This window comes from Brachyhypopomus gauderio, unplaced genomic scaffold (assembly GCF_052324685.1).
Source record: "Brachyhypopomus gauderio isolate BG-103 unplaced genomic scaffold, BGAUD_0.2 sc150, whole genome shotgun sequence".
NCBI lineage: Eukaryota > Metazoa > Chordata > Actinopteri > Gymnotiformes > Hypopomidae > Brachyhypopomus > Brachyhypopomus gauderio.
The window spans coordinates 157,612-229,700 of record NW_027506971.1 but is presented as its reverse complement, the minus strand read 5'-3'; the positions used below and the strand labels follow the sequence as shown (position 1 = coordinate 229,700).

General features: G+C 40.5%; 1 protein-coding gene, 1 long non-coding RNA gene and 2 pseudogenes across 4 annotated transcripts in view; 3 read left to right on the top strand and 1 right to left on the bottom strand.

The window, feature by feature from the left end:
• LOC143500440 (condensin-2 complex subunit D3-L-like) overlaps positions 1–7,407 on the top strand; it is an 11,283-nt pseudogene extending 3,876 nt beyond the window's left edge. The window contains exons 7-15 of the transcript XR_013126802.1: positions 1–1,069; positions 1,184–1,318; positions 1,483–1,698; positions 1,992–2,272; positions 2,632–2,768; positions 2,915–3,023; positions 4,525–4,636; positions 4,887–4,945; positions 6,922–7,407. The exon at positions 1–1,069 is cut by the window's left edge and continues 701 nt beyond it. The product of XR_013126802.1 is annotated as a condensin-2 complex subunit D3-L-like (transcript). The remainder of the gene's footprint in view (positions 1,070–1,183; positions 1,319–1,482; positions 1,699–1,991; positions 2,273–2,631; positions 2,769–2,914; positions 3,024–4,524; positions 4,637–4,886; positions 4,946–6,921) is intronic.
• Positions 7,408–31,415: 24,008 nt separating this feature from the next.
• Positions 31,416–48,647, top strand: LOC143500437 (uncharacterized). Its single transcript, XM_076994550.1, has 2 exons — positions 31,416–31,571; positions 47,865–48,647. The coding sequence occupies exon 2, from the start codon at positions 47,867–47,869 to the stop codon at positions 48,455–48,457; it is 591 nt and encodes a 196-aa protein (XP_076850665.1). The 5' UTR covers positions 31,416–31,571; positions 47,865–47,866; the 3' UTR covers positions 48,458–48,647.
• LOC143500438 (uncharacterized) lies at positions 34,698–39,513 on the top strand. 2 transcript variants are annotated; one of them, XR_013126801.1, is made up of 9 exons: positions 34,698–34,980; positions 35,086–35,203; positions 35,709–35,800; positions 36,586–36,697; positions 36,917–37,031; positions 37,184–37,316; positions 37,511–37,676; positions 37,781–37,885; positions 39,366–39,513. It is a non-coding gene; the product is annotated as an uncharacterized LOC143500438 (long non-coding RNA). The 2 variants fall into 2 exon arrangements; XR_013126800.1 differs by having other exon boundaries at positions 37,781–39,513.
• Positions 48,648–50,965: 2,318 nt separating the features above from the next.
• LOC143500439 (uncharacterized) lies at positions 50,966–67,375 on the bottom strand (annotated as a pseudogene).
• Between the last annotated feature and the right edge of the window lie 4,714 nt (positions 67,376–72,089).

Here is a 72,089-nt window from a genome sequence, read left to right as displayed (position 1 = left end):
AGATGCCGTGTCACGAATACGCCACCTTTGTGAAGTGGCTGCACAGCTACTCCCACAGCCCCAGAGTGAGTGCCCCGCCCCCTGCACCTGCAGGGGGAGTGGCTTCAGTCAACTCTTCCCAGATGCTTCTCTGCTCCGCCCCCTCTCTCGCCTCTTTGCCCTTCGTTGGCTGCAGGTGGCGTTCCGCATGTTTGCGCTGGACGCTGCGCTGGTGCTGCTGGGTCAGGACGAGCGGCAGGTGGGCGTGGCCCTGGAGCCCGAGCTCGCCACCTACCTGTCGCACCGCTTCCTGGTTCACCACCTGGTGTACGGGCAGCACTCGGACCTCTCGCCCACCGTCAGGGGCCACGCCCTGCACTGCCTCGCCCAGTGCCTGGAGCTGCCCGCCTCCAACGCAAGTGCATCCACGAGCTGTTCTCTTCCTCCTCCACCAGTATATTACTCCACCCGTCTGTTACCACCATTGATACTACTGATTACTGCACTTTTACTCATGTGATTTTGATAGCCACTATAGTATACCACTATCAGTAGTTTTATATAAACCTTTATGTGATTTTGATAGTACTACCACTATCAGTAGTTTTATATAAGCCTTTATGTGATTTTGATAGTACTACTACTATCAGTAGTTTTATATAAACCTTTATGTGGTTTTGATAGTACTACCACTATCAGTAGTTTTATATAAACCTTTGTGATTTTGACAGTACTACTACTATCAGTAGTTTTATATAAACCTTTATGTGGTCTTGATAGTACTACTACTATCAGTAGTTTTATATAAACCTTTATGTGATTTTGATAGTACTACCACTATCAGTAGTTTTATATAAACCTTTGCATCTGTTTATGCAGGCGACGACGGTCAGTGACATGCCACCAGGCCCCGCCCACATGGCCAGACCCTGCCCACAGCTTCAGATGTGCTGGCCTGTAGACTTTCTGCCTGTGTGTTGTGTCGGTTTAATGGATTTACTTTTCTCTTGCTTAGATCAGGAAATAGTGGCTCTGTTCAAACAATGAGTCAGCGACTCTTAAGACCAACGTCAAGAAATGTGCGCTAGAGGTGTGTTGTCAGTCACTCACAAGTGTAGTGTGTGTGTGTGTTGTTGTTACTGAACACACGTGCATGTTATTGAAGAGTGTGTGTGTGTGTGTGTGTGTGTGTGTGTGTTTGTAGACCATCATGAGTTTGCTGAAGCATGGCATGATCCCGTGCAGTCCGGAGAACCTGGCCGTCCTGTCTGAGCACTGCAGAGACCCGGCTGTGTCCGTGAAGAAGAAATCCCTGCAGTCCCTCATGGACCTGTTGACGGTGAGGCCACGCCCCTCGTGCCACGCCCCTCTCGCCGCCATACGGACGCATCCTTCACACTGCCTGTCCAGTACTGAGCGTCTTGGAGCAAGCTGTCCTCTTTGCAGTGGTGCAGAAACAAAGCCTGTTCCTGAAATTTTCATAGTCCAACTTCATGTGTACAGGCACTGTCAGACAGCGCTGAGGTGCAGGAGGCGTGACTATGTGGCGTGGTTCCCGCGGTGATAGACTCTGAGAGCTCTGTGCAGGAGAAGGCGCTCGAATGCCTAGATCATGTCATCCTCAAGCACATCAAGAGCCACGGCAACTATCGCCAAGACGACCCCTTCCAGAGGCTGGAACTTGCTCGGACTGATGTGTGATAAGTGTCAGGACCTCAGGTGTGTCTCAAACACACACACACACACACGCACTTTACTGAGATTGGACCACAACCCAAATAATGTACTGAGATTGGACCACAACCCAGATAAGGTCCAGTCATTACTGGTCACACACTGTTTGCGTATTTGTGTGTAACTGTGTGTGTGTTAAACTGCTGAAGTATGAAGTCAGTTTTGGATGTTTAAATCTTTATTAATTTCCTCATGTGGCTGATTGTGAATCTACACCCTAATTAAAACACACTCCCTCCTCCCCCCAACTTCTCTCTCTAACCCCCCAACCCCCGCAGGCGTTATTTCGGTAAGGCCTTCAGTGTGTGGGCGAGGCAGCAGAAGTTCACCTCTGCGTTCGTGAACAGTCTGATCTGGCACACGAAGAGTGACTGCGCCCCTGATTGACTCTCCAGATTGCCATGGGCTGCAAGGTGTATGTGAACACACGGACAAAAGAACTATCGTTAAATATTTTGCAGTTCACCAGTTGTCGACATAGCAACGACCTGCCATATCCTCACTGTTATTGGTCACATCGCAGCCAGTCTCAATGACGACACCAAGAGTAGGCTTGTCGGTAAGTTGAGTTTTGTGTGCGTGCGTGTGTGGCATGCACACATGTCTTAAGAGAGCACTGTTTAATCTATAAAAAATAACCAAATTATTAGTAACCTGCGTTAGCTTTTATGAGAGCAGTGTTCATAAGTAAGTGTGTGTGTGTGTAGCTGATGTGATGGGCTGGCTGAAGCGCTTCTCTCTGCCTCTGGAGGTGATCAGCTCTAGTGTGGATGCCCTCTTCAGTTTCGGCCAGTCAGATAACGTCAAGGACACCTTGGCAGCGCCACAGTCTGTCGCCAGTCGAAAACAGGAGCGACACAATTTTAAAAATGTGTGTGTGTGTGTGTGTGTGTGTGTGTGTGTGTGTGTGTGTTTAAGAGCTTCCTGAATGATTTCTGTGGGGAGCTGGTCTCGGTGTGTGAGGACTACCTTCTGCCGTGCTCTTAAACGAGAAGGCGACAGAGAACCTGAACGAGGAGCAGCTGATAAAATGCTCTGTGTGTGAGCGAGAGAGAGTGAGTCTTTCCCAGCCTCACCACTATTGTACCACTGATGAAACCACAAAGTCTGAGCTTACCAGAGCTCAATCAAAATGGAGATTTTAGCTCTCACACAATGTTAGTGATGCCCCCCCCCCCCCCCCCCCCCTTCTGTGTCTCAGGTGAAGTATCTGTACACTCTGGGCGTGACTTCCCTGCACTGCCCTGCTAAAGTACAGAAGAGGGTCTTTCTCCTGGTTCAGTCGATTCTCACATCATCTGAGCAGGCCGGTGAGTTCGTTCATCCATCCGCCCATCCATCACACTCCACCTCACCTCCCCAGCCCAACCGAGAGTTTGAAGTGTCCATTGCTCCTCATTCTGTATAAATCTCCAACACCATCTCAATCACAGCATGAATCGCCAACCATAACCAAAACTAACTAATTAGTTTTTCAGTTATGTTGACCATGTTATTTTGCTGGACCGACTGAAGCGTAGTGTTGGCGTTCAGGGTACCATACTAAAATGGTTTACCTCTTACCTGGAAAACAGATAATCTTTTGTTAAAATAGGTCAGTCTTCCTCCTCTTTAACCTCTATTACTTGTGGGGTGCCCCAGGGTTCTGTCCTGGGACCTGTTCTTTTCTCTTTGAATCTATTCTTCAAAAACATCTCATCACTGTTACGCTGATGATACTCAGCTTTACTTTCTACTTAAACCAAGTGATAAGAGATCCCTAGGCAATATATTGGACTGCCTACATGAAATAAAACTTTGGATGTCTGAGAACTTCCTTAAATTAAACGAGGACAAAACAGAGGTTGTTAAGTCCTGAACAGGCAAAAACCATAGCGAATGAAATGGGGCCGCTACTATCCAACGTGCATAGCGGTGTGAAAAACCTTGGTGTTATCTTTGATTCTGCTTTCACCTTTGAGAAGCAAATAAGCAGCACTGTGAAAAGCAGTTTCTATCACCTGAGAAATATAGCCAAACTTAAGAGCATCCTGCCTTTTAAAACTTCAATCATTCATGCTTTTATCACCTCCCGTATTGATTACTGCAACTCACTGTACCTGGGTATTAGTCAATCCACTTTGGCACGTCTGCAGCTGGTTCAGAATGCAGCTGCAAGGCTTCTTACTGGTACAAAAAAACGGGAAAGCATTACACCTGTACTTACATCACTACACTGGCTACTGGTAAAATACAAAATCAATTACAAAGTTTTACTATTTGTTTTTAAAGCATTACATGGCCTGGCACCGTGCTACATCTCTGATTTGCTTCACTGCCATTCCACTACTCAATCCCTCCAATCTTCAAACCAGTCACTCCTGGCCCTTCCACGCTCGAGGATGAAGACTAAGGGTGATCGGGCCTTTTCTGTAGCAGCACCGGGACTCTGGAACTGTCTTCCAACCCACATAAAGGAATCCCCTACTGTAGATTATTTTAAGTCAAACCTTAAAACATATTTATTCTCTCAGGCATTTGAAGTTTTGAATGCCTGTAGAATTATATATGTTTGATTTTATATTGTTGCTCAACCTCGTCTTACTTTATTTTCCTGTACAGCACTTTGGCAGACACTGGCTGTCTTTTTAAATGTGCTATATAAATAAAGTTGATTTGATTTGATCTTAAGAATAGTTCTTTATTTAATAAATGGATATGTTGCGTGCGTGTGCACGTGTGCGTGTGCGTGTGCGTGTGCGTGTGCGTGTGCGTGTGTGTGTGTGTGTGTGTGTGTGTGTGTGTGTGTGTGTGTGTGTGTGTTCCCTCCAGCACCTGAGGCAGATGTAGAGCTGCCTGATCAGCCTCTGTCTCAGTCAGCCTCTGTCTCAGTTCAAGTCCTCAATGCCCACTGTGGTCCGAGCTCACGCAGTCATCACACTAGGTAAGACTCTCTCTAACACACACACACACACACACACACACACTTCAGAATTACCAGTGTGCTGAATCTACATTCACTCACTCACCATCTCATCATGCTCACCAACCTGCATAAGATCCTCCCCCAATCACTGCGATCTTGCACATGCACTCGGCACACAGGTGTGTATACAAGCAAACAGCATAATTGCTGCAGTGTGTAGTGGGAGAGCAGTAGAGGTCAAAGGTTAAGGACCCGTCTGCTCTTGCAGGAGGAGTTTGTCAAGTGGAAGGGAGCTGCGCTGGTGGACCAAGATCCCTCTATTGCAGAGTAGGTGAAGTATGCGCGCGCGTGTGTGTGTGCGTGCGTGCGTTATGTATATGCTACTTTGGTGATGATTTACTCCTGTGTTTTGGTTAACTGCCCCAACTGGTCGTGAGGAGCTTATTTCACTGGTGAAATCTGCTAAACCCTCCACATGCATACTAGATGCTGTACCAACCCATCTACTTAAAGAATTACTGCACAGCAATGTAGAACCGTTGCTTACTATAATAAATTATTCTCTGAGCATGGGCTACGTTCCCAGTTCATTTAAACTTGGTCATCAAGCCGCTAATTAAAAAACCTGGTCTTAACTCCCAAGAACTGTCCAACTATAGGCCAATTTCTAATCTGTCATTCATATCCAAAATTTTAGAGAAAGTAGTTTCTTCACAACTCTCTTCCTTCTTACAGACAGAACATGTCTTAGAGTTATTTCAGTCTGGATTTAGAGCTCATCACAGCACTGAAACAGCACTAACTAAAGTACTGAATGATCTCTTAATATCCTCTGATAAAGGACACATTTCGTTTCTCATACTACTAGACCTCAGTGCTGCTTTTGACACCATTGATCATAATATTCTACTTAATAGACTGGAGACACTCATTGGCATAAGAGGTCAAGCACTCTCCTGGTTCAGGTCCTACCTGACAGATCATTACCAATTTGTGCTAGTAAATAACGAATGCTCTGAGCATTCTAAAGTAAAGTATGGTGTCCCACAAGGATCTGTACTGGGCCCCATATTATTCTCATTATATATGCTATCACTGGGCACTATCATTCGTAGGCATGGTATTAGCTTCCATTGCTACGCAGATGATACTCAGTTGTATATATCTTCTAATCCAGATGATACCACCACAACTCTCAAGATTGAGAACTGCGTCCAGGATATTAAAAACTGGATGGCGTCTAATTTTCTTAAACTAAATTCTGACAAGACTGAGGTATTAATTCTTGGGCCTAAAGCTGTTAGAAGCAATTGGGCTGATATTCCCCTTACCCTAGATGGTTTTTCAGTAACACCAAAATCTACTGCAAAAAGTTTAGGTGTCACTATTGATTCTGATCTTTCATTTGACGGACATGTATGTAATGTCACTAAGGCTGCCTTTTTCCATTTACGTAATATCGCCAAGCTGAGACACTTACTTTCATTAGCTGATGCAGAGAAGCTAGTTCATGCTTTTGTCTCGTCGAGATTGGACTACTGTGATAGTCTTCTAATTGGATGCTCTAAACAGTCCATAAAGAAGCTACAACTTGTACAAAATGCCGCAGCTATAGTCCTAACCAAGGCTAGGAAATTCGATCATATTAGTCCCACTCTCGCTGCACTACACTGGCTGCCGATTAAATATCGCATTGAATATAAAGTTCTCCTGTTAACCTATAAGGCGTTAAATGGTCTTGCCCCACAATATCTGAGTGAACTCATTGATTACTACAACCCATCTCGCCCTTTGCGCTCCCAAAATGCTGGATTTCTCCTAGTTCCAAAAATTAGTAAAACTACAGCCGGAGGCAGAGCTTTCTCTTTTAAAGCCCCTCAATTATGGAATAGCCTTCCAGCTCCAATCCGAGATTCTGACACAGTTCCAATCTTTAAATCTAGACTTAAGACTCACCTGTTTAGTCAAGCCTTCAGCTAAAATTCCCCTTGTAAGGTGTAGGGGCTTGGGGGCCCCCAGACGTTGAGATTTCTGGTGATCTGAGATGTTGATGCTGTCATCCAGCTGTGTCTTGGCATCACTCTATTTGTGACTATGACTTGACTGGAAAGCAATGTCTCAGTGAGCCCTCATGCCTGTGGTCACCTCTGAACCCCTCCCTTTAGTTATGCTGCTATAGATTAGTCTGCCGGAGCCACATGCTGATCACTGGCACGTGAGCTACGTACATTTAAATCAATGGTGGTTTAAATTCATGTCCACTCAGTCTGTATTGTCTATCTTTTTGCATGGCTCTACCCAAGACAATTGGATACAGGAACCTGCAGGCACCTGGGGGATGGTCTGGCTGCCGGTGGATGTGCTGATGCCGGGGTTCACCTGGGGAGTAACACTGCAGTCGGTGCCAACAATACCAGCATCACTGCTCCGACACGGAATGAAAGCCTGGCATTCATCAACAGACATTTACAGTGACAATATCAAAACCTAGAACTTTCAATTCTACCTTTTACCTAGTCTGATTGTGTGAATTGTGTGTGACTTGTGTATTTGTGTGTTAACGGGCCACCCAATGTAGGATGGGTTCCCTTTTGAGTCTTGGTTCTCCCGAGGTTTCTTCCTATTCCCCACCACCATAGGGAGTTTTTTCTCGCCACTGTTGCCTTTGGCTTGCTCATTAGGGTTCTGGACCCATAGTATTGTTAACCTTGTAAATCCTGTAAAGCTGCTTTGCGACAACTTGAGTTGTTAAAAGCGCTATACAAATAAACTTTGATTGATTGATTGAACTGCCACGCTGCAAGACCACAGATGTCCAGATGTTCTGCTGTTGGATTACCTCATGCAGCTTGGAATTCACTGGTCTCTCAATGACAGACAGACATCCACGGCCTGAGTCCACAAAAGCAGCATCACAACATCATATTCTCTCCATCATGGTTCAATATTAAGGATTTGATCTTTGGTGGTGTGCAGTATTCTTCAAATAACACCACAAACCCACAGAAAACGGAGTGACTGCCCATTTTCTTTCAGAAAAAGGGGACTGAAAAAAAGTTTTAAAAAGTTGTCAGTTGAGATATTTATGCCAATTTATCCTTTTGTGTGTCTACACCACATTCCAAACACTTTATAATCAATATAACCCCCAAATACTTATCTGTAGTACTAGCTGATCTAAGAAAGGTTTCTTATCAGAATAACAGACATCAACTCACCAGAACTGAACATAATCACCAGGTACAACAAGACAGTCATTACTCAGGATCAACTGGTATGCTAACTTGAAAGGAGCAAGTATTGGGCTGAACATAGAGGAAAAGATGACCCAACACACTCACATATGGTGCACTGACCTATTGAATGGTTCATGTGATACATATCAAGATGGCACGCATGAGACCAGACGCCGTCGTGACTGCTCCGCTCAGACTATGCTTTATAATAGCTGTTTATTTAGTTTTTCTTAGTAATTTTACCACTCCGTCACTGGCACTGATCACATATGACTTCAGTACACTTTTAGAAATAAAAACCAGGTCAATTTACCTTGTCTCTGAGGACTTGTGCGATACCTCGACTTGGCCAACAGGTATCCACCGGAACGAGGACTCGGAACAACAATGGTGACGAAGATGAACCTCCTCGTAAGAAGCGCAGGAAGAAACACAGAGGGAGACGCGCTGGTGTTCGAAACAGACTATGAGAGAGTGCACATCATCCTCCTCTGCCCAGTATTCTGCTCGCCAATGTACAATCGTTGGATAACAAGCTGGACGACATCAGGGCTCGAGTCCGCTTCCAAAGGGACATACGCGACTGTAACATTCTTTGTTTCACGGAGACATGGCTCACTCCTACCATTCCAGATCATGCTGTACTACCTGCTGAAACTTTCTCCTTGTTTCGAATGGACAGGACGGCAGATTCTGGGAAATCTAAAGGTGGAGGTGTGTGCTTCTTGACCAACAACAAATGGTGTGATCCTAATAATATCTCGGTTCGGTCACGCTCCTGCTCACCAAATATGGAGCACTTGGCTATTCTCAGTCGCTCTTTCTACCTGCCTCGCGAGTTTACCTCAGTCATCACTATCGCCGTTTATATTACACCACAGGCGAACACGGACATTGCTCCTCACTAGCCTCACTACATGATGTCGTAAGTGCCCACTACGCTAAACACCCGAACACTGCACTCATTGTAGCTGGTGATTTTAACAAAGCAAACCTTAAGAGAGTTATGCCCAACTTACATCAGCATGTAGCTTGTGCAACAAGAGGAACAAGTACTCTGGACCACTGCTACACCCCATTCAAGAATGCCCATAAAGCCATCTCTCACCCGACTTTTGGAAAATCTGACCGCCGCCATTTTCCTCATGCCGGAATATAAACAAAGGCTAAAACAAGAAGCTCCGTCGACCAGAGTGATAAGAAGCTGGTCCGCCCAATCAGAAGCCACGCTTCAGGACGCGTTGAGTGACATCGACTGGGACATGTTTCGGGCGAGCTCTGATGACGTCGACGAGTTCACGGAGGTAGTTACAAGCTTTGTAGCCAAAGTAACGTATGATATTGTCCCTATGGTGACTGTTAAGATCTTTCCTAATCAGAAACCGTGGGTAGATAGAACAATTCGTAAGGCCATTAAAGCTCGTACTACTGCATACAACACTGGACTGAGCACTGGGGATATGACTGTATAAAGCAGAGTCGTATAACGTGAGAAAAGTGGTTAAGGCTGCAAAAGGGAGATACAGAGACAAAGTAGAGTGTCATCTGGGAGACCGCAACAACAGACGAGTGTGGCAGGGTCTCCGGACCATCACAGACTTTAATAAACAAACACACACCTCAACCATCACAGATCCCTCACTGGCAGAAGACTTAAACACCTTCTATGCCCGTTTCGAGGTTAGCACTGATTATGCTAAAGCCGTTAGCATTGCTAGCTTAGCAAGTAACGCGTGCAACCTGATCAGTGAGGATCATCCTCTCACTATTCCAGAGTCAGACGTAAGAAAAGCTCTGAAACGGATAAATAGCAGGAAGGCAGCTGGTCCTGATGGCATCCCCGAGAGGGTACTAAAATCTTGCGCTGATCAGCTGGCCCCTGTGTTTACCACCATATTCAATCTATCCCTGTGTAACTGTTCTGCGTTGTGTTGAAAATGATGAGGACGCTCAATCGGATGAAGTCATTTATTCCCTGCACATGGGTTGATAAAATGATATTTAGGGTGGGATAAAATGTGGAGTCTGCCTGCAGCAATGTAATTCTCTTCCCGCTGCATCTCACACAAAACATTTCTTCATCCATTTTTTAAATGTATATACATGAACAAAAAGTACACTCAGTGGTCACCACTGGTACTGCACGTGGAATGCAGCCATAACGTTCCAGGCTAGTCACGCTTTGGATCGCACATGCTAGCGGGACCACGAGGTGCACATAGAACATACAAAATGCAAACAACTTAAAATACAAATGTAATAAATTACCTGCACATGGGTTGATAAAATGATATTTAGGGTGGGATAAAATGTGGAGTCTGCCTAAACAAAACAAATGCCGTATTATAATTTGGACTTTCCAATACGAATACATTAAGGCCAACAAAAAAATACAAAACGAGAAAACATCACACAAATCCAATTTATAGATCACCTTACATATTAGATTAATTTTATGTTAAATCTAAGACATACAAAATAGTGCAAATATGGATTTTAATAACTTATCTCAGACCCACGATTATCCCACCTACCTGCAGCAATGTAATTCTCTTCCCGCTGCAGAAATCCCACAATGCAAAACGGTATAGACCAATTACAAAATAAAAGTCTCAACCCATTTATGCAGGATTTAACAATTTAACACCGTTACATACACCCCCCTTAAATCCTGCTAAATTGGGAACGTACATAAAGCTGTCTTTAAAAAAATCTCAGAAAAACTGTAAAGAGAGAAGAGAGACGTGTATGTCATTAGATAGTACTAAAAGCTGTCAATTAAAGAATTCTCCAACTAGGAAGTACCCAAAGAATGGGATGGCGCCAAACCCCAAACTAAAAGTAGACTGTAGAGATGCCTGCTACACCTCAAATTCTGCTACAACTCTATCTGACATGTCTAACTGTATCCAGTGTCATCTGACAAAAAAATACCTTAATCTTATATGTGTTAAACTCAAAAGAAGCTCACAACTAGAGAAATTAAAGAGCTCACTGAGGACTCTGTGTTGTCAAGAACTTGTTCATTCATCTCATATATAAGTCTTTGAGGAGGTTTAACAGCTCTGCCTCTGTTTGTCTGAGCAACAGCTTTCTCAAATCTCTGGGGCTGAGTGCAGACAGCAGGTTCAACTTGCATAGTGTCACTATGGGCAGGCACTACTGGGTGGGTTTCAGCATCTTGTGGGCCATCACTCACAGAAGGAACATCTCCGTGCTGATCGTACACTTCACCTGTGATGTCACTCACTGAGTCCTCTGGCTCCAACGTGCATTCAGACACATCAGACACTTCAGTGTGTTGAGCTTGACACTCCCCCATCTCAAAGTCTTCGCGGCTTGTAAGTACCCAGTGTGCAGTCCGATCACCAACGCTGTCATCAACTTGAGGGGTGACTTCAGGAACTGCCTCATCACCGTCCCTGGACCGGTAATCCTGCATATCATCAAGTGGTAAGAAGTCAACAGGGAGTAGTAGGTTTCTATGGACTACCTTCACTCTGCCAGTGTTGTTCTCTCTGATTTTGTAAACATTGATGTCAGAATTTACAGCCACAACTTCATATGGAGAAGATTCCCATTTATCAGTTATCTTCTTTTTTCCTCTTTCACCTCTGTTTGCGACAAGCACTCTGTCTCCGATGGTAAGTGGTGCACCTCTGATCTTCCTGTTGTATAGCCTGGCATGCCGAGCCTGTTCTTTCTGACTGTGTCTGTGCTACCTGCACAGCTTCACGCAGATCCTTCTTCAGGCGTGAAACAAACTCACTGTGGTTTACCACCACTTCATCAGAGAGGACGTTTGAAAACAAAATGTCAACTGGGAGGCGAGGGACTCTGCCAAACATGAGATAGAAGGGCGCAAAGCCAGTCGTCTCGTGCTCAGTGCAATTGTAACAGAAGGTGAGAAGTTGTAACATCTGTGGCCACTTGTCTTTAGACTTCGGAGGCAATGTCCTCACCATAGATCCAAGGGTTCTGTTGAATCTTTCAGCAATGCCGTTGCCCATGGGGTGGTATGGTGTCGTGTGTGACTTCTCGATACCTGACAGAGACAACAATTCCTTGATCAGCTTGCTTTCGAAATTTGCTCCTTGGTCAGAGTGAATCCTTTTTGGAAAGCCATAGACGAGAAAGAAGTCATTCCATAGTCTCCGAGCTACTTGCTTAGCGGACTGATTTTTACATGGGAATGCATGAGCCATTTTAGAAAAATGATCTGTTACGACCAGTACATCCATAGACTTGCCATTGCTGACCTCCGCAGACCAAAAGTCAATGCATACTAACTCCATCGGTTCTGATGTGCGAATGTTCTCCAATGGGGCACAGGCATTGGGTTCTGGTGTCTTCCCCACAACACAGCGATGACAGGTCTTCACGTGATCGTCGATGTCGCGCTTCATGCCAACCCAGAAAAACCTCTGTTTCGCCAGCGCCAGTGTTCGGCTTCTACCCTGGTGACCGGCCGCATCATGAATTCCCTTCAGAACTTGTCCTTTTAGGGAATCTGGCACCACAAATAGAAAAAGTCGTCTGTTCATGTTATTATCTCTCCTCACCTTGCACAGCACAGCATCACGGATAATGAGCTTGTCCCAGTGTCTTAGGAGCCGACGTACACTGGCGGGTTCATCCACTCTCTCACTTTTGGATGGTTTCCGATGTCTTTCAATATAGTAGAGCACTCGACTGATGGACACATCTTGTCCTTGCTGACTCACCAGGCTACTGTGAGGGATGGGAGAAGTGGTCTGCTGCAATTCAGGAACAGCTAGACCCGCACACATGACTTCGCTCAGGCCACCAGTGGAGTGTGCACTGAAAACAGCCGAAACCTCCAGAGCCTCAACTGAACCACTCCCACTGCTGGGCATCGTTTGTGGATCTCTGCACGATCTAAGGACCATCTGATGGTTGTTGCTGTACTTGAAAGCATGCTGGACAGTTTCATCACCAACATCACTGACGTTTTTCAGAAGTGACACATATGGCTCTGTGACAATGCGATGACTTACACAAGACTGGACAAAGGGCTCTCTGCTCAAGGCATCAGCGACAACATTTTTTGGGCCTGGCACATACTTCAAATCAAAGCTGTACGATGCGAGTTTAGCTACCTAGCGCTGCTCACACGCGTCCAGTCTGGGTTTTGTCAAGATGTATGTCAAAGGATTGTTGTCGGTCCAGGCTGTAAAGTGACGTCCTTTAAGCCAATGGCTGAACTTTTCGCAGACAGCCCACTTCAGTGCAAAGAACTCCAGTCTGTGAGCAGGGTAGTTCATCTGCGCCCGCGAGAGTGTTCTACTGGCAAAGGCTACAGGTCTTGCTATCTCTTCTCCAGGTGGAACTTGAGAGAGCACTGCCCCAACCCCATCAAAGGATGCATCGACAGCCAATATGGAAGGCTAATCAAAGAATGGATGAGCTAAAGTCACACTTTGTAGTAGATCTGATTTCAGTAGCTCAAACGAATTTTGACACGCAGGTGTCCAATCAGTGGCAGTGAGCTTAGCATAGCAGACTTTCCGTCTAGTCTTCCTTCCCTTTTTCATAGGTGTCGTCCTGCTGGGTCCTGATGTTAACTGGAAGAGTGGCTTGGCCTTAGCGGAACATCCTTTGATGAAATGTTGATAATACAGCACCATACCAAGGAACGATCTTATCTTCTTTGGGCATGGTGTTTGTCCATCTGCCTCCATCAAATCAACACGCTGGACTGCACTAATGGCCTCAACTTTCTCCGGGTCTGTATTAATGCCTTCCTCGCAGATGATATGACCGAGAAACTTAACAGACCGTCTTAAGAAAAAGCACTTCTTAGGGGCCAGCTTCAGGTTGTTACTGGACAGGCGTGAGAAGACCATTTCAAGGCGCTGAAGAGCCAGAGATTCAGATGGAGCAAACACCATCAGGTCATCCAGGTAGCACAGCACACTAGTGAAGTTCTCATCTCCAAAGATGGACATCATCATCCTCATGAATGTTGCTGGACTATTGGAGAGGCCCTGAGGAAGTCTGTTGTATTCATGCAGGCCAAACGGAGAGGAGAAGGCTGTGAACTTCTTGTGTTCTTCTTGTAGAGGCACATTATAGTAGCCTGACGTCAGGTCCATAGTGGAGAAAAAGATATTTCCCCCCAGAGCAGCTAACACATCTGACTGGTGTGGCAGTGGATAGGCGTCTCTGACGGTCCGTGCATTCAGCCACCTGAAATCTGTACAGATCCGTAAGTCACCGTTCCTTTTCCAGACCAACACAAGGGGTGATGCATAATCACTGTGCGACTTACGAATGATTCCTTTTTCCTCCATGTCGTTTAGCGCCGTCCTTAGTTTATCATACTGACTCGGTGGTATTCGCCTGTATGGTAAACGAAAGGGTCTGTTGTCAGTCAGATTAATTCGGTGGACAAAACCTTTTGCTTCTCCACAGTCCATCTTGTCTCTTGAGAAGATTGACTCATGGCTCTCAATTATCTGTAGCAGTCTGTCTTTCCAGTGGGCAGACACCTCACAAGACTCTAAGTCAATGTCGGAGAGGTTCAAGTTGCACAGCGCTTGCCTCCTCTCATCACTGGATCTGTGTGGTGAAGGTGGGCTATCCTCAGTACACAGCACATTTGATTTGATCTGTGTATGTTGCTGCAGGTCTTCCACAGCAATGCAGGGTGACACATCCGCTATCTTGGTGTTCCTTTTCAATACAACCCTGTTGTTAGTTGGATTGATGACTTTAAGTGGAATCGACCCATCCCCCCAAAGCGGTGTGATCACCCTTCCAACCATTATCTGCTTTGGCCTTGACCTCGACTTCGTTGGTTCAACAATGACTGTACTGCCCACAGACAGGACTGAAGACACAGGCAGCTTTCCCCAAACCAGGTGCTCTGTTTGCGGTTCTAGTGTCACACTTCTCTGGAGTTTTACCGTGCCTACCTTCTCAGGGATCATCTCACCTCTCCATCTTTCAGTATTGGAGAAAAGGGACAAAAACTCACAGCACTCATCACTCTGGTTATGGCTGGGTGTGGACACAAGTCTCCAGTAACCTCTCGTCTCTCTCAGTTGCATCAAGAGCCTTTTGATAGAATTTGTGCCCAGGATCATCTCCTCAGTTTGACCCGGTACCACTAAAGTAGGCACAGACATGGAACAGCCATATACTGTGATGCAAAGGTCATAGATTGCTGTTGGTGTGACACGATGACTTCCACAGCCAACAATGACAATGTCTTGAGCTGACTGCTTAGTGATGCTTGGAATACACCTCAACAAACTCGCTTCAGCAGACTCACTAAGAGTACACGCCATAGAGCCACTATCAATAAGAGCCTTAAAGGTGGGTCCGTTCTCAATTGAAACTGATGTGTAAAATAAACTGTCAGATCTAGGAACTGACTGTAAATTCTGAAAAATAACTGTTTTGTCTGAACAAATGTCACTACAGTGCAGCTGGCTTAAAGACTCATAATCTGAAAATGCTCCAAAGTTAGAAGTGGGAGGATTACTCTCAAGATCTACGTGGTCCTCCCCTACACGCAGATCAGTCAGTTTGACGGTTGATTAACCTGAGCTTCGCTCCTCCCTCTGTGTGGACATCTGTTCCTTGCATGACCAGGTGAAAAGCACTGGAAACACAACTTGTTATCCTTGCAGTGTGACAAAGCAGAGTGAGAGACATCTGTACAAACTAAACATGGAGTGTCACTAAGACCCTGAATTCGAGGTAAGCCAGTAGTCTTCCTACCCACTTTCCCGGGCTGAGCACTGCTCATGAGAACTTTCTCCAACATACTAATCATCCTCTCCAGAGTAGAGTGGTCAATGGAGGTGGACTGAGTTGAAGGCTGGTTGTTATTCAGGGGTGCTAAACTAGTGTTGACCTCCATTCTGCTCACAGAGATGTCCTCCAGATCATTCCTCTTGCCCACTGCTTTGACAACCTTCTCAGAGTGGAACTCATTCAAAACTTCCTGTACCTCAGCAGCTGACCACTTGTCGATAGTCTTAGAGCGAAAGGTAAGAGCCAGGCCTGAGTTTGGGCAGTTCCTAATGAACATACGTGTGACCTCAGTGGATAGGTCATCCTGCTGCTTACCCTGTTCCTTGAGACGCTCTGAAGCAACATCAGCAGCGCGATTAAGACGCAGCCAGTAGTCATAAGGGTCTTCCTGAGACTGAGGGAGAGTTGTATAGAAATCTTGAAGAGGAAGAGGTGAAAACTGCTTGCAAATAAAGTAATTTCTCAAAAGGCTGTATATGGAATCTGGGTTACTTCTAATATCAACCCCACTAGACTTCACACCCACTTTGACAACATCTTTGGCTTTGCCTCTTAGATGTATGAGAATCTCTTCTCCCTGATCTTCAGTAGCCAGGCCACCCTTCCTAATGAAGGTTCGCATGAGCTCAATCCATTCCTCAAGTGTGACAGTATCAGACGAGTCACCTCTGAACGTAGGAGGATCTTTCACTTTTCTCTGATTCACTACTTGAAGTTGAGATGAATTTGACATATAATTCTGAGTTGGATTGTGACTGTCACTTTGTGCACTAGATGCAGATGCTGCTGACACTGGAACAGACCTACTCAAGTGTGTGAGGAGACTATCAGCTAGCTGTTGACCTATGTGTTGCACAATGCTACCCAACTGACCAGTAATGTCATGCGCTGCATTGGGAGTGGATGTGCATGGGGCCAGACCTGCAGAGGGGCCATCATACTGTGTGTGAGGTGTGTGTGTGTTGCTACTGACAGGACTGGTTGTTACCATCCCAAGACCTCTACCTACAGTAGTGGTTATATCAGGAAAAGGAATAGACACCCCAAGTAAGCCTCTACCCCGACCTACACTAACTGGAGTTTGGAAGCCCTGAAACCCACTAGGCTGTGAGTTATCCATTAGTATAAAAATAAAAAGATAGAAGAGAAAGAGCAAAGGTAAAGGAAAGCAGAAAAAAATAAAGAGCACTTATATACAATATACTACACTATACTACATACACTACAATCTTACACAATGCAAACATCCACAAACTGCAACTACAATGACCCATAAATAAATTCAGCTGTAAGATGACGACAGGCCCACCGGTCCGAAGAGGCGTTGATCGTCGACCAACTGAAGGTCACGGGAATCACGGCACCAATGTAACTGTTCTGCGTTGTGTTGAAAATGATGAGGACGCTCAATCGGATGAAGTCATTTATTCCCTGCACATGGGTTGATAAAATGATATTTAGGGTGGGATAAAATGTGGAGTCTGCCTGCAGCAATGTAATTCTCTTCCCGCTGCATCTCACACAAAACATTTCTTCATCCATTTTTTAAATGTATATACATGAACAAAAAGTACACTCAGTGGTCACCACCGGTACTGCACGTGGAATGCAGCCATAACGTTCCAGGCTAGTCACGCTTTGGATCGCACATGCTAGCGGGACCACGAGGTGCACATAGAACATACAAAATGCAAACAACTTAAAATACAAATGTAATAAATTACCTGCACATGGGTTGATAAAATGATATTTAGGGTGGGATAAAATGTGGAGTCTGCCTAAACAAAACAAATGCCGTATTATAATTTGGACTTTCCAATACGAATACATTAAGGCCAACAAAAAAATACAAAACGAGAAAACATCACACAAATCCAATTTATAGATCACCTTACATATTAGATTAATTTTATGTTAAATCTAAGACATACAAAATAGTGCAAATATGGATTTTAATAACTTATCTCAGACCCACGATTATCCCACCTACCTGCAGCAATGTAATTCTCTTCCCGCTGCAGAAATCCCACAATGCAAAACGGTATAGACCAATTACAAAATAAAAGTCTCAACCCATTTATGCAGAATTTAACAATTTAACACCGTTACACCTGCACTGTAAAAAAACATTTTTTTAACAGATATTTACTGTAAATAAATACAGTATTTTTCTGTCTTTTTCATAATAAGAGAATATACCTGTAAAATATAGGAAAATGACTTTTTTTAAGAAAACACCTTTAAATATACGGTCAAAGTCTGTAAATTTAAATTACAAGAATTTCTTGTTTTATAACAGGATTGTATATTTTTTTAAGGGTTTTGAGTTTTAATTTAGTAGTTATCAGTGTAAAATGCAGTTTTCAGTGTAAAAACACAGAACAATGCCTTTTGTAACTTCACAGTAATTTTCCATTTTTAAACAGTAAATGAAATTAAGAAATTATATTGAACCAAAAACAACAGCCTAACATCTACATTTGACCAAAGCTGGAATTATAGTGAATTAAGATTTGAAGTAAAATATTATGTAAAATTTCCCATTTCCAATTCTCTAAATATACATTAATAACTCTGCTACCAAAAAAGCTGTAAATTGAATTACATACACAAAGTACTGAACAACAGCCTTTTGTTTGATTTAAAGCAACAAGTTTAGAACGCAATACTACTCCACTCTGCTCAAGCAAGTGAATAATATAAAATATTTGGTCCCTCAATCCTCAATCCTGGGCAATCAAGGGCTTTTTGTCAGAAGGCGCAAAGATATAAGGCATAAGGAGATTTTTTTCAGAAAGGCCCATAAGATAACCTGTTAAAACTTTGCAATATATTTGCGGAGGGGGGTCAGAGAAATATTGTGTGTGTGTGTGTGTGTGTGTGTGTGTGTGTGTGTGTGTGTGAGAGAGAGAGAGAGAGAGAGAGGAGATCGATCTATCCATCCATTCATCCATCAGGAAACAGGGGTGATTTTCCCGAAACGTTCTACTTCTTATAGGCCGTAAGGTGAACATCGAAAAGTCCTTCAGAAAAGAAATTCTGCTCCGCGCTATCCGAACCAAACACGCTTCAGCTCATAAAAAAGAACGAGTTATGTTGAGGTTTAAAAAAAAGTTTCGCCGCTCAAAATACAGTACTTATTTTGTTCGCAGCGTTTAATGGAAGGACTAGTGCCTGGTAGGCGTAATAACACTTTGGCTCTTGAGAGGTGCCACGGTTGAGACGTCATCAGAATGGACCAATCGGATAGCTGGTATGTCAGCTGAGCTAGTAAACAGCAGAGCCGTAGAAAGAGAGAGTTGCGACACTCTGTGATCTCGCCGCTCAGAGGTCACGTGGTTCATGGAGGACCGTATAGTTCCAATCAAACACGAACACTGAATGGTTTTAAACGGGAAAGACATCTGCGGTTACCGTATTTCTGGTAAATATTACAACATACAGGGTTGCCAACACGCATTTGACCGTTTTCACACGCTCTCACGCCACACTTCCGATATCTCACGACGAAAAAAAATATCCAGTTTATTTACCTCAGATCCACAGATGTGATTCAATACGTTACTAGCTCGCTAGCTCTGGCGCCATCCACCGTCGATATAACACTTAATCTGCTTTATATCAACTTAATATTTATATCAACTTTCAATAAATATTTATTGATATAATTTTTATAGTATCTTTGAACAAAACTAGAGTTACAAATAGCCTGTTGAAGCAGCCTGCACTATTAAAGGTTCAGGCATAGATTTATTTAGTCCACAAAACAACACTAAAAACACATTTAACATTTAATACATAGATTTATTCTGTAGTCTACACTACAACACTAAAATAACATCATTAAATACATAAATTAATTCATTAGCCACATTACAACACAAAAAAACCTCATTAAATACATAAATTAATTCATTAGCCACATTACAACACTAAAATAACATTATTAAATACATAAATTAATTCATCCCTAACATTTTCGTTTCACATCAAACTTCTACAGAACTTCTACAGATATACTTCTACAGATACTTCTACAGATACAGGAATATTGGGGGAAGCAAAACCAGACAGAAGGCTATACTTTATGCCAGATGTCCCACATCTAGTTAAGAACATGAGAAGTGCCCTTGTCCGTGGACAGACGTTTACAATTCCTCCAGATATAGTGGAGAGGGAGAAGCTCTCTTCCTGTGAAGCTTTGATTGGCCCGTTGCAAGATTTGGTGGCTTTTCAAGAGGGGATGACACTAAAAAAGATCACATAAAACCCTTCACCCCAGTCATTTTGACAAGATGAAGGTAGGCCCTGCATTAAATGTCTTTAGCAAAACAACAAGTGCCGGGCTGAAATACATGGTGGAGCAAGAACAACGACCTGACTCTTACCTGACAACAGCATGGTTCCTGGAGCAGGTGAACCACTGGTTTGACATCATGTCTTCTCGCCACCCAGTAATGGCACTGAGCAGGCATAATAACGATCAATATCATAAATCAATCATGTTCCTTCAGCAAATGATCCAGTTGTTTCATGGTCTGAAGATTGGTCGACAGGGTAGCTGGAAACCTGTGCAAACAGGAATCATTATGGCAACATCCACAATATTGTCAATCCAAGAAGACATGCTGGCCCAGGGACACTTTTTTGTGTTGACAAGCAGGTTTACACAAGACTGTCTTGAAAATCTGTTTAGCTGCATAAGACAGAGGAATCCAGTCCCAACTCCTGTAGAGTTTCACCAGGCACTAAGATCAATATCAGTTGGACAGTTTCTTATTACACTAAAATCAGGAAGCTATCAGGAGGATGACAGTAGCCTATTGGCAGACTTCCTGGATGCTAAAGAGGAATTTGCCAGTCCTGGCATCAGAGTGGATGACCTGTTGGAGCACAACCCTGTGACTACACCCTCACCTGGCTACACAAAAATGGAGACCTGTGCTCTCTATCATCTGACAGGGTACATTGTGAATCAAGTAATCAAATATTCCAAAATTTGTAATGAATGTCAAATTGCAATTAAGCACAGAAACGAGAGCCCTGAAGAAGAGCACAGTATTTTACTAAAATTGAAGGAATTCAAGTCAGGTGCACTTTGTCGGCCATCACAGGAGGCTTTTGATCTAGTTCGGAAAATCGATCAATTGTTTCAAACTAGGACCAGTGCCTCACTTATGGCACTCCCTAATGCAAAACATTTAATGGAGATAGAGGCTAGGCTCTTAGACAGTAGGCTTCCCTCATGCCATGATGTTAAACAAAAAATAGCTAACAGATACATCAGGCTGAGGTTGAGAATCGCAGCAAAGCACATCCAGGCTGAGAGGAAGAAACACACACTGTCCAAAACTGGCCATTTTGGAAGTAAAAGCCAGATGAAAATGTCTAAGAAAAGCCAGCAAAGCCATGTAACACCTGTAAATACACCCCCATCAAATACTTTCATTGTTACCATGAATGTGCTTGGTCTGTCTTTAACTCCTACAAATGTCCTGCCACCCAGTGGTACTTAAACTTCAGTAGGTATGGAGGATCTGTTTCTCATCCCCACTCCACCAGCTACTGCAGTAATTACCAATCTGCATTGCTCCACTGGTCTGGTCATCACACCACTGGCCTAAAAAAAAATATTTTAAATGTTATGATGGTAATGACAATCCTAAGCATCATACGTAATTAAATTAAAAAAAGTGTTACTAAATTGTGTTGAGATTATATATAGAGCTGTTGATTGTTGCATCCTGTATAAATAGTGGTCATCCATGTACAAGCAGCTGGTTTTATCACCTGTCACTGAAACACTAGCTAATTAATTAATCAACCAAAGAGTAACTTCATTACAATCCAACCATCTTTTCTACTTCAGATAGTTACCATTAATTGCAATATGATCAAATCTATATAGGTATTACTGAATTTAACAATTATCCTAATGACTGAATACTCTGAGGCTAATGCACCGCTAAGCGATTCCTGCTTTTAATAGCATAGCTAATGCTAGCGAAGTGTAATTTAAGCTAACGGCATTTAAAATGCAGAAATAAACTAACAACAAGTGACCACTTAACTATAACAGTAATACTAATCACATATATGGAGGATTATATAGGAAACGATGAATAATTAATTAACTTACCAGAAAAACAGCCGCGGAAATGCTTCAAATATACGCAGTTCAATGCTGGAACTATAGCATGTTTGGAACTATTGGTCTCCCCATGGCACGTTTACTTCCGCATTCCTGAATTACAATAGGAGTCTATGGGAGTGTCGCAACTCTCTCTTTCTACGGCTCTGGTAAACAGAAGCAGACGTCGTTGTAGCAGCGCGTTGATCCAGCAGTACCGAAGAAGAGGAAATCTTGTCCGAAAGTGTTCAAAAAAAGAAATCTTCGAAACATAAGATTTGTTACATGCATATATCGTCTGTTAAACATGAGGAAATACAGAATTTCACCAGCACAAGGTGGAATACTTTTCGAAATAGTCTTCGGCAGTGGCTAGAGTTGCGGGGCGAGTGCAGAGACGTAGCAGAAAGTTTCAAACACTCTTGAACTAGATTTGAAGAAATTCCCGATGACGCGGGTTTACATCCCACATGTAACGGAGGATTATTGACCAGCGAGAGATCGGAAGAACTAAACGGCGTCTCGTGCGAGAAACAGAGAGGGGAGATGACCAACAGGACCCCCAAACTACTGGGACTACTCCGACCAGGTAACTTCGGTCCAGATCAAGCCTGTCCATCTCGAGCTCTGGCCCCGTTCTTCCTGACATCTGCATAATTTGCAAGAAAGGCTGCAAATTTGTCGTCGCGGGTGGCAGACGCCATAAAGAAGCTTTGACAAAAACACAGACTTAAACTGCAGGTAAGACTGTGTATCACTCTCTCCCCCCACCACACCTGTAGGTAGTCTATGCACACACACACACACAGATGTTGGGAGAAGTTGAATGACTATGTAGTCTACACTGCTACACAATCCTTGTATTTGTCTAATTCTAATATCAATGTATGTCTGAATTGCCATAATGTGATGTGTGTGGGTGTGAAATTACTTTCCAATACATAACATCCCTATGCCTATAATACCCATACCCCCCCCCCCCCCATTGTTTTGAGATCTTTGATATAGAATGAAGCACACTTTGACTTTAATGGGGTACTGGGTATGGTTGTATAAATGCCTGATGTTGCCTGATGTTAATATGCCACTGAATACCTGTTTAGAATTGTGGCTCCTCAGCCTGATGCCCTGTCTGGTCGACACACTGCTTTACAGGAGCAAGCCCATCCCCCGGTCCATTCCCCACCCCCCACTGCCCCTCTCTCACACTTGAACACTTGGGACTGTCCCTGTGTGTTGCTGGCTGTGCTGTACATCTGCGTGCACAAGAAATCCTTTTTTTGGGTGCAACACCTAGCACCATTTTTACAACACCACACCACCAGGAAAAATGAAGTCTTCATTTTTTTGCCTGTCTATTTATTCATTCTTTGTTCTTTTCTTTTGTACAAGGTAAGTTGCAGGAAGCTGTTGAAGTGAAGGATGACCAGAGCATCCTCATTCACATCAAGGACAGAGACTGAAGATGGAAACCTTCAAGTGACATGATGACAAGAAATCCAGCCCCTCATTCTGTTCTACATGTCATACACTGTGTGTGTGTGTGTGTGTGTGTGTGTGTGTGTGTGTGTGTGTGTGTGAGAGAGAGAGAGAGAGAGAGAGAGAGAGAGATATTTTACCTCTATTCTATTTGTGTCATTGTCATTCCTTTTATTATGTATATACGTATATAAGTTTATGCCAGTTGATGTGTATACCCTCATTGTTTTGATAGTTTTTTATGTGTTGTTAGTGAATAAATGAATACCTGAAGGGTCCTTATTGATAATTATTGATAAATAAAATTATTTCCATTTATTTATAAAAATGACAACATGAAAGGGTAACCTTATCATCCACTTGCACAATAGTTGTTTGTTCTATAAATAAAGCACTGCTTGGAATTCATTTAGCCCCTGTTACAAACACATGGATGGCTATCAATAATTATTGGAATTATTTCCATTAATTGATCAACTGACAACATGAAAGGTCACTTGCATAATTGTAATTCGTGCTGTAAATAAAGCAATATTTAGTATTAATTTGGCCCAATTCAGAAATACATGAATGAGGATTATGATAATGCTCATTCATGTATTTCTGAGGGCCAAATAAATACTAAATAGTGCGTTATTGTATATAAAGTGGGCATAAAATAATATTAATCAACGGTTGATAATAATTATTTTATGCCCACTATAAAATTATATTTTGGGAGATTTCTTTCTGTAGATTATATTTGACAGCACTAGGCAGGTTGTCATTTTTTCCCGTTTGTTGTCGTAAATCGGTTACGTGATTGGTTTAGCGCGGTCACGCGGTGTCTTTTGACGTCAAAATCGTCATTCAGCGTGAGGAAAATAGTTCTTCAGAAAACGTCTCGGTTCAAACAAAGTACAGGATTCTGTGACGCGAAACTTTTTTGGTAAGTGCAATATAACCTGATCGTTTTATCAGCTAACGGGCATGTAGTTCGGAGATCGCGGAGCGGATCAGAACGAAAACGGGGTTCACCTTACGGCCTATTAACCTCGTACGTTTCATACGAGGTTACGAAGTACTTAGCGCTACGAACGGGAAACCCACCCCAGATCAGCAAACAGTTCTGTGTGGTGATTGGACAGAATCGTGGGCGCCTGGTCTGTTCAGCCAATGAATGCCGAGAAGCAGAAGCACTAGTTTGAATTTGAGCGCCAGGTGCCTGGAGACTTTACGTTCCGTTATTCACGGAATCGCAGGTAAAGACGAGACCGACTGAAGCACCGAAGCACAGAAGCACCAGTTCACGCCAAGTGTCTGTGTTCAATATCAACTGAAGGTACGTCTTAGTTTTTTTTTCTTCAAAAATCGCTGCTTTGCCGGGAGTGTTTAATTATTTTATTATGAGTAGCATTCTGACGACAGGTTGTTGTCTGACACGTTGTGTTATAGTAGTTTTGGTTTCAAACGTGTTTTAGCCAGTTTATTTTAATCTGTTCATGGCGTTTTTTATCACATTATTTAATGGTTGTTTATTTTCAAAGCGCCCAATCTTAACGTCTTCACTCATGTTGGAGAACTGTTTAGTCAGACAGTTGTGAAACGAAGTAGTTTCAATTTCAAGAATTTTCAAGTACTTTAGCCTAAATTCCAGCACTTTTCAAACCTGAAACACAAAGCAACATTAAAATTGGTCAGGTAAATGTTCCTTCCCGTTTTTGAGGGGTGTTTCTTTATAACTACCACATATCGTTACGGACAACACTGCAAAGAATGTGACGCGAGTTGAGCGGAGTCGCGCGCTACGGTCAGTCTCGAAAGTATAAACATAGTTAAAATGAGCACAGCCAGGCCAAGTGTTTAATCAACTTTAAATAAATACTTCTAATGTCTTTTTTTAGGTTGTACAGACAAACAGCATTTTACAGAGTATACCTAACTTTTAGAAAAAACTGCAAGTTTTTGTGCTTTTATGTTGGCTATGTTGCTTTTGTGATGCTGAGCTCTAGCTATAAAAAGTTTGTGCTATTACCAGAAAAGAGAGCTTTTGTTTGTATTTTATTCTTTAACCTTATTTTTCTATTATTTACTTATGTTTTATTATTATTTATTATTACTAAATGTTGAGAGAACACAGCCTTGCACAAAATGTTTGCACTATTATTACTTGTACACGTGTTATCTAATTTTAGATTTCATCTATTGTTGAATAAACCTGCAAAATATTTGGAATTATTCTGGATTCATTACACAGTAAAAAACAAAACAAATTAACATGCTGCTGTTCAGAGAGACATTACATTTCTGTATTTGAATCTTAATTTATTGTGTTTCACATTGATATCAGGATATCCAACAATGTTAAAGTGTTGAAATGTAAATTAATTAGACCGGCAGCCTCCTTAAAAATAACGCAAACCAGTATCCTTTGCCAGTGTGGTAGTGTTTTTTCCATGTACGGAATGAGAGAATATAAAAATAAGTCAGATCTTTCCCTTTTGTTCATAGCTTGCTTTGACAAGCTCTAAAAGCAGACAGCAATCAGTGGAGTTCTTTCTGACCCTACCGGTACTTGTCCATCCTCAAAGCAAAGTTGGCATCTGTGGTGCTCTTTCTTGGCATGACACCCTGCTGCTCACAAATAGTTCCCTCTTGTCTAAGTCTAGCTTCTACAATTTTCTCCCAGATCTTCAATGTGTGGCTCATCAACTTAATTCCATTGTAGTTGTTACAACTCTGTACATCACCCTTGTTCTTATAAATGGAGACAAAGACCTCACTGCTATGTCTCCTAGAGATTTCCGTACCTCCACTGGTATGCCATCAGGTCCATTTACTATAGCCTACAGGTTGCAGGTTAAAACAAACATTTGATTTTCTCTTTTCACAGATGCTGCAGTGGGCACTGGTTTAATGATGCTGTAACGATCTGCACGAGGCAGAACAGGGAGGCGGACACAAACGCTGAGGAGAGCGAGATTTATTCTAAGGAATTCCAAAGACGTGGTCAAGGTAACAGGTGCGGGTCAAAACGGGCAGGCAATCCGGACATGAATTACAAACACAACTAGGAGGACTCACGGACCAGGCAGGAACACACGGAGATCATGGGGAAAACAACGAGACATGAAACGGAAAACTACGAACGTTAGAGATCACAAGGAACATGAATGCACAAAACAACCGATAACCAGACATGGGAAATACAAGGACTATAAATACACAGGACTAGACCAGGACCAGGTGACAACACTGATGACAAGGGCGTGGAAGACAATGGGAAACCATAGAAACAGACAAGCTGGGCGGGACTAACCGGCAAGGAACTACAGACACGAGGAACAGGGAAACTGGAGTGACAGGTAGGAGAGGGGGCGTAGCCCTATGTGACAGATGCCTAACAAGATCATTGAGAGAAACTGCCATAATGTTCAAAACCTGGAGTTATGGAATTTTCTTCCTTCTGGATGTGTCCTAATACGACATCTTTTTTGATAAAGTTAATGATAAACTTTTATGTAGTGACAGCTAACTGAGTGAACTGGGACTGAACACAAGTGCACAGTGATAATGAAGTGATGTTGTTCTATGAGATATTTGATGTGATCGTTTCATATAGCTAGGTGCAATTCTTAAAATAATTTCAGCACCCTTACCATCTTACTGTTACTGTTGAAAATGCCTTAAACAACTGTGTGTAAGCCCTTTTATGATCTGTAACGATTATTGAAGTATTAGATTCTGTGATTGGCCCTTGTGCTTTGTATTAGCCAATTAAAAGTTCTCGTTGTAGAAGCATATTCAGTGTAGCTAAATTTTTCAAGTTGTTGATTTTCTACTGGGTGTGTAAATGAAACAAAGAAACATTTTTCCCAAGCAATCCTAATCTGAATCTTTTAATTGGCACGTGCTGCTACAGTCCATACTACACAATAAACTGAGAATGATATAAGATAACTAGTGCTGTTAGTTCACATTATTGTTTATATTTTAGAATCCCATTTAATATAAATCTTTTCAACCTCGAGAACATTGTAAAAATCCATAGTAACCATCTTTTTGTGTTTTTTATATATTTTTTAGAGTCAGTTCAATTGTCATGATTGTTGAAGTTCAACTGTCAAAGTAAAGAGATTGAAAGTATGTATTATGGCTGAGCTTTTATTATTTCTTTTATTGTTTTGGTTAATGTTTTACATTGTTTTAAATGTTGTTTGTTAATTTATGTAAGTACACCATTCTTTTATCTGCTGAAATAAAAGGTAACTGTAAAATGTTCATGTAAGCTGGAATTTAATGACCAAAATAGCCACAAAAATATTTATGTTTACAGAAATGTATTGTAATATTGGTAGTTTTAACAGAAACTTAAGATGTTAATACATCCCAAGCACCGTAAATTAATAGGAAAGAGTAGCATATTTATTGGACCATTGGATGTTAAATTAAACACATAACTTTTGAAACTACTTTTATATAGGGTTAAAAATATATAATTTTACATTATTTTTGTGTATTTAAAAAGCAGAATCCAATTATTTTAATGTTGAAATCTCATTGATAAACAGTACATTGTAAGAGTGTGCGTTGATCAACCAACATTTAACAGTTATCCACTGTAAGTTTATAGGATATGAACATATATTCACAGATTACCTCTGTACTTTGACAAGTTCATTTGTAGATCGTTTAAATAATACCATGAAGTAACCTAATTATGCTGTTATTTTAACATTCTAGCTGTGTTTTCTTACAACGAAAATTTGTAATTTTACTCAAATTTGGCTGTGAAATTACAAAGAATAAATACAGGGAAAATCTGTAATTTTACAGTAATTCATTGTTGAATTATGTGTGGTATTTTACGGTAACTGTTTGGCAACTTTTGCTGCCGGACATGTTACCGTTTTTTTACGACTTTTTTTTTTTACAGTGTGGCCCATTCTGTCGTCCCGAGATGTTTCAAAAAATCTATAATTATCCCTGTTCCCAAGAAGACCAACCCAGCCTGTCTGAATGACTACCGCCCAGTGGCTCTCATATCTGTGATAATGAAGTGCTTTGAAAAGCTGATCAAGGACTTCATCTGTTCATCCTTCCCCCCTACACTGGACCCACTTCAGTTCGCCTATCGTAGCAACAGGAGAACTGACGACGCCATAGCATACATTCTCCACACTATCCTCACCCATCTCGACAACAGAAAAGGGAACTATGCACGCCTACTGTTTGTGGACTACAGCTCAGCGTTCAATACCATAGTTCCCTCAAGGCTGGTCATGAAACTCCATGATCTGGGGCTGAACCACTCATTGTGTTCCTGGGTACAGAGCTTCCTGACTGACAGACCTCAAGTGGTCAAGATGTGGAACTTTAAATCCAGCTCAAAAACCCTCCGTATCGGCGCCCCCCAAGGATGTGTATTGAGCCCACTCCTGTACTCACTGTACACACATGACTGTACAGCCACCCACAGCTCCAACACCATTGTGAAATTTGCGGATGATACAGTGGTGGTAGTCCTAATCTCCAACAATGATGAAAAGGCCTACCAGTGTGAGGTGGAACAACTGTCATCATGGTGTGGAGTCATCAACCTGGAAATGAATGTGTCTAAGACCAAGGAGATGGTAGTTGACTTTAGAAGGGAGAAGAGAAGGACTTCATACACACCTCTTCAGATCAATGACACTCCAGTTGAGAAAGTGAGTAGCTACAAATACCTCTGAGTCCACATCTCTGAGGACCTGACATGGTCCACACACATCTCCACCCAGATAAAGAAGGCGAGGCAACGCTTGTACCATCTCAGGAGGCTAAAGAAATTTAAGATCTCCACAGCACTGTTAAAACTCTTCTTTTCTGCCACCATTGGGTCTGTTCTTTTTGGTAACATCACTACCTGGTTTGGTAACTGTAACACCCAGGACAAGAAAGACCTCAAAAGAGTGATACGCTGCTCTGAGCGCATCACCAGAACTGTACTGCCAAAACCTCAGGACATTTACTGCAGGCGGTGCAGAGCATCCGGGAAACGCATCAGTAAGGACATTCACCACCCAAACCATAGTCTGTTTGAATGGCTACCCTCAGGGAAACGTCTACGCTCCATCAGGGCCAGAACTGAGAGGCTGAGGAGGAGCCTTTAACCTCAGATCATTCGGACACTAAACACACCGCATACACAAAATACATAACACACATGGACCATTCCATTCTTCATCAGACACACAACCACCTTATCTGACACTCAGTCACTTTATCTGTCACACAGTCACTTATGGATCCATTACATGTATATGGTAGATTATTTATTCTCTTTTTACTTCTATAGTTCTATAGTTTATATTGATATCTTATAAATACTGTAAATTGTAAACTACTTAATTGTTGATTTATCTAGATATTTAATTGTAAATTGTAATTATCTTTTTACTGCCGCATAGTCTAGGAACAGTCACATATTCATTTCACTGTGTATCTTGTATCGCCACAATTTATACGTGACAGAATCTTGAATCTTGAATACACATACAGTGATCAACATGACTGTGCTTGTGATATTACTGTATCCAAATGCATATTGTTCAGTTGAGACGTCATCTGGTCACACTTGTAATGTCTTCTAGTTTTCCTATAACAGATGCTATTTGTTTAAAAGGAGGTTGAGCACAAGAATATCTGGCAAATGTTAGATGGTAAGACCTACAGCAGTGGCGTGCACAGACATTTTGGGGGGCAAGTGCTCGGGGGGGGTGGTGAAGGGCACTTTTTAGCGCACATGGAACACTTCATTATAAAAAAAAATTACAAGCATATGTGGAATGAAATGTGACATTTTATTTGTAACATTCTCTAAACGTGAGTTTTCAATGGAGAAAAGTCACGCAGCGAACTGATGAAATTTAAAATTCATATCCAATATTACAGTCGTCATTCAGTTAACTTCTGTTTACCCTCCACTGTCTGCAGACCTTGTTGCATATATTTTGCAATTAGTAAATCAATCAATCAATCAAATTTTATTTATATAGCGCTTTTTACAACAGTTGTTGTCACAAAGCAGCTTTACAAGTGCCGAGTCCTAGCCCCCAGTGAGCAAGCCAAAGGCGACAGTGGCAAGGAAAAACTCCCTAGTTTCAATAATAATAATAAAATCAATATAGGCCTACAATTAAGACAGTAAAAATACCAAAAAGTATGAAAAGGAGTTATAGGCTATGCAGATGGGCATTTTTCACAGGTAATGGGGAACTTCCCGTTTCTTCTTTCACAAATGAATGTGTTAATTTATATTGTCTAACAAAACCTATACAACAGAAAACGTTCAGCTTAACACATAGATTTGCAAACTCTACCTTAATTATTTGTATGTGGTCGTCCTCACGTTATCTATCATTGATTTGGGCTAGAGCGACTAGTTTATCAGGTGACCATCGGCTAAAAATGCTTAGTAGTTTGGTGCTGTATGACACATTTTACTGCACAACAAAATGATTTCATGTTGGGCTTAGAGGGCAAACGGTACGATTTGATTTGACTTGATGTGTATGTTACCTGGCTGGTGGGACACGGGAGAAGAAGTCTATCTGTGACCGTGCGTGCTGTACTGAAGACGCTTCCTTCCACTCGCTGAACTAAACTGCTGCTGCAGCGCATCTGGTGTTAAAGGAAGAGAGAGCTCGGGTGTGTGCGAGGTGGTGGCTCATTTCAGGGCATTGTTTTTAATCGCTCAGGTTTTCAAAAGATCATTTCAGATTCAAACCGACCTCAGTAAAACGATAAAAAAAAACCCCGAAGTTTCAAAAGGGCACTTTCGTTGATAAAGGGCAGAGTTGGTGGTGCTTTAGCATTGTCTATGTGTGCACGCCACTGACCTACAGTTATCGAAGGATCTGAGCTTTTTCAATACTACAACATTGCAAACAATCTGATTCTGTAACATTTGATGCTTTCAGTAATTAATATAGCCCAAAGCTCTGAATGAGTATTCTGGATTAACATTAAACGTTGATTCAATGTTGTTTCAACGTTGAAACTACAACAGACAGTATTTCAACTATATTTCAACCACATTTCAACGTTGAAGGTCGGTCGTGTGCCAGCTGGGTTGTAATTGCATGATTTCACATAAATGTTTGCAAAATGTTTCTGCATCCTTATACACACACACACACACACACACACACACACACACACACACACACACACACACACAGGTAACTCTCCACTACTGTGATGCGCGCTGTTATGATTCATATTTCTGGCGGGAAAATGAGGGTCTATATGTCAGCGCGAGCACAAATCGTTTCACCCTTCACGACAAGAGGAGCTTTCTGAGGTAATTTAACTTTGCTGCTTATCTACAAACTAATTTGAAAACAACTGAAAAATCTCTCAAAAACAGAAACTCGTTCTTTTATATTCGAGATGATTGCCATTCTGTTTAAAACACCAAATAAATTAAACTGTAGCTCGTTGACCAGTTACCGGGTCAGCTCGAGTACTGACGACTTCACTTGTTATTTAAATACTTTTTTGACTAATAACTAGCTAGCTACCAAACTATTAATCTGAAAAATAGCTGAAGGGAAACAGTTAATTGGCTAGCTTTACCTAGCTTGCAGTGTCTGGATACACTAACTAGGCACGTTGACTTATTTACATGTTAGATAATATAGATTTGTTTTGGCAAATATAACCTTGAAGCAACACATGCATCATACGTAAACGGTTAATATCTAAGAGAAACCCCATTTTGCCCTGGCCCGACATCATTTTATGTCTCAAATCTAACGGGATACATGGCATATTGAGGAAAGCGCACAGGTGAAATGGTTCAGAGGGGCAAGTTGAGTTTTGCCTGGCCCAGGACCTTACAGGCATAATACAGCAGGCTTGCCCCTCTGAACCAAATTCGTTCACCTATATGCCCACTGCTCAATATGCCATATTGTGTGCGGGTATTTCTTCTTCCGAATCATTTGTGATCTAGAACAGCATTTGTGTGTTTTTAGTTTTCAAATCTAATGTTTCCTTACGTTAGAAATGCTGACGAATTCAATCATCATGTACAAATCGCGTACAGTTGGAACGACTTGAAATAGAAACGATTTTACATAAGGAATGCTTTCATTATATATATATATATATATATATATATATATATATATATATATATATATATATATATTTATACATTCACAAAATCAGTATGGCAAACAATAACCTCTTAAATGTTTGCTCCTACGCTCGTTTGTTTAATCTATTTCTTTTAAACAAAGTGCGCAGCAAACACGCATCGTGAACACAACATTTTTGAATAAGGAACCAACTTCAGCAGCCGCATAAGGAGCTGCGAATAACTAACCAAACGAATCTCAAACTGCGAAGATTGTGAAGTGTAGTGGAGTGTTGTGTACGATAAGCAACGCGGTCGCTCTTTCTCACGCTGTCCGCACGAGAACATTGTTCGTTTTTTTGTATACTGGGTCATTCCTGCTATTCGGTGCCATTTCAGCTCAGTAAGTTTGTATAAAACAATGTGAAACTTTTCATGATTTTATCATTTAATCTGCAAGAGGACTTGTTAAACTATAAGAAATAGACATCGGTCCAGCTCAAGATATTATGCTCAAATAATTTTGACAAAATTCTTTGCATGTGACATAAGACAAATGTCCACTCTGTTACAAGACATTCTCATCTCTATTAATAAGTGTTCTGAATGCACACCCAGATAGCAAACGAACGTTGAATCAACGTTGATTCACCGTTGTCTTGCTCAACGTATAAATGTTGAATCAACGTTGAAATGTGACGTTGATTCAACGCTAAAGTGCACATACGGTTCTACGTTGAATCAACGTTGAAAACCGATTGACACTGGACGGTTGATCAACGTTGGTTCAACCATTATCTAAATATTGTTTTTATTAAAATCCAGTCCTGCTTTATGTACAGCAGGATGCCCATAAAGGGAATTATAATCAATGAGTTAATTAGTTAGTCTATTATTAATGAGTAATTAGTGTATTAGTTATATAGTAGTCAAATATATTAATAATAATAATAATAATAATAATAATAATAATAAGCAACAATCACAGTCACAAATAATTTATGCAAGAAAATTTATTTTAATAAATACGTTGAAGAACGTTGAATTTCACTGGTCAAGGGGTCTTGCTACTTCGCCACTGCAGCTGAATAAATATGAATAGAATTGAAATTAGATTATTGTATACGCACTATTTGAAATTTCATTTTCATTGTTCAACCACACATAAGAGTACCTGTAAGAGTAAGAATGAGTACCTGATGTTTATCTTCTCCTTGGAACTCCTCCTTCTCTCTCTGGTGCGTATTTTAACCATTTCTTTACTGCATCAGCCAATCCTATGTGGGTGCTTCCAGGAATTTGCTTCTGGAGAGCAGCTGGAACAAACACAATTTTTATGATAAGTAGATATTCGATATCAGTTGCCTTTATAATAAAAACATACTTTAAGAGATGTTTTGAAGCGGGTTCGGGAAACGAGGCAGAAACTGCTTAATCCAGAAAATCCCGAGGAGGAAAACTTTATTTTCCACCGCAGTGTCACTTAAAGGGCTAAAACTCCCTGAGTGGCCAAGTGCCTGTCTGTTAGGGAATTCGCTGAGAGGAGTAGTAGTCGCTACAGTTTAATGGGTGTTTAAAGAATCGTTATTGTAAAGGGTACTATTAGGGTTTATTATTATTAAGGTTTGCACTTGCTTCATTATTCATGCAAAAACGTTTGTAACACGGACATTTTTGTGAGTTAAAATGAGGTAAAACTTGGCGTCCGTAAGCGGTTTGAGTGTGATGAGTCTCGTTCTCCGTGTCGTCTGTGTGTTATGGCGTTTGCTTGTTCCTATCTAAGTTCTTTCTGATCGATTTGCTGTTGTCTGTTGTTAACGTTACATTGGTTACATTACATTGTTTCGCTCAGTTTCATTATAATCTGAGGCTGAAAACCTGCATTTTCGTATTCGTTTTGCACATTATTTGCCTGTGAAACTAACTAAAAGTAAAACCTAAGCATTTCACATTTAGCGAAATAAATGATCAAATGTATGTAAAGGTTTGAACAGAACCTTTACTGCTTTGTACTGGTGTTCTGACATTTTGACTCCCTCCAGCAAATAGAGCTGTGTTTTTGCAGAGCGGAAACCACGAGGATAAACTGAGGTAAGAAAGTAAGTTATCTTATCAAATAGTTATCTAAATTAAAGCGGGGAATAAGTGGGCATATTTGATTAGAAATTAGATTTGACTGTTTGAAATTCTACATGTAAAATCAGGTGACTACTGCAATATATTTATATATTAGTTGGGTTTGCAAATGCCCAGCTAATGTGTTTCACGTGCATGCATGAACTTACCAAACATTATGTCATGAAGGGCAGTATCTTTGAAAGCCCTCTTGTAGCCTTTACCAGCCCAATTCAGCTGACTTGCCAAACCATTAAAAAGGGCATGGGTCAGCATCCGTCTCATAACCATTTCTTGTGTGTGTCCACCCATGATGGAAAGGTAAGACACCTAAGAAGACAGCATTGATGAGACTTAACAAAAAACTATGTAATAACAAAGGCAGCTTTAACAATGACATGTAAGGAATGATAAGGCAGTCAAAAAGTTTCTATTATATGCCTTACTAACTGGTATACTAATAAGAGATGTTTTTATTTTCAGCACTGTGCATACTGAGGAGAGGATGGAAGAGGTGAGTTATTGGTTCTAATTTATTACTCTTGCTAAATCCTGTAACAAAGTTTAAATTTTATGTAAGGAAAAGTACCATCTTTTGACGTTCCTTCGGATCTCTTAGGATGACCTCTGCCTGATCCAAATCTGCCATGGTTCTAAGGGGGAGACTGATGAGAGAAGGCGGTGTGTTTTCAGTGTACTGCCTCACTAAGTCTCGTCTCAGGGCCTTTACATCATGGGTGAGCTTTTTAATTTCTTCTCTCATCTCTCTGTTTTCCTCCATAATTTGTGCAAGCATTTGCACCACTTTGCTAAGTCCAATGTGTATAAAGCAAGATGAAATTTATTCAATGAATGAAAATTATACAAATTATCACAGTACAGCCCCTGACCCCTCCCTTCGGGTGTGTGTAGAGGTAGTCTGTGTCTAAGTATAAGACTGAAACAGTGATCTTTTGGTTCATACCTCTGAGCATTTGTCTGGGTTGTGGTTGTACCTCTGGATATAAAACATTAAAGGTTTGTCAGTATACTATGATTTCATTATGTAAAGTCATACCATAGAATCAAAACACCCTTCTTATGAAACCATATTTTTAGAAATATTTTATAACTGCTAAGTGCCTCCACTTGATGGATACTATTATAATATTTTTAAGGTCTTGGAATGACACATTGTTGCACAATAATCTGATTGAAATCTGACTAACCTGTATCGTTATCACAACTACTTGACTTTTGCAGATGGTGATGGCTTTCACCATTACTATGATGGGCTGAAAGGACAATGAAAGCAAAGAAAATTGTACAGTGCAGAAACTAGAGCAATAAAACAGGTAATGAAGTCTTTCAGATCTCCTATAGATAAAGAGCAGAGTTCTCAGGGTTCTTACCAAATAAATTCCCTTCAGGCCAGGTATGGTCCAGGACATCAGATGCTACCCTGTAACTTTGATAGAAATCTGTAGAGATAATTAAGTACATAGTGTTACGGTGAAAGGAGGCAGGCACGACAAGTGTTTAACGTTGTCACACAAACGTTTATTCATGTACACACAATGATCAAGTCCAGCACGAGTAGCGCAAGCACTCAGTACATGTAACATTTACACGTCATGAGCTTTAGACAAAGACGAGCATGGGACATTGTGCAAACGCACATTAAATAGACGAACTACACGATCCCCAGTGATCACGAGACGAGGCACAGGTGAAACCGGTGAACATACCATGAATGACCCACACCCATGGAAATACAAAATGGACATAACCAGACACAGACGACATGAACACAGGCCCAAAAGGAGGGGTCCGGAGCTGTCCCATGACACATAGATGTTTTGGCACTTTTACAGAACCATTTGTGTTTCAACCAAATCCAACTATTTTTGCTTATTAATTTGGTTTGTGGCTATAATTAATAGAAAAGAGAATACATTTGCTAAATATTGTTGCCAATAATGAATATTTTAAAGAAGCATTAAAGTTCACAATATGTTTTTCCAAAAAAGTCTACCACAAGTATTATCTTTAAATTCTACAGTCACCAGACTATCTTCTCTTTAATTTGAGCTGGTAGAATATGAAGGCACGTGTCCATGTCCTTTATTTGTTTTTTTAGTGTTTCAGATGAAAAAGAAACATGGAGAAGTGAAAAGATAAGACATGAATAAGACAAGTCATCAACTGGAGGAGTCATTAAACAGCATCGTCAGCCATGCAGTTAGGAACATGTAAGTACCTGGTGAAAGTATTGATGAAAACTTAGGAATGCATGTTTTCCTTGTACACTCCTCTTCTGGTTCCGTGTAAATATTGTACTTTGGGTTTGGTCTGCAAGATTACAACAGTTACAACTGCCAAAACATACCAAAAAAGTCTGTAACATGTGGCACAACTGAGTTAACCTTACTTTGATATCCTTTTTCTGCGTTCTGCATTTTCCTGTTCAGATTCTATATCTGTTGTGGCACAGCCAGGTTCCACTGATCTCTTTAAACAATCTATAGCTTTCTCATATGTGTCTGGGCAAAAAAAGGAACATGGAAACACCTTTAGAAAGCAGAGGTATATAGAATTCTTCACTTTAAAGACTTTATTGTTTGCTTAAATGACATTCCAATCAAGTTCTTTAGTAGCAGACTTACCACAAGTTGCTAAGCACCGAATCTGATCATGAACTGTCCAGTCTAAGCTTGGTTTGATTTGTTGTTTCACAGCTCTGTGAATGTTGACGCTGTCACGTGGGGGCCAGAGACATTGTCTATTTTGGACCCATGAAGTGGGCACAACTGCCGTACTCTTGTCAGCAAACTCCACCACGTGCCACAATTGCTCCATCTTCTTGGACAGGTAGATGCTATTTTTAGTTTTTCAGAACAAAATGTATTATGCTTATTTTAGTATCTAAAATTGTCACTAGTACTATTTGAATACTGAAGGATAGAGCCAGAACACTCCTGAAACAAGATAACTGAGCAAGAAAAAAAATCTGATTAAAATCTGAGAAAAAAATATATTTTAGAACTATTTCTCTTTTTCCAAAGATGAACTGAACATAACTGGAGGTCGGAGTATCTAAATGAACATGTGGACAAGTGGAATAGCTATAAAACCATCCCCATCCTTATAAAGCACACACTTTCTTTGGATGTGATCAAGTCTACAGCTACCTAGGCTACTGTGCAGCCTAGATACTTTGAAAATACTGAGGTAAGATGATGCACAAGGATATGAAAAATAATTATCCTTATGTTTGAATGTTTGATAGATGACAAATATAACATCATCTGTTTTCACTATGTTTTTAACCACAGCTATCTCGTCACCAACTTGTATGCAGTTGTCACCTAGCTCCGTGGAAAAAGTACTCTCATTCAGAATGGCTTTTTTGTACTGTTCTGCTGTTCCAAACTGTGGAGGTAAAGGTCCATTACAGTGCATATTGTATACAGTTACTGAGTCTACTGGAATTGGCACAATTGCTGTTGGCATTTCAGAAAGTCTCTTCACTATTTGCTGAAGTGGGTGATGTGGTTTTCGCACAAGCCTCTTAATTTTTCCCAAGTAATTTTCAAAGGGAAATGCTGAAATGTTGTCCAAAGCCCCAAAGTTGCGGTACTCATCTGCTAGGTGGAGTAGTTGATGGACATTAAACACAATTTCCTCCTTTCCATACAATTGACCAAAATGTCTGACAAAAGCCACAAGCATATTATGAGCAAAGATAACCTTTTCATCTGGTATATCTGGTGTCAACAGCAAAAACATGGCCACCGAAAACAACATGAAATTATCATAAACCCCATGTGGCATGCAATCTTTAAGCACTACAGGACCAGTATAAATCATAAACTGACGTAGTTCTGTTGCCTTCCAACGATCAATTTCTGTTAGTTCCCTTGGTTTACGAGAGAATTCACAGGGTGTGTTGGGCCTTTGCATTAACAGTTTATTAGATATTAATGCCACGATTTGAGAAGGAATCCTGGTAGTCAAGTTCTTGCCCCTTAACCAAAAAACCAGCAGCTTTCTCATAACTCCAAGACAACACAGGTGCATATAATCAATTGGAAACTGGGAGACCATTTTTACAATGCCTGTCAAAGGGCTGAGTTTCTGCTCCAAATGGTGTTCTTCATCAACCATAGCACAAAAATCCATGTCGGTTCTAATCTTGGCTTTAGTTTCAGGGAATGTCATTTTGTTGTGCCATTCACCTACTTGCACACATTTGTCACAGCCAGAATAACCATTATGTGCTTAACAAATGCTCTGGCTGGTGCATCACACACAAAAGCGGACACCAACACCTGTAGCTGCTTGCCATTATAAACAATGTCATGGTGTAACACATTAGTCAGGTCCTTCACAAATTCTTTAAGATACTCATAAACACTGACAGGCTTGCTTACTCCACAATATAAACCTACAATGAAAGGAGACTTGGAGTAATCACAGTCTATTAAACAAAGAATTGGCCAAAGTTGAGTTCTGGAACTTTTGAAAAGTGAGAGACCGTCAATGTTAAACTGTAATTTGAGTCTTTTGCGACTAGTTCGGAGGTTAAGACAGCTCAGTTTTTGTTGTATTGCATGCTCCAGCCCAAAATGGTAGTACTCGCCATTTCCCATTTTTTGTGTGGCTACTCGTGATTGGGTACCAAGTAATGTCCTTCCATCTCTGGGAAGTGTCGAATGACACACACGCAGAATGCTCAGCAGTGCATTTAGTGCAACCAAGGAAATGGAGAAAGTAGTAGCCCAGTCTTTTAACTGATGAAGGAGCATGAGATCATCTGATTCGTTGAACCTACAATCATTTAAGTCTGAACTGTCCGAACTGACATTACCAGGAGACGTATGTTCAAAAGATGGAATTTTGACATTTGGTTCTTTACAGTCACTCAAGACTAGACCTCCAGGACCAGTGCTACAAGAAGGTTGCACATCTGAAATATGAGTTGGTTCATATACATCATGCAGACTAACATTTGCTCCCTGTCTCTCTCTGACTCTCTGGTCTTCAATAAACTGCTGAGCTATATCTATCTCTGTGTTGTGCACAAGTTTCTGAATTCTACGACTTCAAGTATTCTAATCAGAATAGCTTGTTTACCTTCTGTTTACTATCCGTCAGTATTCAAAGTACCTGCAGAAACAAAAGAAAGTGGAGTTTGTAAATGTCAAATTAGTACATTAGCAGTTCTTTTAACACACCTAACTGCCAGTCTGACACTGAGCTATCCAAAGCAATTGTTGATATAAAGGCATTCCGTAAAAATAAAAGCTGATTATAATAAGTATTTCTATTTTCATAAACTCACATTTCATGCACCTGTTAATAAATACCTAATACTATATGGTTTCCCACATATTTTGATTAAATTTACTTGCAACCTAATACATCAGACACTTGTGTGCAGAAGTGTACATTGCATTGATTATTGCATGCAAGCTCCGGCTCTCTGTACACATAGAATTTATAAGTGGATGTATGAATGTGCTGGTCATAACCGATAGGGCGGATAAAAAGGGGGCAGGATGCAAATTAATTTTAGAGAAGGATTGGCTAATAGCGGGATTTATAGTTGGAGTAACCCTGCCTACGTATCCCAGTTCTGAGCCAGTTTACATAGGTCAAGTGTAGCAGATCCGGGAGCAAGATTGTGAAGTTTGGCGTGGGTGAGCTTTTACCATGTTTATTTATTAACAACTAACAAGTTAGCATGCATTGATTATAAACGTGACTAGTTTCCGAGCTAGATGTGAGTATTTTTTTTACTATAGGTGCCTTTTCGAACCTGAAATTAGACTTTACTGATGTTGTGAGATTAAACTAACCTTTATTTCCCCCTTCAGGCTAAGTCTAACCCTATGCTTCATGTATGTTTGGAGTTCAAGGTATGTCCCACTGTGTTTAATGAGTTATCTAGTTCAGGGGTGGCCAACCCGCGGCTCGCGAGCCGCATGCGGCTCTTTGCCTGGTTTCGTGCGGCTCCCCAGCCGGTCCGCGGGCTCACCTGCACTAACGGGGCGATACACTGCTACATTTTCGTGGTGCGCGGTTTGTTTACAAGCCTAGCGAGCCGCTAATACTTTTAAAATCGCCGTAGTGGAAAACACGCATTTGATAATTTAACCCCCCCGCTCAACAACTTACACTCGCCGCCCCCCCCACCCCCCCCCCCCCCCCCCCCCTCAAGAACTTACAATCGCCAATGCATGATGTGGCTCTTTGCCGTTACACAGTACAAAAAATGGCTCTAGGTCTCTGGTGGGTTGGCCACCCCTGATCTAGTTAGCTAATGAGCTAACCATATAATTAACCGAGAGACCTGTTGTCGTTATAGCTACTGTAACTAGTTAACTAGCTACCATTAATTTCCAAGCTACCATTAATAGCTTTGTCTTGTGTGTGTTTTTATATATTTCTGTATAACGTTTATCTGTGGTAAACTGCTAAAACTCCTCGGTTAGCGTTTCTCGTTTCTACAGCCCGTTGGTTAGGCTGAAGCAGAGCCGTTGTAGTTGCCGTTTTGCGCTACACTAGCTAGCTACTGGCTCTGTTTCTATGGCGACAGCACAGCTGCTTGTATCTCAGTAGCCAGCGTTAGCTAATTAGCTAGTTAGCTATCTTGGCTGATTTATTCGAAATATTTAACAGCGAGATTTGGTTAAGACATTCGTCGTGAATTAATCGTAGAAATTAAGTTGATAGCTGCCATAGCGATAATTAGCTAACGTTATCGTTTGACGTTGGCTGTAACTTTTAGCTTGTAGATTAATTAACATGTCAACTCAAATTATTATTCTTATTATATTATATTATATTATATTATATTATATAATAATATATTTTCTTATACTTAAATTAACGTTTTCAAATTAATTTGTTTGTAGACATTTGGAAATTTGATCTCAACATATTGTTCAACCCACCTTGAAACTAGAAGTAATAAACCAAAAAGAATAACGTTTATTTTATGACGCCGATTTACTGCACGAGAAGAGGCTGCTCGTGCGTTCTTTCCTGCTCCTTCCCCAGACCCACTGACTGGGCAAACAGACATCACACTTTAACTGCTTTTACCACTCGTGGGTATTAAGTGAGGTATGATAGTGAGGATGAGGAGCAGGACTGCAGCAAGACTGTACATGGCTGGGCTAAAGTTGCTTAAGTAACAGCTCATTTGCAATCTTTGGCCGAGTTGCCCCTCTGAAGGAGAAAAATTACTTGTATCGACACTTGTATTTTCTTTTTCAGTCCTTATTGACGATGTTTGCAGTTCCTGATCTGCTGCGTGCACATCCTATAACCTCTGTGGATACTTCTTACCACCTGTGTGGACATTACTCCACAATCTACAGAGATGTTCGACTTCTCTTTTGATGTTTTTTGGTTTAGATGGTCCCACATCTAAAATGCTATTTGTGGAAAATGTGCTCTGTTTAGCTTTGCTTAGCTGTAAATGGAATGTTAACTATCTTCTTCTTTTTAACTTATTGTTTATTGAGGATCAAGTAATATTCATAATTTTACAGTCAGGGCTTAAATTTAACAAATGATTAAGCACCAATTTCCATTGGCAATCACATACACTTCATTCAGATTAGGAAGGAAAGAAGAAAAAAAACTTTGTTTATTTATTTATTTTTAAATATATATGCATATACATACACATCTCAAAGCATTATCTCCATTGGGACTCCATTGTTCCATTTGTCCTTCTGTAGTCTCAGGCTGTATGTTATAACCTGAGATTGTGTTAGAGCAGAGAGGGTAGTAGAGGGACTGTTTTAAATACTTTCCTCCTTAAATATATCTTCATAAATATTTTATTTCATGACCATACCTAAACTCAATGACTCATCAGAAACTCCTGTTTGTGCTATGTAATCATTTACCCCCTTGTAGATATTTTTTCTTTATTATTTTAAATTAAATGTTAGGCAAAGTGAACCTTATCAAACACACTTAAATAAATTGTTGGTTATTTGCTGAGCAAAGTTGTCCAGCTTGTGAATCATGTGTGTAAAATTAACTGGTTCTTAAAATTAAAAATAAATAATTATTAAATAAAGATATTTAGCAGTAAAGCTAACATTATTTTAATTTGATGAAAATGTATTTCTAAAAGCCCAATGCCCTTTTTAAATAGTTTAAACTATTTTGACCCTAGGGAGAATGTATGAGAGTAGTATGTCATTGCTGTTCTCTATTCTATGACTCAAGCACACACTACGCGCTCAGATATGCATGTGTGTCTAGATGTTCATACTCAGAGGCTACATACAGCTCTTCCAAATGTGCAATGTCTGCTTTGCTTGATTTTATTTGGATCTTCTGAGGTACACATGGAAAGGAAGCAATTATGCTTGCACCCATCTGGACATAAATACATAGTAGGCACATGTATTCTGGTCCACCAATGCAAAATATAGGAAATCTGAGCTTTGATGTGTTTTCACAAATGTGAGAAATGTTTCACAAGTCCAGATGCACATGAAATGCATTGCTCCTTGTATGTACTTGATACCTTTGTGTTTGTAGGTGCACATCAGAATCAGAATTGCCTTTATTGTCATTATAATTTACATTACAATTAAATTTGATTTTACTCCAAGGTGCTTGCCAGTACAGTAAATACACATATAACATAAAACAATCTATAAATTGAGGTAGTGCCGCATATACATGTTTCGTGGATTACTTGCATGATATTTTGAATATTGCACAAGCTATATTACAATGTATGTTACAAATATTGCACATATTACAAATATTGCACATATTGCCCGTGGGAATTATTTACATGGGTTATATTTCACATGGCTTGGGAATTTACATTTAGTGCAGTGATGGCTCTAGGATAAAAGCTGTCCCTGAGCCTACGTGTACAAGTTTTGTGCAACCTGTACCGTGTTTATCACCCTCTGCAGCGCCTTTTTGTCTGCCACTGAGCACCCTCCGTACCATGCCGTGATGCAATACACGAGGATGCTCTCATTGATGGAGCTGTAAAAGAGCACCAACAGTTTCTCCTCCATCTTGTTCCTCTTGAGCACTCTCAGGAAGTGGAGTCGCTGCTGGGCTTTCTTCACCACTGTTGTGTTTGCAGACCAGGAGAGGCTGTCGGTGATCTGCACGCCCAGGAACCTGATGGAGCTGACCCTTTCCATGCAGACTCCGTTTATGAGAAGCGGGGCTGGGTCAGTCCTGCCCTTCCCACATGTTCAGTTGCACATGTTAAAAAGTTGAATTAAGCCATGACTTTTATTTTGAAAAGTTGTCTTGGCACTGAAACGCTTACCAACTAACATGAACACTTCATGTGATCTTTTCACATCTCCTAAATGTATCTTTTCTGAAAGCCATTGTGTGGAGATAAATTCACAATATGTGAATATTGTGCAATATGTAATTGCATAATAGGTATCTATCACATACACTGTCTGATTTCTTTAAATAACGAGCCCATTCTTTCGTGAATGTCTGGCGAATATAGAACGCTGTGCCATTGGATCCGGTGTTGTGCCGAATTCCGACTCCCCGGTAGAATCCTTCTCCCCTCGCGTGCACACGCATATAGACGTTTCAGACGATAATCACGATCTCCGTTGTTTCTATGCACAAATAAGGACTCATTTTAATGATCTACCACAGGAAACGATGCAGCATTATCTATATCCAAATAAAGACACTGATTCACGGGTGTTAATTAATCGGAATTCGGAGTCGGAATTCGGCACAACACCTGTTCGGCCTGCCGAAACCAGCATCGTCTTTACCGTGATATCCACCACCTCCCACATACACGTATTTTTTCAGTAGCGTATATCTAACCAAACGCAACGTTGATTCAACATCTTTTTTTCAACGTTAACAATCGTTTAAGAATTCAACCTTTTAGAACATTGATTTATAGTTGGATTTAGGTTGTCAACCATAAATGACGAAAAACAATGTCATTTCAACGTTGATTCAACGTTCATTTGCTATCTGGGCAGTTATTTTAATATTCATATTTTCTAAAAGTCAAAATGTCCCTCACTTTATCCTGCAAATGTATTTTAAGGAAGCATTATCTAAAAAACAAATGTTGTATTTTAAGTCACAGTGTAATTTCCATACATTTCATTTAGAATAAAAATGAATTTTAATGGAATTTGGTTCCATTCTTAAATGATTTAATTTTTCCAGTTCATTCCCTGCATGTAACCACAAAGCTATGCATATTAATTGTTGTTTTTATTTAATTAATATATAAAAACACACAGGTAACAGGGTGGACAGAGGAGAAACAGGGTGGACATCACACCTGTGAACAATAATACAATTAATTAAAGAGAACGTGGTGATTTTTGCCCTCCTGCCAAGCGTTGGTACCTCTTCTTTTACTTTTGTGTTTTTCTCTTTTCCCTCCCCAACGAGACTTTTAGTCCTTCAATCTCTTTCTGGAGCCTCCTTCTCCTGTCTGGCATTTCTCCGTCCAACAACATATTGCCTAATGCACAGGATGCAAAATGTCACAATTTACAGTCACTCTACCAGATAAATGATTCTGTATACAATTTTAGAAAAGAAGGCCATTACATTAAAGCAAATTGATCTTGTACATTATTGCTATATCATATGTTTTATTATACCATTCCTTTATTAGACTACACAATGTTCTCATTTAATTGAGCAGTTTCATCTTTTAAAGAACAGGTTATTTCTCTGTACACACATACACTGTAAAAGTAAAATCATCTACAACAGTTCAATTCCAAATTCTTTCCCTATTAACAAAGAATCTAACTGCCCACTTTCTTCTAACCTTGAGGGCCCTGGTTGTGAGGTGTTTTCTGGCTCTGGGAGATTTTCTGGAGGAGGAGTGGTCATTGACAAACACTTTTCTCTGGCACGTTCTCTGCATTCTCTTCCTTTCTTGCCATTTCTTTCTCCCTTTCACTGAGATCTGACTCTTTTTTTTTACCTTCATCTATGTTCTTTCTCCACCTCTCCTTCTCTTTATTGATATATTTCTGCCTTCTGTCAGGGTCTGCATCACGACGTGCCCTGTAGCGCCTTTGCTTTTCTGCAGCAGACAACGGTGCCATTCCCTGACAAATATATGCATCCCATTTAAACCAATCCTTTATTTGAAAGTATATAACATATAAATTCATATTAAATTAATGATAAATACCAATACTAGCTGGAAACACCCATTTATCTAGCCCCCTTATGTCCACCCTGTACCTTTGTGTCCACCCTGTTACTGTGCAAAACAGTAACAGGATGGACAGTAACAGGAGGGACATTTAACTCAGGGACAAAACTTATTTTAAAGATTTTAAGTGTTAAAAATGCATTGATATAAAAAAAGAATATTATAAATAAGGCAACACAACAATAAAAAATTGAATTAAATTTTTTTTTATTACATACATTTGTAAATGAATTTGAGGAAAAATGATTGGGGACATGGCAGTCTAGCCTACTTGAGCTAAAACTACAATATTAATTTTAAATTAAATTATCCTGGGAACACACCATTGTTTTCTATGGTAGAGGGGAGGGTAATCATGTAGGGCAAGTTTTTAGAAATAAGTATTAGTTAATTTTTACCCAAAATATATAATATTTTGTCATGGCGACTCAAATGGCACCGAATAGCAGGAATGACCCTACTGTATTAATGATCAAAGTGTATCTAAATCTAGGGTCACGCTTAACGGCGAAAGCTGCTTTACAACAGACATTTCATTCTGTAAACCCATCGTTAAGCGGGGACTCATTGTACATTTAACTGAACTGATCAGTTTCTGAACAGTGCCTGACAGTTCAGAGTTCATGCCTGTAATGTCTTTCGGTCGGTGTTGTGTTGAATTCATTTATCCGAACATAAAGACGCTACAGATTATATTGTCGATTTATGTTTCTATGCATAAATAAGAGCTAGACTTTAATTATCCATCACAACAAACGGCACGGAATTATCTATGTCCAAAGCCACACTGTCTCAAGGGTGTTAATTATTTTAAATAAAATACAGACCTGCTATACTAAGTTCACCTCTGACGACAACTTTGCAGTATTACAGCAGTATTATGTCTAAATATCTAGTTAGGACAAAACTAGAGTGCTCAATGAACTAAGTTAAAATCACTGTAACTCCGGAATATCATCTGTAGCGTCTTTATGCGTGTGCAAACGAGGGGAGTCAGAATTCGGCACAACACGTTCGTTTGAAAAAAAATCTCCGTCGTGCCTGCTGCTTCCACGAGTTAAATGCAAATGAGCACTTTCTTCTTTGATTTACAACTTTGTCCTACCACCTGATGACCTTTCTGTTCCACACCTGACGGGTGAAGAAACTTCTCCAGAAAAGCCGCACGTCATTATAAGTCGCATTGTTCAAAGCGTGAGGGAATAAGTAGCGGTTTATAATCTGGAAAATACGGGTAGCAATCGCGGGGGCTCCGGTGTGGCGTGTCGAGGTCGCTCCGCTCTTCAGTTGTTGAGCTCCGCTCAACAGCTCCGCTGTTTGCAGGGTTCAGCCACCTTTACAAGGTGGAATTCACCACCTCAATTTGTCCAATTAGACTGTTTATTTCCTCTTTTATTCTGTCGTGAAAAGATATTTCTGCTGCTTTCAAGTCCAACTACGAGCAATTGCTTCTGACTGTAGTCTAAGCCCCGGCGAGCGTTCCTATTGGACAGTGATTAGATTTCATTCTGGCACAAATACAGCTTCGCAGAGACACAGGTGAATACAATGACATTCAGTCGATTGCATTTCAAGGTGGCTTCTGGCACGAATTCAGCGTTTCTTTCTTTAAATACAAATCCACATACACTGGAGCTTTTACTTTTCATTGTGGCATGTTTTCATCACATCAGTGTTTAAATCAATCTCATGATCATTACATTTAAAGGAGACATTTATGTCTGAAATACCGTACGGTGAAAAGCAATACCTCTGTGCCGTGATTACATTTCGAGCTGTATTATATTCAATTCTGGCACAAATTCAGCGTTTTGGTTTTGAATGCAAATTCTTGTGTATTGTTTTTCAATAAAGAGATAAAGTGCGTTGAAATGTAATCTAATAGTGCTTTTGCATTTCATTTTGGCACGTATTCTGCATGTCTGTATGGAAAAGCAATGCATTTTGTGGATTGCATTTCCATCTTTGCCTAGTAGGGATTACATTTCAATTTGGCACTGTTTCCTCTCCATAAGAAACAAACAAACAAATACATTAATTCACAATAAACAGTCTTACATATATTCATATAACCAGTATGAATATTGATTATACTGTCTATGGCCCATAACAGTTTTGTCATAATTATCTTGTATTATGTTGTATTACAAACACTGAGTTTGTAATATCATTTTTTCCTCCAGAAATGAATCCATATCACTGCTCAGAGTGTGGGACGAGTTTTACTCAACAGAGTGATCTCCACCGACACCAGCGTATTCACACAGGAGAGAAGCCCTATCACTGCTCAGAGTGTGGGAAGAGTTTTCGTCACCAGAGTAATCTCCAAGAACACCAGCGTATTCACACAGGAGAGAGGCCGTATCACTGCTCAGAGTGTGGGAAGAGTTTTACTAGACAGAGTCATCTCCAAGAACACCAGCGTATTCACACAGGAGAGAAGCCGTATCACTGCTCAGAGTGTGGGAAGAGTTTTACTAAACGGAGTATTCTCCACCGACACCAGCGTATTCACACAGGAGTGAAGCCGTATTACTGCTCAGAGTGTGGGATGAGTTTTATTCAACAGAGTTGTCTCCAACAACACCAGCGTATTCACACAGGAGAGAGGCCCTATCACTGCTCAGAGTGTGGGACGAGTTTTACTAGACAGAATAATCTCCGCCGACACCAGCGTATTCACACAGGAGTGAAGCCGTATTACTGCTTAGAGTGTGGGAAGAGTTTTACTAGACAGAGTAATCTCCAACGACACCAGCGCATTCACACAAAGTAGCTGTATCACTGCAGTAATGTGTTTAGTATTTTTAAGAAACTGTTAAAACAGTAAATTGTTCATCTTGTTCATCTTTTTAAACTAGCATATGGATGATACTATGTGTATGTCTCTATGGTCATTTTATGTTGTATGTGCACTTACCTTTTTATTTTTATTATTATCTATTGTACAGTGTCCTTGGGTCACTTGAAAGGGGCTTTTAAATAAAATGTATTATTATTATTATTATTATTATTAAATACTTAATATTTTGATTAATTGAATAGTTATTAATTTGCCCATAATTATTAAAAATATTGGGTTTTGATTAATGCTGAATTAGTAATTAAAATGTTATACAAATGTTCGGTTAATTTATGTTTACTAAATAATTAAAAGTTACCAATACTTAATAAAAAAGGATACATGTAGTTACAAATCAAATTGAGTCTAATTCAACAAATGTAATGTGTTTATTAATTGTATTTTACACAATTTTGGCTTTAATAAAATTAACTGTGACACATTGAATAGACTTGACTTAAATTTTATCGGTTACTTCAAGGATACAGAAAATTGATAGATCTCACTCATTGACTCCAGACAAAAACGGTTTTGAGCTGCTGTCCTCCAACTTTTTGTCCTCCAGCTAAAAACGGTAAGACCTTTTTAAAATATGACCTGATTTAATGTTGTAGCTCTGCTGTAAGTCAAAGACTTCGCTTCATAGTGATTGCTTAGTAGTTTTTTTTATAGCTTAGAAGCATGACATGCTAAAATGGTGGTCAGCAGAGCCGGCCCTGACCAATGTGGTGCCCTAGGCGAGATTTTGGTTGGTGCCCCCTGCATCATCAATCATTGTGTTGATTGTGTCACTATTAAAGAAACAAATAAAAAGCAAATGACTTAAATATTACCATATAACAGGCAATAAATATAAAGGTGTTGCACAAAAAATATTTTACAACTATTTTACATAACGTAGTGCAGAGAACAACTTTTAAATATTAATAATAAATAAAATAAAATGAAAAACAACAACTACCACCAGTGCAAATCAGGGCAATTTGCCTACTGCAACATTATTTCAAAAGTGCATCTGCAATGAACATTAATATATATTTATTTTAAAACTTGCTGAGCTAAGCTAATCATTGCACCTACTAGGATTGGGCAATATGATGACAGTGGCGGTTTTCACTAAGATCATACAGAGAGGGAAAAGCCACAATCAATCAATCAAATTTTATTAATATAGCGCTTTTTACAACAGTTGTTGTCACAAAGCAGCTTTACAAGTGCCGAGTCCTAGCCCCCAGTGAGCAAGCCAAGGGCGATAGTGGCAAGGAAAAACTCCCTAGTTTTTTGCATGAGGAAGAAACCTTGAGAGGAACCAAGACTCAGGGGGGGAACCCATCCTCCTCTGGCCAACACCGGTCACCATGACAACAACAACAATTTAAACAGAAAGAAATAAAGAAAAGGAAAAGATGTAGTAATGTCCATCATGGTGTAGGCTCATCCGGTCAGGCAGTAGGTGGCTGGCACTGGATGGATCGCTTGTCTCTCCTCATCTCATATTTCCTTGAGCAGGCGGGCAGCCATGTCGAGAAAATAAAACAGGGAAAATTAGCTCTGTATGAGGACATATCCACGATTTTCCTGAACTTTAACCTTTCCCATGATTCGTAGCTGAAACCGGTTGTTGGTTTCCGGTTGTAGTGTTTACGTTAAGAGTGAATCAGAAAGTGGACGTTCGTTGCGGATTTATTAATAAAACATGGCCAAGAATACTAGGTGGCTGCACAGTACGAGCGATTTAAAAAGTTGTGGTGACTGTGTTTTAACAGTGCCCCACCCCTCCGCGCTCTCAGAGTGGGTTGATGACATGAAGCTGTGGCCTGAAGTTAGCTATATTGATATAGTTAATTACTTTGTCTTTTCCGAGGGCGTAGATGGCGAAGAGCTACGGAACTATAAAAGCACAGAGGCATACAACTACCTTTATAGCAACAAAATAGGAAAGGTGTTGTATAAAAAACACGGTGACTTCATTTTTGTGAAAGCTGAGGTAGAGCCAAGTCAGACCGTCAGCCGAGGTAAACATCAGGCGTGGGTAATGCTGAGGGAGAGTGGAGTAGTCGAGACGGTGGGTTGCTCGTGTATTGCTGGGCTGGGGAAGTCCTGCAGTCACGCAGCAGCTGTTTTGTGGAAGGTAGGAATAAGCTAAGAACGTATTTGTTGTGAAACATTGAAAAACAATAAATTATATGTATAATATCTCATTTGTTGTTTATAGTTTTACTTTTACAAGTGAGTGCTCCTATTGTGCTTATAAAAAACTAAAAAGGTGTAAATTACTATTACTATTTCAGGTACAAAACGCAGTGGTCAGTGGAAAGACAGGGAGTACATGTACAGATGAACAGTGCAGGTGGAATGCAGGGACATCAAAGAACCTAAACCTGTGTGAGATTAACTTTAGACACCATAGAGCAGAGGAGACATATGACTGCAAGGACAGGACTAGAGAGTCTCAGTCACTCCCAAAAACACCACATCACCTGTCACACAAAGAGTTTAAAGAGAGTGTAGACACAGCTCCTAGCAGGCCACTCTTTCTTTTAAAGAATACTTTACTGGAGAAGTGTTACAGTGCCACTCCTTCAAAGGCACAACCTTGCAGGGAAACAAACACAGTAGATAAAAAAATCTTTATGGCACACCAAACTCACAGTAACTATCTAATTTGTGAAGCATGCAAGGCATTCTACCAGGCATACAGTATATTGAGGTTACTGATATAAAAGCAACTCAAATTGAATTTGAGACAAGAGAGCAAAGTGCATCTGATTTGTGGCACAGTGCAAGAAAACTCAGAATTACAGCTAGTTCTGCAAAAAAAAGTTCCAGTACATACTACCACAAAAAAAGACAAATTTCTATGTGAGCACATGTACCCTACCTTTAGAGGCAACTATGCAACCAATTATGGAAAAGAAAGTGAACTTGCAGCTTGCAAACAACAGAAAGACCAAGGCATAAATATTTCACACAGAGGGACTATTATAAGTCTCCAAGAACCTTGGCTCTCAGCAAGTCCAGATGGAGTCATTGACTCCAGTGTGCTTCTCGAGATAAAATGTCCTGTGCCAAACAAAAGCCACATGTCACTCATTGATCAGCTTACTCATAAATGCAGTGACCTCAAATTAGTGGATGAAAAGCTTCAGCTGCAGAAAACTGGTATCAGAGGAAACTACATGCAGCTACAACTTACAATGTTCTGCACATGTCTGAACACAGCCAGATTGTTCATCTGGACACCTAATGAGAATGTCATTCTTACAGTTGAGTTTGACAATGTGTATGTACAGGAGCATGTACAGCGTCTGAAAGGTTTTTACTTTTCATGTATGCTGCCTCACCTTGTAGATGAATTTGTTGGGGGACGGTTTACACTGAATAGCAGATATGTTGACATTATGAGAAAGGTATAGATTAAAAGTATAATGTGTGCTGTACAACAGAATCACATCTCTGAATGCATTTGAGCTGTGTAAATAAATTACATTCATTGTAATGTAAAGCATGTACAACATAGCACAGAAATACAATTTATTCAAATTGTCTTCATTGCAATAACAATACACTTCACAAGTTAGAGGTTATGTAAACAATTCATTACATATAACATGTTCAAAATATACCAATGGTTTCCATACGGCTATGATAATACTAAATATTTTACAAATACATTTATCTTCAGTAAATAATCAACTTTAGTGCACATTCTGTACAAACATTCAGAGTATGGAGCTAAAATTTCTCTTTGTGAAATCTTTAAATCTTTAACAGTATGTTAAAGATTTGTAGTTAAATGCATCACACACATTGTAAATTCATGTAAAGTCATGTATAACATTTGCTGATCAATTACACACTGGTAATGTATTAAATCCATGCATTGTTCCAAGATATCTTTCTCTAGACATTTATTTGTCTGTGTTTTGATAAAATATACTTCTCAAAAAGGAGAATCAGTGTCAGATCTGGTGCTTTGTATGACCACAACTTTTTAAATTTAATGTAGAATACATATAGTAGTGTTACTTTTACCCTTAAATAAAATTACTCAGAATCACGAATAAGTTCATCCCTTAGGTTCACAAGGGCAGCACATACTCTGAGAATTTTGTCTATCTTAGACGCCATGGTAATTGGTACAACCTGTGACAGAATTTTATATACTTTCAAACGTCAAATTGCTCTTTCCACATGGATTCTAACATTTGCAATTCTTCTAGTTGCAGTGACCTGTTCTTCAGTGAGCTGAGCTCCTTTTTTAGTGAATCATGGCATTACTAACTTTACTTTTCTTTCGAAGAGTACATCTCTTATTAAAAAGCCCCGGTCTGCCATTACTTCATCTCCAGCATTCAAGTAATCTAAAATCCCACAGTCCATTGTTATAAATTTATCACTGGATCTGCCACCATAAGCTGCAGAGATGAACATGATAAGTCCACATGGGGCAACTGCTACAAGATATTTTACTGTGTTGTGTGAATAGTAATGGCTATATGATTCACCCCTTGAATCCAAGTTTTTGGGTTTTTGTAGTAGGCTCTCGCTGCAGTCTAAAATGCATGTAATATTTGGAAATGTTTTAAATGCTGCTGGCATTGTTGCCTGTATAGTTTCCTTTGGAAGCCATGGAATAAGGGGTCGTAAGACCTCCTCCTATTTGTCAATCCAATATGAGATGATCTTACTTGCCATGCTCTGTGATACACAGAATTGCCTACTCAGGTCTCCTAACACACGGTTCAGTTTCAACTTCATAAGCGTCAATAGCAATTGGTCTCGTATGGGCATTTTAAAAGCACTGCTGCTAAACATTTCCAGTGTTGAAACAAGGGTGTCGAATGTTTGAAGTTTTAAGCCAGTGTACAGCAGGGAATCTGTGTCATTTTGTAACATGAAGTACCCAAAGTCATTACACTGTGTCATCTGGTCCCGCGTAGCCTTTTCCTTGACTGTCTTTGTGTAATCATGATCAAGCAGGGTGCAGTCTTCCCACTGTGTGTGAACAGAGTGGCACTGTGAGGCAGATGTACATTGAATGCTTGATAGTTCTATGTCAGAGGGTTCCAGGGGGAGGGCCACACTGCAATCTGATAAGACAAGTGTAAACACAAAGTAAATACAGGAAAGAAAATTATACATGTATATCTAAATAGCAAGAGGAGAATAATATCACATCACTTCTTAGATCCCTGCTAACAAATACAACATGTCCAACTCAAGCTGGTTAAGATGGTCAACTACCTTTTGATTTTGACCTGCATATGGTATGTTATTAGTTTGATGGCTTAGCTGGTCAAGAAGCATGACCAACTTGACCAAGCTAGATAACAATTATGACCGAGCTTAACCATGCTGGTAGACTAGTATGACCAGCAAAAGCATACTGGCCAACCAACATGACCAACATCTAATTCCACATACACTATGCTGGTAAAAAGCTGGTTAACCTGTTGCAAGACAGTGTTGTAAAACCACAGAAAGAGTTAATAAGAGTTCCGCACAAGAGAAAGAGTTAATCACACTCACGAGGATTACCGTCTGCATCTTCATTGAGGTTGGTAGTTGTAGATGCCGTTTGGCTCATGTGAACTAGCTTCCGTCGCTTCTTTTGGGGTGGTCTATCATAACCCAAATACAGCTCCGGGTCAGGATGTAGCTCTGTAGGCTTCTTTTCAATGAAGTGAAACAAGCAAACATATATCTTCTTTGGAGGGTATTTGAGTTTTAAAGCTGCAAGCCACGCTAGGCTCCTTCCCTTCGGCATGGAATGCAAAGCATAAGGAGCTGGACACAGACAGTGTTTACGAAGCTGGTGATGTTCAAAGCATGTATTTTCCAACAACAACTTCAACTTGTTGAGTTGTAATGGCACCCGACAACGGCACACGTCGAGCCTGAACTCATACTTGAAGCACGAAATCCAAGCTACTTTTATTCGTCTCAAAGCTCAGTCACTATCACCAGCAATGTTTTGGTTAGCGATGCTGAAACGCTAGCGAGAGCGGAACTAATGAACCGTAAACCGGAAATAGTGAGACGTCATGGCAACCCCCATTGGGATTCCAGGAATAACGTGGATACAGGACAGATGAAATTAAACACATTTCCGGAGTGTGGCAGCAACTCCGGCATTAAGTTAAACTATTACAGCCTAGCTAAAAAGGCAGAACCAGAAGGTAACATAGGCTTGGGGGCATTCTGAGACAATGGCATCCATCCACTGCCCTGTCAACAAACTTGAGTGATCACGAGCAGTGACAGGACGACAGCACCAGCGCCCCAGTCTACCATAAAACCCTTCGTCTATGAACCCCTGGATCTGTACCTTTATCTAAGGGGGGATGTTAATTATCAAATGCTAAACCAAATAGGTGGGTTTTCAACCTAGACTTAAAGATTGTGACTGTGTCAGAGTCCCGTGACGATTGAGTGTTAGTTGTGAGTCAAGCGAGCTGGTTTCAAAGAAAAACACAACAGCTACAGATTGGCAACATTTTGGATTTGTTTCAAATAAAAATGAGAGACCATTGGCGCATGCCCCCACGATTCTAATTCGATAATATGATTGGTTGATAAAACTGCCAATCTATAATAAAAGCTCTCAATGTAAAAGGGCCTTTCTCTCTTTTACCTAGAAACAACTGTGTGAAATATTCTGATTGATTGATTTTTTATTTCACCACTGAGGTTTTTTCCAGCACAAGTACGAAAAGTGGATTTGAAAGCCGATTTATAGGAAAAATACAAATTATTGGTGAAGTTTTATTAACATATATTACATATAATAGATAAAGCATCCTTTTTAAGATCAATTAAGTTTCAGAGAAGTCGTTTAAGTCCCTGACGGTTCGCCAATGGTTTAATGTTAATTCACCACATATTACATATGTTATATATGTTACATTTACATTTACATTTATGGCATTTAGCAGACGCTCTTATCCAGAGCGACTTACAAAAGTGCTACGTAGTTGCTTGGAATCTCCAAGGTAGAATAGATAGTCCTGAACACAAGGTACTCTAAGTTGGAAAAACCACTAGACGAAAGTCAAATGATACCTAACAATTATACCTGAATATACACATCACCTGAGGAAAGACAGTAAACAATTCCTATAACCCAATTATGCACAATACCTGAGAAAAAGACAGTAAGCAATACCTGTGACTAACACCTGAGGAAAGAGATGATGAAGTACAATAGACAAAGCATAATTATGCAAAGTGCACTTGAAAGACGTGGGTCTTCAGTCGGCGTCTGAAGACAGCAAGTGACTCCGATGTTCGGACACACAAGGGAAGTTCATTCCACCACCTTGGAGCCAGGACAGAGAAAAGTCTGGATGCTTGTCTCTCATGTGTCCTGGATGATGGAGGGTCAAGACGAGACATACTTGAGGCGCGGAGGGCTCTAGGTATGCATCTGGGTTTTACCATGGCCATCAAGTAAAGAGGAGCTGGACCATTCTTTGCTTTGTAGGCCAGCACCAGGGTTTTATATTTGATGCGGGCAGCTACCGGAAGCCAGTGGAGGGAGCACAGCAAGGGAGTGACATGGATGAACTTGGGAAGGTTGAAGACCAGCCGAGCTGCAGCATTCTGGATCAGTTGCAGGGGTTTGATGGCATGCATAGGAAGACCAGCCAGTAGGGATTTGCAGTAGTCCAGTCTTGAGATAACAAGGGACTGGACAAGGACCTGAGTGGTACATATATTATATTACATGTTTTTTGCCGCCTTTCTTCCTCCACTTTTCTCCTTTTACTACCCTGGGCACCAGAGGACTTCTGCCTTTTTGATGTCTTTACGAGGAGATGTCACTCACTCTGTGGTGTACAGAGAAACAGAAACGAGGTGCGCAGAGCGCGGGGGAGGGTGGGTTGGCGCGCGGGTGATAGGTGGTGTGTTATAAGAATTATTAATTTGACTAATGTTATTAAATAATGAAATTATGATTATGTGGACTTTGCTTGTTTTCACATTTATTAATTGTTCATTTGTTAAAAAAAAAAAAACATGCACGCGAGCGTCCCCCCGGACAGACGGCGCCCCTAGCATTTGCCTATGTCGCCTAATGGAAGGGCCGGCCCTGGTGGTCAGCTCACATTTTCACTTACTCTTGGCAATATCATCCGTTCTTTCAATCTTAATTATCACTTTTACGCCGATGACACTCAGATCTACCTTGATTTTAAACCAATGGATTCCTTCCCTCCTTCCACACTGCTGTCCTGTATACAGGAAATAACACACTGGCTTAGCTGCAATTTCCTCAAACTAAACGCATCTAAAACAGAACTCATAGTTATCGGCACCAAGTCAGCCATCTCTGTCTTTCCTGAGGGCAGCCTAAATGTTGATGACACCTCTGTTAGCCAGTCGGCTACTGTGCGTAATTTAGGTGTTCTGTTTGACTCCTGCCTCATGTTTGTACCTCACATCAAATCTGTAAGTCTGCCTTTCTCCACCTCCAGAACATAGCGCGGCTTCGGCCCATACTTTCACCTACAGCTGCCGAAACCCTGGTTCATGCTTTCATCACAACTAAATTGGATTATTGTAACTCACTGCTCTATGGTCTACCTGCAAAAACACTTCGCCCTCTTCAGTACATCCAAAATTCTGCAGCCAGAGTCCTTGTCTCAGCTAAAAAATTTGAACATATCACTTCAATCCTCCATAAACTTCACTGGCTCCCGGTTTCAGAACGCATCCGCTACAAAATTCTCTTAATGACTTTTAAAGCCCTCCATGGCCTCACACCTGTTTACCTCTCACACCTGTAGCACCCTCACGTTCCATCGCGTCAACTCAGGTCCTCTAACTCAGGTCTATTAACCATCCCAACACACAGACTCTCCACTATGAGTGGCAGATCTTTCAGTGTTGCTGCCCCCACTCTGGAACTCTCTACCTTCCTCTCTTCGCTCCTCTGCCTCTCTTCCTATTTTCAAAGCTCAGCTAAAGACCTTCCTATTCTCTCACTACTTCCACTCTCGCTGATACTCCCAACTCTTCTCTCTCATGTTTGACTATGTTTATGTAAAGTGACCTTGGGTTTGTGAAAGGCGCTATAAAAAATAAACTTATTATTATTATTATTATTATTATTATTAATAAAAACAAGGCCCGTCAGGACTTCAAACTACCAACAAAGGTACTACCAAACTTCTACACCTGCACCATTGAATCAATCATAACGGGAAACATCACAACCTGGTTTGGAAACTGCACCAAGCAGGATAGGCAGGCTCTTCAGAGGGTGGTGCGTTCAGCTGAGCGCACAATCCGGACTGAGCTTCCTGACCTGCAGTCCATATACAAGAGACGGTGCTGGACAAGAGCCAGGAAGATAGTAAAGGACCCCAGTCACCCCAGTAACGGACTGTTTTCCCTGTTACATTCTGGGAAGCGCTTTCGCGCCCCAAAAGTCAAGACAGAGAGGATGAGAAGAAGCTTTTTCCCACAAGCCATTTGAATCCTCAACGAACATGGTTTTTAATGCAACTGCACAAAAACAGTCACTTCACACACCTCGTCACCTTAAACTCGCCACTTTAAACCTTGAAACCTTGTCACTTTAAGTAATTTCACCTAAATGGCTCTTTTGTAACTGTCTTATTATTATTATGACTATTTTGTTTTTTTTTATATTTCTATATTCTATTTTTGTCCATTTATCATAGTTTAATTTAAGGTGGAGCAGTCACCAAAGCATTTCACTGCCTGTCGTACTGTGTATGACCATGTATGTGACAAATAAACCTTGATTTGATTTGATTTGAAATATTCTTGTAACAAAACCAGTAAAAAGGAATGAATCCTACCTGGGATCCTGTGAGCATTCCATGCCCCTACAACATTAGTGATACCAATCCTGGCTATCTGGCATGTCAAGTTTGACACACAGTACTTGGATGTGCTGTCCTCCATGTCCAGTTCCTCCATGTCCACCAGCTGTACCAAAGCTGTCTTCAGAGGATAGTTGACTCGGGCATTTACCTCTGACCACATTCTCTCAATCACATGGTTCTGTGCATATTTAAAAATGGCATGATTAGGCTTGTTCTCATCTGAAATAAACTAGTTTACAAAAGAAAGTTAATCAAAAAAAGTAAATATTTAAATATTGTTACCCTTGTACAGTGATGTCAGTAACGCGTTACTAAGTTAGTTACTTAGTAACGCGTTACTATAATCTTACCACTTTTTTCGGTAACGAGTAATATAACACGCTACTATTTCCAGTCCAGTAATCAGATTAAAGTTACTTATCCAAGTAACTGTGCGTTACTATTTTTATTTTCCCTAGTAAAAATATATATTTTTGCTTACTTCTTGGCTCAGTTCTACTTTTGTGTCTGACCGTAGCGCTCGACTCCGCACGCTGCGCGCGACTCTGTGAGAGCGCGAGCACGTTTTACAAGTCATTTTTTGCAGTGTCCTCCCGTAACGATACGTGGTAGTATAAAGAAACACCCCTCAAAAACAGGGGAAGGAACATTTACCTGACCAATTTTAATGTTGCTTTGTGTTTCAGGTTTGAAAAGTGCTGGAATTTTGACTAACGTTGCCTACTTTAAAATGCTTGGAAATTGTAATGGTATTTCGTTTCACAACAAATAGCTGTCTGACTGAACAGTTCGCTTGTATTACATTTACAAATAAATTAACAAATAATACCGCACAGCTACACAAACGTAATGTCAGGAGATACTGTAGCGACTACTACTCCTCACGGTGAATACCCTAACAGTGTGACGCCGGAGGCGTCGGGACAGAGGCAGCCGGAGACGGGGGTTGAACAGAAGGATGTTTATTGTCCATGGCAACCAAACAGTAAAGCTCTTAGCGCACACACTATAAGTGATGCAAGGCAAAGCTCGTAGCGCACACCAGTAAAGCTCTTAGCGCACACACTATAAGTGATGCAAGGTAAAGCTCGTAGCACACACTAGTAAGGCTCGTAACGCTCACACTGCAAGTGATGCAAAGCAAAGCTCATAGCGCACGCAGGTAGGGAACGCAGTGACTGACACGCAGAGACCAGAGACACTCATGAAGCGGCAATGTGCAGCACTGGACCAGACGACCTGCGGGCTTAAGAAGTGCAAAGTAAACAAGAAACAGGTGCTCAGTATGATGGTGATTGCGACTGTGGGAGTGGCTGCGTGCGCGGGGGTGTGTGCTGGGATCGGCTGCTGGCCGGGATGCGCGCCCTCTGGTGGCGACCCGGCCCCCTCACCGTGACAAACGGACACTTGGCCACTCAACACTAGAAGTCCCTGAAATTTCAAACACCCCCCTGAAGTCCCTAAAGAGGGTCCAAAGAACCTTAGTCCAAACTGACACCTCTGGTGGCTCCAATTAACGTCCATTCATTTGCAAAAGTGCCCATTGCCTGAGGAATCAGCAGGGGGGGAGAAGAGCTGAACTTGCCTCCAGTGTTATGTAAATGAGGCGTGTGTCAGGTATGGGTGGTTGCTGCTGAAAGCTTGCACCTCCTTGGCTGCCATATGAGACTGTGCAAGATCTCTTGCAAGAAGTCTCCTCATCTACAGAACCATATGTTTGAGATTTGATTTGTGAAAGGTTGAAATAATGTGAAATTGACACAAACATTTGAATTATAATGGCATATAAGTGGCATATTGATTAGTCAAAATGGCTCTGATATTTTTAACCTTATTTTAAGTAGTTTTGTCTTTTGAAAAACTGCTAATAGGTAAAAATGTTTTTACATAAATGTATACAAAAAACCCTCAGCTACTTGAAATAGAATAATATTATTGAGCAATTTTAACTTTTAAACTTTTTTTTTAAGATCAAGATTTTGCAGTGTGTCTCTTCCAAATACAGCCATAACCAGCAAACAAAAATAGGAAATTTAGGAAATCTTACCAAAAGAGATATCACTACTACAGATTTTCACTACTCTCTGAAAACTAACAATGTGTTGTGTGTGACGTTTGTGACCCTAGGCTTGAAAATTGCTTCATATGGGCTTTTCAAACTTTTTTTTTGGCCCACCTCCACCCTTTCACCTTTGGAGGACAACTTTGTTTTCATGTAAGGATCAAAAGAAAACAATTCTGTATAATACAGTACAATAGTGATAAAAACAATTGGGGTTAGGTGAACCATACAGGACAGGAGAGAAAAGAGGGGGGGAGAAACTAAAAAGGGAAAAGACAGAAGAGCATAAAAAACAGCTCAAATGATTCACCAACTGCTGCTACTAAATGAAGAGCAGAAAGTAAGACATACAGCACAAATGACTGATGTATGTGTGTGTGAGTGTGTGTGTTTATGTAAGTGCAACATAGGATAAATGTACAGAATGTACTTATTAGCAAGGCCCCAGAGGCCAGAGGCAGGCAGAGAAAGACCAGGGAACCCCACCCGCCCACGGCCCCTCCAGGATCATGTCCAAAGCCTGCTGTGTACTGGAAACCTTTGCTATCCTTGCTTCTCAGTCAACAGAGTAAGTGAAATGTGTGGTGACATGAATTTTCATCCACATGTAGGTGGCTACAGTCATCTTTCTCTTTATTATAAAACTGACACAGACATTATTTGAACTATAATTCCAAAACATCTCAAGTCTGCCTCCTTTGTACTAATTTTGGATTTTTTTTCTCACTGCAAAAGGTGACATGATTATTGGTCAAAATAGCTAAAGTTCAGATTTCTCTGAAAGGGTCTTTTCTTCTCCGTCTGAGTCAATGGATCAACATAGCTCACACTATCACCCATCCCCCCGTCTACCTAGAAGTGGCTGCATGACAAAGGATGGCCTCATGGCCTCATGATCCAAATTACCTCAGCACTGGCTTTTGGCAGGCTCAGGTAGAAATGTAGTAATGTTAGTAATGTTTTTCTTCTAAAAAAGATAAGTGGGTTCAAAATAACAATTTTTGAAAAAAATTACCAAATTAATTGTGTTGATCCACCTCAAAAAAGGTCATGCAAAAGTCTGTAAGCTGGTCCTGAGTGTGTCTGCCCATCCCCCAGCTGCATTGTTGTGCAGGGGACATGCATAAGGTGAGAGAGGCAGTCAGAGGGCCTGGCTGAGAGCAGAAGCTACAGAGGACATGATGTAAGTTTAGAAATATATACAATAAAGTTGAAATGTTCTCACCAGAGCACTCACACACAATTATCCACTCAGTCTGCCACTCCCTCATTTGGGGAGTAAGCTACACTATTGTGGCTATTCCCCACTTTAGACAATTTTTAATCATGGAGGGGTCTGAAATTTTCGTCTTAGGTGCATGTCCTCACTGTATTGGAATATTTTATTGTCTAAGTGAAAGAGAAACAAAATGGGGTCACTAAAGTGGGAATAGCCACAATACTGTAGCTTTCTCCCCAAATGAGGGACTGGCAGACTGGGTAGATAGTTGTATGTGAATGCTCTGATGAGAACACTCATGAACAATTGTGCAAATGTGAGATGTGTCGACTGCTACAGATACACGTGTGGCAAATGTACCAGGGAGATACCCTGGCAGTGCCAGGCATGTTCTGACAGACTGCTGAGTGACTGCTGAAGTGCCACTCACACACACACACACACACACACACACACACACACACACACACACACACACACACACACACACACACACACACACACACACACACACACACACACACACACACACACAGCCCTGCACTGCAGCCTATTGTAAATATGTGTGGAATTGTTTTATTCCTTGTATTTTTTGTATAATTTTATGGCAATAATAAAAAGCATGGAACATAAAAAAGCATGGAAACATAACAGTTGTTCTTTTGTATGTTTCTTATGCTGAAATTTCAGTCCTCCTGACTTAGACACAAATGCTTCTGGTCATTACTCACATGTACCTGGCTATAAAATTTCTAATTTTCTATTTAAAATATAAAAAAATAATTTATTGTTTGTGCTTTGTTGCTCAGATAAAACTAAACTAAATACAATATATATAACCTTTATATTATAAAATACAATAAACTGAATAGAACTAACTAGAAACTAAATGGCTAAACTCAATGGAAAACAACAATTAGTTGTGAGCTGAAGCATGCCCCCTCCTGTGGTGCGCCAATAATGGCCTTATTTACAGAACAAAAGTGCCTGCTCGCAGCTGATAATAGGGTGTTAGCTAAAATCCTTCAGCTCTCTCGACCCTTCTCTGGGTTCCGATGGTAGAAGTGTTGAAAGACCCTTCTCTGGGACTTCTAGTGTCAAGGAGTCTGGCCCTTTAAGTGACACTGGGGGCGGGGCCTGCGCGCGCCAGGGTTGCGTTATCAATAAAATTTCCCTCCTCTGGATTTTTGGATTAAGCAGTTTCTGACTCGGTTACCGAACCTGCTTCAATACATTGTTACTGTTAAAAATGCACTTCCAATAAAGTGAGTATTGGAAAAATTCATTTTGCTGCTGAATGTAACTACTAAAGTAACTTGTAATCTAATGTAGTTACTTTTAAAATCAAGTAATCAGTAACGTAACTAAGTTACTTTTAAAAGGAGTAATCAGTAATCAGTAATCGGATTACTTTTTCAAGGTAACTAAGCCATCACTGCCCTTGTAGAAGGTGTCTGAATGTAGGGCTGCCTCTGACAGTTGTATCTGTATTCTGCCAGCCTTTCCTGGATGAACAGTGCCAGGTAAAACTCCTTCCCACAGTCAACTCTGACCTGATCCCACAGTCCACAGGAAAGCATAGCAGATCTGAAAATAAAACACGCAAACTTAAACCCTTTAAATATAACAAGCATCCCAGCTACTCTTAAAGTAACGATAAAAAAGTATTTAGTTAAAACTGAACAATAACAGACTGAGGGATAAATTAATACTAGTAGCACTAGTCAGGTTATTTTACCTGTACACATCCTCATAAAAGATGATGTTGTTTTTTACCGGCATGGTGGAATGACTGAAATTGCTGAAACCATCAATAGCCATGACATGGGTCACTCCAAACATAACGGGGCGGTTTCCCAGACAGGGTTTAACTTAAGCCAGGACCAGGCCTTAATCTGGAGTAGTTAATCATGTCTTTAAAAAGGGCTTTCTGAAACACAGATTAACTACTGATTACTAACACCTGGACTATGGAGTCCTGAATTAAAGTAAACAAGCTTGATTTAAAACCACCTGTGATAGTCTGCATTAGCTGGAGCAAAGTTGCCTATAAAACATGGAATGGACCTAGAAATGTGTAAAATAGCATTGAACTGGAGAGTCAGATACAAGTAAAACCATGGCTGCAGAGAAGAGACTCTGATCAAAAAACTTTAGTGAGCATGAGAAAACTCTGTTAAAGCAAATAGTTTCAAGACACCCGGTTATTGAAGATAAACAACACACATCAGCTGCGGAATCAAAGAAAAGGAATGCCTGGAAATCTATTTGCAATGAATTTAATGCAAATGAACACACATCTACAAGAACATTACAACAACTCCAAGTAAGAATAATTGGCTTTATTAGGTTTCTCTTTTGTGAAATGAGTGAGTTGACATAAGTTACTTTATACAGGTTTTGTGGAAGAATATAAAAATAAGCCTCAAAAAGACTGCTGCTGAAGCCCGAAGAGAGAGGTTTAAGACTGGTGGGGGGGCTGCACATAAAGATCCTGACCAGGTGGATGAGTTACTGACAGGAATAATGAAGAGTCAGCAACCTTTGGAGAACATACCAGATGATGACCATTTAGACAGTTCAGATGATGGATCTCAGGCACCTACTTTGGGTAAATTAATTCAGTTCATCTTGTCTTTTAACATTTAAAACTGTATTTGTGTCAGTGTCATGTAATCTGCATTTATCTGAACTGTTCTGGTTTCAAGGAGAAGGTCACATGGACAGAACTGAAGTGGAGTTGCAAAGTAGTTTACCCTCCACATCCTCAACAACATGTGTGGCAGCGTAGGCCTACTGGTCAGTACAACAAAAGACTCACTATCCATGAACGGCTGGCAAATGAATTTCATGAACATAAGTTAAATTATCTTAAGGAGGAGCATGAAATGAAAATGAAGATCCTACAAGTAGAACTGGAAATGAAGATGAAGAGAGACATGCAAGTGTCTCAAATGCCACAGTAGTACATAAATCTATAAAATAAATATGTTGGATGTAATGGTTATTTCTGTAATGCACCAAACAAAATGTACACATTTACTTTGAAATAAAAATGTATTAACTCATTACATGTGAAATGTATATAATTTGAGCAGAAGTTAAAAAAAAGGATAATGTTGAGAATATCTACTTAAAGTGGCACAGTGCAAATGCATCTCTGTATGCAAGTCCTTCTCTGGCGTCTGCTGGAAATGGTGGTACATCTGGATTGTCATCCTCTTCAATTGGAGGATCAGGGCATCCACGCAGTTTCAGGTAGTTGTGTAGAACAGCTGTTGCAATGATGACAATGCAGCATCTTCTTGGCTTGAACCTGAGTGTTTTTCGAAGGCACTGAAAACGACTCTTCCAAATTCCAAACATGCGCTCTATTAGACCCCTAGTGCGCATGTGAGCCTGGTTGTAGCGCCACTGCTCAGCTGTTGCTGGATGCAAGTATGGCGTAAACAAAAAATTGTTCTGGGCGTACCCACTGTCACCAAGCAATATTCCGTTGTGTACTCCTCTTTCAAATTGAGCATACAGAGATGAGTTAAGAAAAATACGGGAATCATGAGTAGCACCTTTCCAACGTGCAACAATGTTTGAAAACAGTAATTGGGGAGTGCATACACCTTGGACATTTATGGAAAACCAATTCTTGCGGTTCCTGTATTCCTCAGCATCTGGAGTAGATGGGCATTTTATGGGAATATGGGTTCCATCTATGCAGCCTATGACTCCTGGAAAGTGCCCATATTCATAGAAATGTACTTTGTGGTTTACCTGGGTTGTAGCACCATTGTCATGGTGACCGGTGTCGACCAGAGGAGGATGGATTCCCCCCCTGAGTCTTGGTTCCTCTCAAGGTTTCTTCCTCATGCAAAAAACTAGGGAGTTTTTCCTTGCCACTGTCGCCTTTGGCTTGCTCACTGGGGGCTAGGACTCGGCACTTGTAAAGCTGCTTTGTGACAACAACTGTTGTAAAAAGCGCTATATAAATAAATTTGATTGATTGATTGATAGCATCAGGGAAATTTATGTACTGTCCTCTTAGGTCACAAATGGCTCTGCATACTCTGTGAATGACTTTACATACTGTTGGTTCACTAACACCAACTAAATCCCCAGTTTCTCGATGAAAGGTGCCACATGCCAAGAACCTTAAAGTCAAGAGCACTTGGAGACGAACAGGTAAAGGCCGTCCTCGCTGAGTCACAGATGAAAGCTTGTGTTCCAACAATGAGATAATCTCCATGGCATCTATTTTATACATTCTAAAACGATCTCTGAAACTAATGTCATCAATATGTTGAAATGGGTCACTTCTGTCAGCAAGAACATATCTAGCTGGTGGTACTCTTTGGTCTTCATTGACATAGTCCAAGTAATCCATGTGTCTTCTTTGACAAACAACATTAATCTGAAGTTAAACATGCCTCCTGTCAGGTTTAATTTAAACCTCAATTTAGTCCTGCATTAGCACTAATCTTCCTTCAAGAAATGAGATTACATAATTCAGAATTAGACTAAATGTAGGACTATTTTGAGCCATGACTGAGAAAGCATATTTCTGTTACTCTGAGTTAAAAGGCCAATTTAGTCTAGGACTAGGCTTAATCTCTGTCTGGGAAACCGCCCCAACAAGTTTTTCATTTTGATCTAAGTGGAGCTTATGACCCATGTATTCTGCATTGTAGAGTATGGGGTTCAGATTTCGGGCACCCTAAAATAAAACAATAAATGCTCAATATATTTGCAAGATTAGATTCTCAACACCAGTGCTCTACTGGAAAACTGGTATTTAACATTACCTGCTGTCTTGCCGCATGATAAGGTTGATAAATACTTCTCAACACTTTGCCCACTCTGCCTTCAGAAGCTTTAATGCCTTTTGCAGAAAGATATCCAGTTATTTTTCGACCAAAAGATGATCCAGTAAAGAAGGGGGGGGGGGGGGGGGGGCAGACTCCACAGGCCACTACATGCTTGGAGAAAAAAATTAGAAGCTTGTTATGTTTGCAATCTCCAACATAGTGACTTAAAAAAAGGTTTCAGCACAGAAGCTGACAGTTTATTCATAGAGGCACTATAGGGAAGTGTACTGGTAAAAATGACTTTACATTTCCAGTGGAATGTATGGAGAAGCAAGACTGTTAATACTTATCATGATAATAATGTGACTAGCAAAATATATTATTTGGATAAATTATGTGTATAGTCCTTCCATACATTTTTATCCACATATCCAGTTCAACGTGGGAGACTCTCACCCTCACCCTCTGGCAGCTGGAGCTTATCCTAGCTGCCCGAGGGTAAGAGGTGGGTTACAGTCTGGACAGGTCGTCTCGCAGGGCTAACAGTAGAATGAAATGGGCCACTCAATTAAATCTGCAAATTGTAGCATGTCTGGCTTCCATTAGCTTGTAGTCAGCTTTTTAGCTATATTAATGTAGCCATTGCATATTTCACAAAAAACATTCATCATAAAAAAATATAACAATGAAAAGCTTACCTCAGCAATACCTTCAGCGACTTCCACTTCAAGCCTAGCTGTCTGAACAAAATTGTGTGAGCAGCCCCTGCTCAACACACCATCTCCGCACATTCCTCTCAGAAAAACCCCGTCTTGTTCCAAAGTGGGTGCATAACACTGATGCGATATCCCTACAGCACTTGCCATTTATTCTGCTTTCTGCAATAAAATCTGCATATTCCTGCAAAGACATGTCTTCTTAGATGTATGTGTGAATCATCGCTCTGAATCAAATCAAATGTACCGCCAATGTCTGTGTGTGCCACGAGAGTTCGATCATTTCCGGGTCAAGATACAAAAAAAATAAAAAGTCACCACAAAATGAGAAATCAGATTTCCACACCGGATTTTTAAAATCCATTTTTTAATTTTAATCAGAAAACAAAAATCGGGAAATGGCTCGTTTTCTGTTTTATAATTTATAAACGAAAGATGGGAAGCGAGGCGTTTTCCGTCTTTCGCTTTCTGATTCCTAAAACGAAAATCTGTTGGCTGCGAAGTACATGGACTTTGCTGCCTGGTATGAAGAGCATCTAAGATCTTTTCAGCTGGAGGACACTGGCAAAATGACTCTTTTGGAGCAGCAGAAACTTGGTGACAGGTACCCCTTGGTTGCATACAGTGTGGGAGGAAAACGCTTGGTTACACTGAAACGTCACATTTGTTTTGCATTTTAGGTAATAAACAATAGTATTGTTTACATTTCATGACACGTATACTGCACATTACTCTGGTAATATACAATCTGGTAATACAATTATTTAAATATTAAAATTGCATTATAAAAATTATAAAGGCATTTAGAGAAAGTCAAGAAATATAATTTGAGATAACAATAAAACATTTTTAAAGCATTAGTTCATTGTAATAAAACACAAAAATCTAATTATTCTAATTTAATAATTGCAGTCTCTTCCTTAAATTTTGCATTGCATGTCTGGTCATGTCTGTTGGTTTCTGCTTGTGATGCTTTTGAACTTGTGTATATTTACAGAGATGGAGGCAAAACTCAGAGTAATAATTGATGATCGTATTGAAAAATTGGTTCTTCCATCGGGAATCCCGCACAATGTGGAGGAGCTACAAGCTGTAGTAAAGGAGACCTTTGGAATTTCTGAGGACTTCAGTCTTCAGTATCTGGACTACTTTACCCTGAATAAAAGTGATCAAATTAAACAAAGACAAAGGTTGTTCGCACTGCCCCAATTCTTCTTAACTTGTATCCAGTTGATGAACGTTTTGGCAGTACCTCTGGTCAACCATCAACTGACTGTTAGATTGCATCTTGTGAAGAGTCGACTGCATCATATGCAAAGCCATCTGGTGAATCCACTTCTTCCTATGACACCATTATTCTTTCTAGGCGAAGTTCCAAAGAACACTGTCAACCATGGCCAAAGCAGTTCCCCATTCCACAGATTGCATATGAAACTGAGATGTACCATGAAAGAGCCCTTGAAGATTACAAGAAGAACGGAACACTTCTAACTACCTCAAAGGTCAAGACAGACATACTAGAGAAATATGCTGTATAAACTATATATTCATAAACAGCCTATTCGTCAAGTGCACATATCGGTAGGGCTGTCGCGATAACCGCAATATAGCAATACCGCGCTATTGACGAGAAAATCGCAACGTACGGGAATTAACCGCAAAACCGCAATATTGGTGTTTTTTTCCCATGCGAGGGGAAAGTGCCTGTGCAAGAGTTAAAGTCATTTTCCCATCAACCCCCTGTTATCATCCGGTGCGGCTGATCAACAATCCGTCTCCTTTTTTCAAAGATGGAAACTACGGCAGATTCTCTGGTAAAAAAACAAAACGCGACGTCGCCGGTTTGGGAGCATTTCGGGTTCAAGCCAAATCCACGCAGATCCACTCGCCTGGTGGCGCGTCAATGAGGCTAGATTTCCTCTGCTCTCCAAACTCGCCCGCAAGTACATGTGCATTTGTGCAACAAGCACACCATCAGAGCGAGTTTTTAGTACTGCCGGGAATATTGTTAGCTCTTTCCGCTCCTTAAACACATATTTAACTGCTCTTAAAACTGTGTCTTCTTTGCAATTTAAAAACAATAAGAACCCCTTTACAATAAAAATAATAATAAAACAATTATATAGCTCTAAAATTAAGATTTTAGACGACAAATGATGCATATCGCGTCATACCGCATATCGCGGTGTTGAGCCACCATAAATAACCGCAGGGGAAATTCTTTCACCACGACAGCCCTACATATCGGTGATGTTGCTGAAGCACTGGTTCAGAAATATCCTTGCCTCAAGGAACCTGGCTCCTTCTCTGGTTACTATGGCTGGCAACAAAGCATAAAATACAAGATGGCCAATTATTGCACCAAACTTCGAGGCTTTGTTGTTCCTGAGGTGATATGCAATGCAGTAAAGCACAAGAGGCCAGCTGATCAGAAGTCTGCAAAGAATGTAAAAAAGCCCAGAAAAGCAGAGGTAAACTACCTGCCCCCTTACCCAGCAGGAGAGGACAAAGAAAGTCAAGAAAACGAAAGGATTGAGTTGCTCACTGAATTAAAGAAAAGGGAAAATGACACTGATAAAAGAAAAAATGGCCAAAACATTTGCGCACCGAAGACATGAAATCAGTGGCGTGCACACATAGACATCAGGTGGTGCTAAAGCACCACCAACTCTGCCCTTTATCAACGAAAGTGCCCTTTTGAAACTTCGGGGGGTTTTTTTTATCGTTTTACTGAGGTCGGTTTGAATCTGAAATGATCTTTTGAAAACCTGAGCGATTAAAAACAATGCCCTGAAATGAGCCACCACCTCGCACACACCCGAGCTCTCTCTTCCTTTAACACCAGATGCGCTGCAGCAGCAGTTTAGTTCAGCGAGTGGAAGGAAGCGTCTTCAGTACAGCATGCACGGTCACAGATAGACTTCTTCTCCCGTGCCCCACCAGCCAGGTAACATACACATCAAGTCAAATCAAATCGTACCGTTTGCCCTCTAAGCCCAACATGAAATCATTTTGTTGTGCAGTAAAATGTGTCATACAGCACCAAACTACTAAGCCTGTAACTCCTTTTCATACTTTTTGGTATTTTTACTGTCTTAATTGTAGGCCTATATTGATTTACTAATTGCAAAATATATGCAACAAGGTCTGCAGACAGTGGAGGGTAAACAGAAGTTAACTGAATGACATGATTGTAATATTGGATATGAATTTTAAATTTCATCAGTTCGCTGCGTGACTTTTCTCCATTGAAAACTCATGTTACAGAGAATGTTACAAATAAAATGTCACATTTCATTCAACATATGCTTGTAATTTTTTTTATAATGAAGTGTTCCATGTGCGCTAAAAAGTGCCCTTCACCACCCCCCCGAGCACTTGCCCCCCAAAATGTCTGTGCACGCCACTGCATAAAATCATAAACCAGACACCCAGCATAGAAGACATTAAAGCCAGATGGCCTGCTCTGTTTAACACTAGAAGTCCCAGAGAAGGGTCTTTCAACACTTCTACCATCGGAACCCAGAGAAGGGTCGAGAGAGCTGAAGGATTTTAGCTAACACCCTATTATCAGCTGCGAGCAGGCACTTTTGTTTTGTAAATAAGGCCATTATTGCACCACAGGAGGGGGCATGCTTAAGCTCACAACTAATTGTTGTTTTTCATTGAGTTTAGCCATTTAGTTTCTAGTTAGTTCTATTCAGTTTATTGTATTTTATAATATAAAGGTTATATATATTGTATTTAGTTTAGTTTTATCTGAGCAACAAAGCACAAACAATAAATTATTTTTTTATATTTTAAATAGAAAATTAGAAATTTTATAGCCAGGTACATGTGAGTAATGACCAGAAGCATTTGTGTCTAAGTCAGGAGGACTGAAATTTCAGCATGAGAAACATACAAAAGAACAACTGTTATGTTTCCATGCTCTGGGGCCTTGCTAATAAGTACATTCTGTACATTTATCCTATGTTGCACTTACATAAACACACACACTCACACACACATACATCACAGTCATTTGTGCTGTATGTCTTACTTTCTGCTCTTCATTTAGTAGCAGCAGTTGGTGAATCATTTGAGCTGTTTTTTCTGCTCTTCTGTCTTTTCCCTTTTTACTTTCTCTCTCCCTCTTTTCTCTCCTGTCCTGTATGGTTCACCTAACCCCAATTGTTTTTATCACTATTGTACTGTATTATACAGAATTGTTTTCTTTTGTTCCTTACATGAAAACAAAGTTGTCCTCCAAAGGTGAAAGGGTGGAGGTGGGCCAAAAAAAAAAGTTTGAAAAGCCCATATGAAGCAATTTTCAAGCCTAGGGTCACAAACGTCACACACAACACATTGTTAGTTTTCAGAGAGTAGTGAAAATCTGTAGTAGTGATATCTCTTTTGGTAAGATTTCCTAAATTTCCTATTTTTGTTTGCTGGTTATGGCTGTATTTGGAAGAGACACACTGCAAAATCTTGATCTTGATAAGTTAAAATTGCTCAATAATATTATTCTATTTTAAGTAGCTGAGGGTTTTTGTATACATTTATGTAAAAACATTTTTACCTATTAGCAGTTTTTCAAAAGACAAAACTACTTAAAATAAGGTTAAAAATCAATATGCCACCTATATGCCATTATAATTCAAATATTATGTTTGTGTCAATTTCACATTATTTCAACCTTTCACAAATCAAATCTCAAACATAGGGTGGGGAGCCGCACGAAACCAGGCAAAGAGCCGCATGCGGCTCGCGAGCCGCGGGTTGGCCACCCCTGGCATATGCCTTCTGTGTCAGGGACACCAGCCCAATGGGTATGCATGTAGGTCCTTTGAGGTTGAAGCTGCTACAGTGATAGAAAGTTTTTATTATTGATCCACATAAAGGATCCTTGATAGACGTTTAACATATGC

Excerpts from the sequence above, each read along its gene's own strand:
- LOC143500437 (XM_076994550.1), top strand. The coding sequence starts at position 47,867 with ATGAATCCATATCACTGCTCAGAGTGTGGGACGAGTTTTACTCAACAG.